Here is a 72089-nt window from a genome sequence, read left to right as displayed (position 1 = left end):
AGGTCTCACAACTCAACTGTTTCCTGAATGTGTGTATCTTCCAAGTTGTTTTTCATCTCAGTGTCTTTTTTTTACCTCAAAGTGAATATTATCATGGTTCAGACCTCATTTGAAAGAGAGATAGATTTGCTGATATGATGTAAAGGAGGTGAGATGAGCATATGTAGGTTTAGTGCTACTGTGAAAGAATGGTATCTATATTCTGGTGAGTTAGTCTGGCCTAATCTTACGGTTAGCTTACCTCCGCTTCAAGAGTATTATAAACTTTATATCAGGACCTACACTCAACATTGATCATTCTATTTGGTAGCTGGTTATGTGATGATAACACTTGCCAGCTACCTTAATCAAACCTGTTTCCATGTTCAACTGTTGTGTAAAATCTCAATTGTAGTCTTAGTTTGTGGTGCTGTAGTGATTCTGATTATCATTCAGTCCATATAAAGCTCATGGTAACAGCACTGTCCTGTGATTCTTTAGGGGCTGGCCCTGTGTGTCTGCCTGTTTACAAAGTATTTTGCTCAGTGTGAGGCTTGTCAGTCTAATACATTATTTCCTTTTAAAGAGAGCCAAAGCATCTGTTGGGGAGTTGGAATATATGGTGAGGAATCTGCTTATCCACAAAAGTTACAGATGGTTTTGGACCAGCGGCACTTGTGGTGGTGGTGTTCATCGACAACCTGCATGTATGTAGCACCTTTAAAAATAAAAATGTTCCAAAGGTGCTTTACAAGGTGTTCCCAGATAAAAATTGGTACTGTGCCTAAGATGTTAAGGATGTCTAAAAGGGGTGATTAAAATAGTAGCATGTGTATGAACATGGTTTCTGGAAAAGTCTGTATTGCAATCAAAGTACCTTTGGAATAAGTCAGAAGCTCTAGGTTCAAATCCCACTCCAGGACTTGATGGCCAGGGAAGGTGCGTTCGTAACACGGCCAAAGAGGTTGAGCATCAACTTGTAAATCTTTCCAAAATATGCCAATGGCAGGAGATTTCTGAACTGCAATATGGTGGAAAACAGTTGGAGCTCCCTGCATGCACTATCCAGGCTACAACATGCACGTATGTTGCCACATGACTGACTCCTTGGGGGGCCTGGTAGGTTCAGTTGGCTGATGTGGATCCAACTGGTGCACAGGGCTCAATCCTCACTCCAGCTGGGGTGGATTTGGGACCTACCTCCTTGTCCCACGCTGATGGAGATTGTGGTCGGACATGCCTTTGGGCAGAGAACTTCAAGAACAACATGGGAATGATAAAATAAAGAATTGCGCTGCTTTAAAATTTGTTCCATTTTTATGGAGATACAAGTTTAATTCATATACTGTGATCTTATGTTCTCAGAAACTATGCTGGTTGCCCCTTCTCCTTGAAATCACTCCCTGTATCGATCACTGTCCAGGAATGTTGGGAATTTGTCCATACCACCTGGGTCTTAAAGTTAAGACTACTCTGCCTTGTGGAATGCACAATCCTGAGTAGGAAATCCATTGTTACATTTGTGGTAATTGTGAACTGCAAAAGCCAAGACATTTCCCAAAAGCTCAGTTGTGTGGTGTGGCAGTGGGCCATGTAGTGAAGAGAGGTTGGATTCCTCCTCTGAGCTTGGCCAACTGATGTGAGCCCAGATTAGGTTTTGCAATTGACTCCAGTTAGCCCTACATTAAGGATGGGATGGTTTTTTCAAAAATGCAATCCTTGCCTGAAATCGCCCACAATTGTTGCAATAACTGTGTAGATTCATAGAAATTGAGTGAGGAGATGTGATTGTGGTGGAGGTGTCTGTGATGTACTACAGCTCTTGGGTTGGGGAGATGTGGCAAGTGATACCCAAATTACTCCATCGCCAGGATTTTGCAGTCAGCGTGCAGGGCTGGGTCTGACACGCTGGCGTGTAAAATAACGTGATGACGTTGGGCATGTGTCCTGGCATCATCTTGCTGTCACTTGATGTTTCGTTCAGCAGGCGTGCGCCAGAGTTGGCTGTGCACCTGATAATTGTTAATGGCCTTAATAGACCTATCAAAGTAATTAATGTCAAATTTATGCTGCCTGTCCAACTTTCTGGTTGGTGAGCAGGCGAAAATGCCAAGCGGCCTTATTGTGTTTTTTAGGAAACTTCATCCATAAGTGGGATGAGGTTTCCTAAAGCTTTTATGAATCAAATAAGAAGTTTTTCTGAAATATAAAAACATGTCCCATCTCATGTGACAGTCACATGAGGGGACATGTTTCATTAAATTTTTATTGATTTTATTTATTGTTTTCAAAAGAGCTTCAATCTCCCTGAGGCAGCTCCATTCCTCGGTGATTGAAGCGCTCTTTCGCACTTTAATTGGCTCGCCCGTGTAAAATGGTTGTGTGTAGTTGATTGTGGGCGGTGGTCGGCTTCATGACAGCCCCCCTTCCCCACCTCCTCCCAGCTCCCACCAAGCCTGCCTGACGCAGGAAAAAGTCAGGCCCACGTCTGTAATCCTGGAATTGTAGAAATTGATCCTGTATTCCAGGAAGCCATTCATGTACTATCTTTAGGTATTGTTGTTTGGATGTCAACCAATGAATTAAACTTCAGGACAGTTATTGTCTGACTTTGATCTGATTTTATCTTTTTTCCTGGTCTCCCTGTTAACAGTATGCCTTGTAGACTTTATCATAAATACAATCTTTTTAAACTGTTAAATGTGCTCCCTATGGTCCTGTCCTTGAGCATTGGAGGCTGTGCCAATTTTTGAATCCCAATAAAGTGAAATAGGTTGAGTCCTGAGTTCAATTCAGTAATTTTGCCCATCTTCATCCCTGCTTCAGCCCAGCTGTTACTGAAGTCTTTTCTATGCTTTTGTTATATCCAAGCTATTCCAATGCTCTCCGAGCTGGTCTGTCGTCTTCCATAATTTTCAGTGCCCATCCAATACTGTGTGGGTTCACATAGGTGAACAAGACTTTGTCCCTCTGTCACTGCTGTGTTTGCTGAACTGCATTGGTTCCTGGTCCAGCTTCCATTTTTAAATTTTTCATGCTGTCTACGCAGCCCTGTATCTCTGACCTCCTCCAGTCCCATAATCTGCCGGATAACTGTTCCTCAATTTCTGGCTTCTTGCACACCCTGCAGTCCTTCATCCCACCATAGGCAGCTGCTGCTTTCAGCTGCCTCTACTCTAAGCCTCCCTAAAGTGCTCTGCCTCTTCCACACCTCCTACTTTTAATATCTACCTCTAACCAAACTTTCCCTCACTTGTCTTAATACCTCGTTCTTTGTCAACTTTTGTCTGATGCTTCTGTGTGGTGCCTAAGGACACTTTTTAATATTTTAAAGTGCTGTTTGAGTGGTTGGGTGTGACAGCCTGGGGTGTGTTTCACATGTAAACGTCTACAAATTAAAAAGACAACGACAATAATTAACATTGATCTTTGCAGAGAACTTTGCTTGATATTATTGGTCACATTTTTATGGTGAATTCTTAATCCATAACCTTCAAGTATCCCAGAAGATGACGAGCAATAGAGGGTCACTACACGAGCCCATGGTAGTGGGGGCAACATATTAACATGGATAGAGTATTGGTTAGCAAATAGGACATAGGACTCAGTCAAGATGGTTTTTGGGTTGGTATGCAAACTAATGGAGTGCAACAGAAAACAGTGCTAGGGCCTCAAACTGTTTATTTAAAATTTATATCAAAGATTTGGGTGAAGAGACAGTGTGTGATCACTAAATTTGCTGATGACAAAGGTAGGACAGTAGTTGCAAAGAGGAGACCAGAGTCTGCAAAGGGTTATAGATGGGTTAAGTGAGGAGGCAAAAAATTTGGCTGATGGGTTATAATGTGAGAAAATGTGAACTTGTCCACTTTGGTAGGAATAATGGAAAAGCAGCATTTTATTTAAGTGGAGAGACTCTGCAGAATGTTGCAGTATAGAGGGATCTGGGTGTCCTGGTACGTGAATCACAAAGTTAGCATGCAGGTTTAGAAAGGCAAATGGAATGTTGTCCTTTATTGCAAAAGGGGTGGAAGCCTTGCTACAACTGTACAGAGCACTAGTGAGACTGCACATAGAATACCACATACAGTTTTGGTCTCCTTATTTAAGGGAGTGATAAAATTGCATTGAAGACAGTTCAGAGAAGGCTCACTAAGCTGATACCTGGGATAAAGGTTATTTTATGAGGAAAGGTTGAGCAGGTTGGCCTATTGGAGTTTAGAAGAGTGAGAGGTGAAACAATAAGTTTTAAGGGTGTTTGACAAAGTAGATGCTGAGAATATGTTTACACACATGAGGAAACTACAACTAGAGGGCACAGTTTCAAAGCAAGGGGTTTCCCCCACTTAAGACAGAAATGAGGAGGAATTGCTTCTGAGGGTTGGTATGCTTTGCAATTCTTCCTGCCAACTAGCAGTGAAGGTTGGATCATTGATGTTTCATCTACTAGGGAGTTGAGGACTATGGTGAGCAGGCAGGAAAGTAAGAGTTAAGACCAAAATCCGATCAACCATGATCTTATTGAATGGTGGAGCAGACTGGAGGAGTCGAATGACCTATTCTCTTCCTATTTCTTATGAATGAGGTGGATAAATAGCTGCAAACAGCACAGACTTGTATCTATTAGCATGGTATTGGATTTCAAATCTGTTAAACACTTCAGAGAATTAATGAATTTGAAGTACTGTTTGTGTGCGCCTGTGTACAGCAGGATGCCAGCAGAGGCAACAGACAATGGATTGATATGTCTTTGGTGGCAGTGAAGTCCAGCAGAACGTCATGTTCTTCAGCTAGTGTTGTGGGATCTTGGCACACTGAAGTCACAGTTCCATTATCCCCATATGTGAGCCTGGTATGTATTAAAAAAAATGCCCTTTATCATAAGATGGCTGGAATACAAAAGAATTGACATAATGCTTCAGTTATACAGAGCTTTGGCAGACTCCAGCTGGAGTATTGTGTTCTGGATATTGGGCACCTCAGGATATATTGGCCTGGACATGCTGTCATGTAAACACACCAGAAACTGAAGGTCATTAATGTATGGAATTCTCTTCCTCAGAGCAGTGGAAGTTGGGTCATTGAGTATATTCAAGGCTGAGTTACAGATTGAGACAAGGAGTCATGGCTGCAGGAGGATTGGCAGGCAGCCAAGTGGAGTTAAGGTCACAATCGTATCATATCTGTTTACTTATTGACTGATGGAGCAGGCTTGAGGGGCTGAACAGCTGACTTCTGCTCCATTTCTTCTGTTCTCGTTATGATATTGGGGGCAGAAAGTTAGATTATAAGGACCGATACATAGGCTAGGCTTCTATTACCTAGAATTTGGAAGATTAAGGCATTATTTCATTGAGTTGTTACAATTAAAGTAGTTGATGGGGTGGATGGAGATGAGCTATCTCCTCTGGTGGGAGAGTCCAGAACAAGACAGTCTAACCTTAGTGCTAGGAAATTTGGGAGTGATATCTGGAAGTACTTTATGTAAAAATATAATTTTGAAATTTGGAGGTCTTTGCATCTTCCCCCACCTCCCCGCCCCCCACCCCCCCACGGCCCCACTCCCCTGTCCAACACCATGGCCAGGATTTCCCAGTTGGCTAGCGGGGGAGTGGGGCCTGCTCATGGACATGGGACGATGTCGGGTGGAACTCCTGACGTCACCCCGCCTCATTTCAATTTTCAAGTCTGTGGGGGCTCAGCCGAATCAGCTGTGCGCCCACCGACCTGTCAATGGCCTATTGAGGCCATTTAAAAACTATTTGTAGCACTTAAAGGGCCTACCCGTCCAACTTTAAGGTTGGTGGGCAGGCCAGGAGCCCTGGCAGACTTTGGAAAAAGCATGAAACCTCATCCATGTGTGGGATGAGGTTTCATGTAGGTTTTTAAAAATTTAATAAGTATATTTAAAAGTGATGGACATATCCCAACTCATGTGACAGTGTCACATGAGGGGACATGTCAGGGAAATTTTTTTTTGTTTTTAAGGTTTTTCATTGTGGAGCCAATCTTCCTGTGGCAGCACTTAGCCTCAGGGAGATGAGTGTGCTCTTTCCCGTGCATGCACGAAAGAGCGCACTCTCAGCTGAGGGAATACCCCCCATCCGCACAGGAAGCGCATAGTGCTTCCTTGTGAATGTCACGCTGGGCGGGCCTTAATTGGCCCACCTGCATAAAATGGCACGCCCCCAGTCAGGGGCACCAATAGGAGGTGTGCTTCCACAGGGGGAGCATTTTGCCCCTTGAGATAGAGGATAGGTCAGCTAAACATTTTAAAACTGAGCCAGAAAACGTTATTAATTGTTCCACTGGGTGGCTGTGTCTTCATCTGCCTAGGCCCTGAGCTCTGGAATTCACTTTCAATACCTCTTTGCCTCTCTACCTCTCTATTCCTCCTCTAAGATGGTCCTGAAAACCTACCTCTTTGACCAACCGTATGTGGCTCTGTGTCCAGCCTTGTTGATAATGGAGCCTTTGTTTTATTAAATTCATATTAAGGATAATGGAACCAAAGTGGGCATATGAAATTAAAATATAGAAGCTGTAATCTAACTGAATGATCTCCTCCTGTTTCTGTGTTCCAGTATTCAGATGGTATCTTGGTTTAGCATCTTGTCTGACAGCTCGGGTCTCTACCAATCCTGCACAACTCTGTACTGCGCTGGTTAGTTGAGATGATCTGCTGAAATTCTGCAATAGCACTTTGAACCAACCGTGGGCTTCAGGCTAAAATTATGAAAAGTTGGATTTTTGCTTCCAAAAGGAACTGTACAATCAAAACATCTGTCATTTACTGGATGTGGATGTCGCTGGCTGGGCCAGCACTTATTGCCCATCCCTAATTGCCCTTGAGAAGATGATGATGAGCTGCCTTCTTGAACTGCTGAAGTTCCTTTGGTGTAGGTACACTCACAGTGCTGTTAGGGAGAGCGTTCCATGATTTTGACCCAGTGACAGTGAAGGAACGGCAATATATTTCCAACGCAGGCTGGTGAGAGACTTGGAGGGGGACTTCCAGGTGGTGGTGTTCCCATGTCTTTGCTGCCCTTGTCCTTCTAGGTGGTAGTGGTCGTTGGTTTGCTGCCTAAGGAGCCTTGGTGAATTCCTGCAGTGCATCTTGTATATGGTACACACTGCTGCTACTGTGCGTCAGCAATGGAGGGAGTGAATGTTTGCGGAAGGGGTGCTAATCAAGCGGGCTGCATTATCCTGGATGGTGTTGAGCTTTTTGTGATGTGGGAGCTGCACTCATCCAGGCAAGGAGGCAGTATTCCATCACATTCCTGATTTGTGCCTTGTAGATGGTGGACAGGCTTTGGGAAAAGTCAGGGGGAGAGTTACTCGCCACAGGATTCCCAGCCTCTGACCTGCTCTTGTAGCTACATTATCTGCATTAGCATCACTGCCTCCAATGGCACACTGTGGATCTCTGTTAGAACCAGTCCCTTGCATGAGAATCATACCTAAAGCATTGCAGGTTTTCACTGAATAGTGAGGCCTTACCATGTGATCACCCATTCTGCTGTTCTGGTCAAAAGGAACATTGAGTGTGATGTTTGGTTTGCTTTGCTTTCAGTAGCTGGCAGACTAGCCAGCTAGTGATACTAGCCTATACCTTTACTATCATCGTTTCAAAGGTGAAGTAATTTCCAAATTGGACAGAGGCAAAGCTATACTATCCCTAGAGTGTTAATGTGGGTATTTGAGATTATAGGATTAGGCCGGGTGGCTCGTTTTATGAGCAGTGGTGAGGAAGTTTGCAGGAGGAGTTAGCACTTTCCAGTAAGTTGCTGGTTTGTATAGTCAAATATAACCATAGTATCAAAGGAAAGTTCCAGAAGATTAAGAATTCTGTAGGCATCAGTAATAGGGACCTTGCCACTTTCCCACACCTGGTTAAAATTAAAACACAAATGGTGCAGCAAGCTGAATAAAGAAACTGGCCTGTTTCAACATTTGATTACAAATCATAACGGAAAAATGGCACTTAATGAGAGATTTGAATAGTAATCCTGGTCAATGTGCTATACTTCGGGTTGCCAGGAAGGACTTCGATAGATTAACCGGGACCTATTCAAAGTTCTTGAGAGGGACACAGTGGAATAAAAGTTCTCTACATGCAATAGAACAAAACTGTCACACCCTGTGTTAGCCCTTTTTATGGAAGATGAGAATAGGTTCTGTTTGAACACAGTGGGAATGGTTTGTTCAGAATCCCATCTAATAACTTGCAACTTCTGGCAGAAACATGAAGAGCTGAATAGTGTAATTTTTCTGCATCGTTTTATGGCTTCCAAATATCTCAACTCTACTTTTGCTTTTAATTTGTTTTGCGTTTCTGAATGTTGAATTCTGGAGCAGGACTAAAGCAGGAATTGATGTGAACTCTAGCCTTTTGCTATTTTAGAGTTTTAATCCTCAGTAGATCTCCTCTGGCTAATTTTAAAATGAGGCCTGTGAATTAGTGGTAAATTTCTCAAACATCGGACCAGGTGAGCTTGAATGAAATGTTAAGATTGTTAGTGGGACAATGAGTGCCATGGAAGTAAGTTAGACACAAGACTTATACCTGTGCATGTGGGGACCCCTTAACTGCACATTAGCAATATAGATCATGTGCAGTTGGAGCAGAGTTAGGTATGGATAATTAGACCACCATGTACTCATGTAACTTGTCATTTTATTTTTTTATACTTCAATTTTATATCAATAGTTGGTACAGTAAAATATGTCAGTTTGTGAAGTAAAAGTAATTTGTTAAAGCAGTACAGGCTGGGGAGCACTAAACTGAGGTCCCACAGCACCATCACCAACAAGAGGACATATTACAATTCATAAAAGGCAGTGATGGGGTTATTACCCAGGCTGGCAAAAGGTGTTCAGTGGTGCTGTTGATCACATGCACAAATGATTGACTGTCATTTTGGAAACAAGACGCCTACAAAAGGTACAATTAATATTGAACAAAGCTGTGATGAGTTAAAGATATTGAACTTGTAAAATGAGTAAGTGGTGAATGAATTTCAATATGGGTGTGAGATGGTACATTTTGACGGGGAGAATAAAGAAGCCACAAACAACTTGGAAAAGAGTCTGGAGGAGTAAAGGAATCTGAGATATAGATATAGAAATTGTTAAAAATAGCAGCGATGGTTAATAAGCCTTTTTTTAAAAATAGCAAACCAAACAGTTTGCTTTCTAGCAGGATAGAATTTAAAAGTAGGGAAGTTATGAAACTTGTATAGGACCTAGATTAGGCTACACCTGTAGTACTGTGCACTCTTGTCTTTCTTACTAAGAAAGATGTCAGGTACTGAAGGAAAAAGAGATTACAAGGATGAAACCAAAAGGGAAGTTATACAGATCAAGAAAAGCTATCATAAATCCAAGATGAAACTTTTGTATTCCGCGTAGTTTGAATGTGGAATTCACTAGCAAAAGGAATAGCTGATGTGATTGATACATTTAAAGAAGAATTGAAGCAGAAAGGAATAGCAGGCTGGGAGGGAGCTCATTTGGAGCATAAAGCAGTTTGGGCCAAATGGCCTCATTTGTGCTGTAGTCTTCGTGATACAGACAGTTTCCACAACAAAGCTGGACTTGAGAATTTACAATGCAAAGGCTAATGGAAAAAGTATGCAGATATTTTCTGTTTTCGTATATTCGTATATGTACATATTGTTATGTAATGCTGCTTATATAACGTATAATGCAGTGAAGTCATATTAAGCAGGCTTAATAGTTCAGTAAATGTATCAGTTTAATTTCTCCAATATTCATATTTCTTCATTTGTAGAAGCCAGTTATTAAACCTTTTCACTCCTAAGGCAAATTAATGCCTTTGCAAATTTAAGTGATACTTGGAAGCTTGACAGACAGGAAATGTGCTTTGAAATCATCTTGGAAGATGGTGCTAGTATTTGGATTCAAGCCATGTCTTTATGTTAATGACTCTTCAAACGCTGTCTGGCTGTGGAAGTAACGAGTAGCATTGTGACAGACATCCTACCTGTAGAATATACTCTGCTGTTATTGTGCACTGGAACCATGGCCTGAATTTTTTCCATGTCGGGCGGGCTCGGTGGGAGCGGGTGGGGGTGGTCGGGAAGCTGACCACTGCCTGCGATCGGCTCCACACCGCGATTTCACGCGTGGATCGCAAGTGGTAGCGCTGACTTAGGCTGGACGGGCAGCATAAACTTCAACTTAATTACCTTGTTAATGGCCTTATTAGGCCTTTCAATTATCAGCAGGCGCGCAGCCAACTCAGCATGTGCCTGGCGAACAAAATATTGTGACGCTGCATGGTGATGTCTGGACACACACCCAACATCATCGCATGTCATTTTACGCTCGGCGTGTCAGGTGCGCGCCCATATGCCAAAGGTAAAATTCTGGCCCATGTCTTTCTCTGTTAATGGCTTGTTTTAATCCCTACGTAAAACAGCATCCTGCCACCAGTCTGCACTGTAATCTGTACTAACATGCACAGGTGACTACAGAAATGCCTGCAGCAATTAAGGGAGATTGTTGCACCCGGTCTAGTTGGGTAAAGGGACAAGTCACTAATTTCCAAGCAGTTGTCTAGCAGCTGCAGAAATGTATACCATTAGGCCTCTGGGAGTTAAATATTTAAATGAAGGTTGGGCCAGAAATAAAGAAGTTCTGGCTTTGCAGGGGTTTCCCCCAAATTTGATCACTAATCATAAGGAATTTGAGGGGGAAACAGGCTGTAATCAGAATCATAACTTGATACAAATGTTGCATGTTTCATTTCACTTAAGGGAAAAGCCAAACTCCTCTCAAAATAAATAAACTGAGTGTGATGGCCAATTCCCTTCAAATGACTGGTTACCCAAACCCAGGAAGTCCCAGTAATGTTGTCTAAGTCACTGAAGGAGCTAAGACTGTTCAAATTGGAGTAAGATGGTTCAGACTAACACAGCTGCTGCAATGGAGAGAAGTTGGTGGGGTTGGGGGGGTGAGGAGAAATGACCTGTCAGTGTATCTAGACCTTCAAAGAAAAACAATGTTTTTGGATGCAAATATATTCAGTTTGTAGTGTTAAGTAAATTTGTTAATTTAACCCTAAGTTAAGGTGTAAGGTTGAAATGGAAACATGCACAGAATTCCAACATGGGAATGAGTCATTTGGCCCAACAAATCATGATGGTGTCTGCCGTGTATGAACAATTCCCACAGTGAGAACCATTGCATTTAAATGCTGCATTTCCTGCCAACACAAGATGGTCACTGATACCTGTCCACACATGCACAGAATCCAATGTCATTTGCAGGAGACACTGTGCCAGACCATCTTTGAGTCATCTTCCTATCCTGAAGCCCATTTGTCCAGTTTGAGCCCTGCAGCAGGCAGGGTGTGATCTCCCTGTTGTTTCCAGGGACCAGAATGGGGAGGGAGGGGAGACTACGGATCCATAGGGTTGACGGCCACAATTCTGTTTGCAGCTCCACAGCTTGTTCCCAGTGACAGACCTGAATTAAGGGGAAGAGACTCCAGAGTGGGAGATTCGGAAACTGTGGGGAGGATGTAATTGCAAACTGCTTCCCTTTAGTAAAAGTTGTTAACTTGATGCTGCCGGCACAGTAATATTTGCAGTTCCAGATTGTGATGATCGCACAAGTACCCTGCTTCACGTTGCCCCTGCTTCACGTTGCCCCTGCTTCATGTTGCCCCTTATAAAGATGGTGGCTGCACGTGCATGGCATTGGCACCAAACATAGCTGCATTTAAAACAGGTATTTGTTTATTATATGGAGTTTTACAGCAGGAAAACAGACCTATGCCATTGTGTGTTCACCATGAGCATGCTCTTGTCCTATTTCATCTTGCCATTTAACATATTCTTCTATTCCTTTCTCTCTCATGTATTTATCTAGCTTCCCCTTGGATGCATCAATGCTATATGTCTCGATTACTCCATGGTAGCAAGTTTCACATCTGAACTGCTGAGTAAATAAGTTTCTCCTGAATTCCTTATTGGGTTTATTAGTTCACTACCTTTTATTTATGGCTCCTAGTTTTTGACAACCCCACAAATGGTCACACATTCTCTGACTTTACCCTGTCAACCCTTCCAATTGTAAAAGCCTCTATCCAGTCAGCCCTGGCTCCACTCTTTCCCCAGAGAAAAAAGCTCCACCCTGATCAATCTTTCCTGATAGGTATGACAACTCAATTCTGATATCGTCCTTAAATCATTCTTGTATCCTCTCCCATGCTTATACATCTTGTCTGTAATATGAAGACCAGAAACAAACTAAGCCAAAAGATGATGACATTCCCTAAGCAAAGATAAAAATGTTATTTTCAAAGTTGCTGCTTGTGGTATCTTAAATCCTCTGTTTATTTTGTGAAAAGTGGAAGCAAACAATGCCTCATTAATGACCAGTTATCTTGAGTATTTAATCCATTCTAATCCCCTCTAAGTGATATGGAGTTAGTTTGTAAACTGAATGCAGTTTAAATTGAGGTGCAAGTTGGTGTTTTTTTTTGGTTTTTGGATGTAAACCTTGCTCAGATGCCCAATTTTCTTGGTAGTATCATGGCCTGGGTGTTGGGCAGGACTCTGCACTGTGCTGTTCCAGTACCTCAACTTGCTCAAGGCAGAACCAAACTGTTCACAACCTTGGATGTCCTATTTAATCCTAAATTGAACTTCCCATTGTGTATTGTCTTCATCAAACTTTGAATTTCACTGGTTTGTGCCCTGCATCAGCCCATCTGTTGCTGAAACCCTCATTTTGTTACCTCCTGACTTGACCTTTCCAATGATCTCCTAGCCAGCGTCCCACCTTCCATAAACCTGAGCCCATCCAACCATTCCAAACTCTCTCCATAATCCCAATACTGTGCTTGCTGACTGACATGAGCTCCTTGTTCAGCACCCCCTCCATTTTAAGTTTCGCATCCCTGTGTTCAAATTCCTCCATGTTCTTCCCCCCTCTACAACCTTGGATCGCTAAGCTCTTTCAATTCTTTCCTCTTGTACGTTCCTGATTTTGAGTGCTTCACCTTTTGGTGGCGCTTCCTTTCAGCTCTGGAGTTTACCCCTCAGCTCCTAATTCTCTACCTCTCTTTTTAAGAACCCACCACTATGAACAAGCTTTTGGTCACCTGTCCTAGCTTTTGCTTCGATGTTACATTTTCTGTTTTTATCAACTCCTTGATGTTTTATGTAACTGAAGGTGCTATATAAATTCAAGTCGCTGAATGTTGTGGATAGTGATCTACAGGTTGCAGGGAAATGATGATCCTGGTCTTGTTGGCAGGGACCATATTGCCTGTCAGCTCCAGGATCTCTCGGGTCAGGGCACTGAGCTAAGTGAGCAGATATGTGGGAGTTCTGGCCCAACATTCAATGTAGTGACCCTTATGCAATAGCTGGTGAATACACCCAGTTCCAAAGGAGCGTCATATTGAACTCAAAACATTAGCTGTTTCTCTCTCCACAGATGCTGTGTTGACCTGCTGAGTATTTCAGCACTTTGTTTTTATGCTTTGTCTTATAATTTAGCCATCATTCCATGAGATCATAGTTGTTCTGTGACCTAATTCATCCTTTGTCCCATACCCCTTAATGGATAGCAAAAATCTCAAAATTCACAGTTGGTCTAGCCTTACTTGCCATCTGTGAAAGAGAGCTCTAAAGTTCTACTACACTGTGTAGAAGTCTTTACTAACTTCATTCTTGAAAGATTTGGCTCTACTTTTAGACTAAGCTCCCTAGTCCTACATTCTCAACTAATGGCAACAGTTTCTCTCTCAATCCTATCTGTTCCCCTTATATCTTCAACTTTGATCAAATCACCCTTAACCTTCTAAATTCCAGGGAATACAACTGTAGTTTGTGTAAACGCTCCTTGTAATTTAATCCTTGAATAGTGGGTGTCATTCTGGTAAACCTAACACTGCTCTCCTTCCAATCCCTCCTTCCTAATGCAAACTGACACCCCATTTGTTTTGGCTATCACTTCGAGTGGTTTAAGAACCTTTTAAAGGTCTCTGTACTTGTTCATACCCTTTATCAATATCCCTTTGCAGGTTCCTGAATTCTCTGTTTTGGTGACATCTGTAAACTTTACCACCTCTTCCAGGCTTTTATCCAAACCTTGGTACATGGTGAGCAGAAGCAGCGCAAGAACTGATCACTGTGGCACACCACCCAATTTCAAGCACACTTTCATATATAATTTTTTTAAACTGTCCTTGAGTCATATGTTTAAAGGGGAGAAAACCAATTTTTAACCCTGTTTGTGTTCCTGTTCCCAGTTCCACACCTTTAAAGCTAGTCATCTGTGTAGCACCTTGTCAAAGATTTTCTTAGGCAGAATTTTTCATCCTGCAGGCAGACACTCACCCAACCCAAACAAGAGTAAAATATTGCACGATGGCCTCAGTTGCGTGTCCCGATGTTATCGTGCACTGGTGTGATATTTCGCTCGGTGGTGCATGCAGGTGCTGGAGCGGAGCCTGCCATTAATTAAGCGGCCACTTAACAGTCCAATGGGCTGTGATCTTTCCTTGCCCATGCGATTTTTCTGCTTGTTGCATGGGCAAAATGGGCAGCCCACATTTTGCAGAATCTCATCCATGGGCTGGATAAAAAGGGTCAGCGGCATTGCCAGTGAGAGTAGTGAGGAGTTTAGGAGATAGTTTGCTGGTTGCTTATTTGAACTTCACAGCTTTGTCTCTGTTCTGAGCTTCATTTCAGGACTCTCTGGCATCTCCAAGGGCCCTGGAGGATTCAGACCGTATGGACCCTTCCAAGTATCAGACAGCCTTCCCTTACCTTGGTAATGGGGATTGTGGTCTCCGCTGATGGCACCTCCCCAGAGGATGAATCCAGTAGTGAGTCAGAAGAGGAGCATGGTGAGAACACTGAGGGCATGGAGGCAAACCTCAGTAACCTTCAGGGAGGCAGGGACACCAGGGACGTCTTGATCCAACGCTCCTTAAGCTAGGCTGCCAAAGATCTGCTTCCACCTCATGCCAAGGCTGCCTCCTCCATCCTGGATGTCTGGAAGGACCCTTTCATTTGAACCCAAAGAACACTCAGTGCCTGTTCAATAAAGTTCAGAGCCACCTACGTCCAGCATACGTACTGGCATTCCCTGTACCAAGAAAATACAAAGGTGAAGCATACTCAGGCCATGATGACAAAAACAAAATTTATCTCATTCTGACAAATCAAAATTGTTCACAGAAACTTCTCTGGTCGTCTTTCCTAGACCAGTATAGATAAAGTAAACAAATGAACATAAAATCACCCATGACTTTCCCCTCTTGTGCTCATGGTGCCTTTAACTTACAATTGTGAATGCTATGTCTTGCTGCCCTTCCTCGCTGGCACTGGCATTAGAGACAGCCTGCTGACTCTGCTGTCTTGTTGGCCTTGATGACCTTGGTGGTCGCCCTCTGGTCAGTGGAGCCTGTGCTAGCCCCATGTGGGAGGGAGTCACCAGGGCTGGCATCTCCCCATTTGCAGCCTCAGATGCCACAGTCACTGGCAAAGGAGCTGCTGCTGTCATCCAGAATGTCCTGAGGGAAGCCCGCAGAAATGACCGGCAGCTCATGCACCATTGTGAAGTTGCTGTGGCCCTCCCTGCACATCATTGATGGATGGGCACCTAGCTGGGATACTGGGTGCCTCATCCATCTCCCATACTGGCACTGACCACCTGAGGTCAGTGCCTGTATGAGGGCTTGCATGTCCAAGCGCATCCTCAGGAACCCCTCATTCTGTCCCTGGAGCTGCCTCACTGAGAGTCGCTACTCTCTCAATGGAGGAGGCAGTGCACTCGGCCATGAGGGCCAATGCAATGCTCATGCTCCACATGGACTCCTCCACAACGGGGACCATGGCATGCAGACCCTTCTGGATATCCACGAGATCCTCCCACACATTCCGCTGGAAATCCAGCATCTGCTGCCTAATGGACAACTCCAGAGGCTCATCAGCCTTCAACTGAGCATCATCCTGGTCTCCAGCAATCCTGACTGCTGGTGCCATGGGTGCACTCTGCTTCCACCTGCACTTCCAGCAATTGTGAGGGCATTGCACCAATGTGCACAGAGATACCAGCTGCTGCTCTAATGCCCACTGAGGTGCTGGTATCTGCCCTAGGTCCCACTTCAGAGAGTGGGTGTGACGCAGGTGCAAACGATGCCCAGTGGTCCTCCAGTGCTGGGTGGCCCTTCAGGGTCTGCAGATCAGACGCCTGTTGATGAACATAAAAGGGAGAACAGGACATGTCATTAGTTTAAGTCATCACACTGTCACTGTGCATCCCAGGCACCCTGGTGAAACCATGAAGATCTACATCATGGTGCCATCTTCTTTCAATGATCAATAGGGAATCCAGGTTCAAGGCTCCCATCAATGAGGAGGCTATACTAGATGCTTGCACAATCCAAAACTCTCACCTCTGTGCACTGCGCTCTTACCTTCATCTGGCACCCCCACCTCTCCAAGCCTGGTTGCACACGGGGCATGCCGGCTCTCAGGCTCCAGGGTATCTTGTTCATATTTTGAAAGGATTAGGTGGCTAGTGGGGCCTCTGCCGATCGTGACCTTTCTACACTGCTGTGGGCGGTCTTCTCCTGGAACAAGAGAGGAGCATTGATCAGTCCATTCTGTACCTGCAGCCCCATTGCAGCCTGGCCAATCCCAGCTGAGGAACACTTCACAGAGCACATCTGAGTCGTTGCTCTCAAGCTGCAAGGCACGCAGTTCAAGCAGCCAGGGCTCGCTCCCTTGGCCAGCTCTGGTGTGATTGACAGTTGGCACTTAGACTTTAGCACCCCTGAGCTCCACAGGGGAGGGATGGCTGGATCTTAACACATCTGCACACATGCCAACAGAGTACTCCACCCTTCTGAGTGCAGCAGGTCATTGAAGCGCTTCCAGCACTGCCACCTCCTCCCATGCCCTCTTGGTGAGGTGCAGTGGCCGCTTCCTCCCATCTCTGGGGACAAGGGTGTCCCTTCTGGCAGCTTCCAGGAGCACAACAAGTCACTCTCCAGAGAAACAGGGGGCCTAGTGCCCACCCAACTTGCCCTCCCACCTGCCATGTCCAGCTTCACTCGGGTCCATTGTGCTGGCTCAGGAAACTTGCCCCATGGCAGCCTTCCAGGGGCTGCCTGCACTGCTTTTAAACTGACTGTCAGGTCACCATTGGACCCGGCAGCTGACAGGCCCCTGCCCCTGCTTGGCGCTTCCTGGCCAGTGTGGCAAGCCACGTTTCACACTGGCCAGACCTTAATTGACCCACCAGCATGAAACTGCAGTTGGGCCCGATCGCAGATGGTAGTCAGTTTCACCGCCACTCCTGGGCCAGCCCACCTGACGAGGAGAAAATCCTGCCCTTGAAGTTCATGGACACTATATATCTTCTGTATTTCCCACCTGCCATGTCTGTTATCTCTTCAAAAGATCTGAGGTTTGTCAAACATGATAATCCCTTATGAAATTGGTGTTGGCTCCTTCGAGCTCTTTTCTTTTTATCTAAATGCATGGTAATTTTGTCCTTGGACTGTAGACTTTTCCTAGCACAGATGTTAGTCAACCTGGCCTGTAATTACCCAAATTGGCTGTCTCCTTTTTCAAAATGCTTATTACATTGGCCACTCTTCAATCCTCTGGCATATGTCTAGTCCTGAAATATATTTTCCAATGCTTCTGCAATTTCTTCCCTCAACCCCTTCAGGATTCTAAAATTTTCCTGGTGCTCAGTCACCCCTTAAACTAACTTGTTTAAAATTTTCCTTTATCCAAAAGTCACAAGTATCACTCTTGGCAACTCCCTTGACAGCCCCTTTCTCTTATCCTTTTTAGTAAATGCTGATGGTTAGTAATTACAAAATACCACTGCTATTTTTGATCATTTAAATTTGGGTCCCACCACACTTAACTTTCCCTTTCCTAATGACGCTAGTAAAATGCTTTCTGGCTCCTTTTGATATTTGGAGTTTGTCCCCTCACTACCTCTCCCTCATTGCTAATTTAGCTTTTCCGTTATTTTTGGTCCTTGCACACCCTCTTCAAATTGGATTAATTTTCTAACCTCTTTCTGACATATTGAAGCTATTTGCATTTTTAATGAAATATACTTTTATAATCTGTTTAGAGCAATTGTTTTTAGTCCTGTGTGAAGTTCACTTCAGCCTGTGCAGTTCACTCATCTTTCTAAATCCTCTGCCTATGGGGGGACAGGATGAATCCAGTAGCTAAGAACGAGTTGTTCGAAATCATGAAGAATTCGGTAGAGTAATGAAGGAGAAATGATTACAGTGGTGAACGGATCAGTAACAGAGGGCATTATTCAAGATAATTGGCAAAAGAGCCAGAGTTGACAGGAGAATTTTTTTTACACAATCTGGAATAGGCTGCCTGAAAGGTTAATAGAAACAGATTTTATATTCCCTTTCAGAAGGGAAAGGAAAAAACTGTAGGGCTATTGGGAAAGAACAGGGGTGTGAGACTAATTGAATAACTTCAAAGAGCCAGTACTGGGACGGTGGACTGAATGGCCTCCTATCTTTATCACTCTGATCAAATAATTTAGTATAAGTGACTGAAACTTTACTCAGTGGCACATTATGGGTTCACCTGGGAGGGTGATTGAAAATTCAGGATACTCAAAATATCTTGAGTAAGAAAGATATAAATAAAATGCAAGTTGTTTTAGACTACATATAATGGTGAGCTCAGGCAATTCTACTGCATTTTTAGGTCTGGCAGCATTGGCGGAGAAGAAAAGAGTTAACGTTTCGAGTCCTCATGACCCTTCAACAGAACTGAGTGAATCTTAGGAAAGGGGTGAAATATAAGCTGGTTTAAGGGGAGGGGGTGGGGGGAGAGAGAGAAGTTGGGGGGGAGGTGGTGTGGTTGTAGGGACAAGCAAGCAGTGATTCTGTTTTTGTTTTGGATTTCCAGCATCTGCAGTTTTTTGTTTTTATCTCTACTGCATTTTTGTTGTCCTGGAGCAGTCTTTTTACTTTGCCCATGCAAGGAATTTTAAGTATCTGCTGCTACCTAGTGGCCATTGCACAACTGCAGCCTGAATGAATCTTTATCTCTAATTGCTGTCTAATGGAAGGTAAGGCCTCAATGGTGATTAGATGGATGCAGCAGACATTTGCTTGTCTCGCATTCCAAGGACAAAATGCAAGCTGTGGAGTTTGAGATGGCAGCTGGATGCATTTATATAGCACCTTCATGGTAAAACATCCCAAAATGCTTTACAGCAACATAATCAGACACAAATTGATGCTAAGCTAAAGAAGGGGCATTAGGACAACTTTGTCAAATCAGTTGGATTTAAGGAGGGTTTTGAAGGAGGGGAGTGGAGGCAGAAAGTTTCAGGGGGAATGTTCTACACAGGCTGAAATTTGCTCGCTGGGGTTTATAAACCAATGTGGTGCATGGGGGTTTAAAATAATAGCGGTGATTTTCAGTGAACTGAAGTCTTTTGTTTGCTTTCATTTCTTTTAGTTTAAAGGGACATTAAGATGGTGTATACACTGTGGTGAGGGAGGCAGAATATTGTGTTTTACCTAATCAGAACAAGCTTGAAGTCCTCTATCCATAACCCATTTGTCCATTGTGTTTAACTCATCTGTTCATTGCCTGTGTATTGGGCACTGCTCAGTGTGGTTTATGGTTTTGCTCTTCCTTTTAGAGGCTTTGGTAGAGAACTTGGGGGAGAGTTACCCTGTAGAATCTAAGCATATCTGTATGTAATTAATAGATCTGGCTCAACACTTTAAAATAAAATTCTATGAAATGTCCCATTTCGTGATTGGGTTCTGAGATTGGTTCATTGTATTGTTCAAGTGGCCATTCATGTGTTGGCAGACAGTTATTGGCTGGGGTGGATCACAGTAGGAACCCTAGCCTATTTGCCTCCTCCCTCTGGCTGGGGGTCTGAAGACCAAAGGTATTGTTATCACTACTACAGCTCCAGTCTATTAACTCAGCAGAGATTGGAGATCAAACCTGAATTTCATGGTCCATGTGGCTCATGTCATAACCTTGACTAGTTAACCATTGTGGAAGGGTGAGGGGTAGAATAGAGAAACGGTTGTGCATTTTGAAAGATTCTGGCTATTTGGTACCAGTGCAGACAATTGTTGAAATGGTGTTTGAGTTTCATGCTTTTGCTTTCTTTGCAGCCTTCTCCCCACTCTAACCACCACCACTGCTTGTGTCAGTACAGGTCAGGCAGGATCGAGCTGATGCAGTTGGGGCTGACTGAAGCATTCAATTCTATCAAACATGTCCAGTGAAACTTGAGACTCACCCTAAAAAGCTGTAGGGTGAAAATTAGTCACTTCTATGTCCTGCATTATAACAGTGACTATACATGGTTGTTAAGGCTTTTCGTCTTGCATCTCATCAGGATAATCACTTAAGAATATTAATGTAAGGGGAAGCAACAACTTTATAATGTATGCGAAGAGAGTGCTGACTGTTGGCAAGTGGACTCTAATTGGTAGAGGTGTTGCCATGGAGAATGCACTGGCTAATGGTGACAGTTAACTGTCAAGCATTGTTTGAGATTTAAACCAGGCAGCTTGACTGGTTAAGGCATTGCCCTGAGGAATGAACCAGGCTGTCACTCATTTTGTTTAGCTGAAATAGGTGCAATGTGTGTACACATTGCTTCTAAACTTCCATCACCCTTTGTGTAATCTTTCCTAACTTCACTCCTGAAAGGTCTGGCTCTCAGCTTAGGCGATGTTCCCAGTCCTATACCAGCCAACAGCAGAAATGGAGTTGAGAAACCATTTTTCATGCTTTGAATCTGAGTTCACTAGTCAAGTAAACTCTCATTCCATGCCTTCATGTACACTCGTTAGTTCATGCTCGCTATCAAAAATGGAGAGACAGGCATAAGAACAAACTGTTTGTTTATTGCAAAGGAGGGCAGAGCACTAAATCCTTGTGTGCTCCCACAACCAACACCAGCTTCAGACTTAACCAGTAGCCCGCTCTGTACATTGGTCAGTACTGACACATGGTTAGTCCACTACATTCTCTTAAAGGTACATGGTACTCCATTTTACCACATCCCTCCCCCTTACTTAAAAAAAAATACAGTTGACAAACTTAATGTGAAGTATTTACACTAATTTACAACTATTTACAAATCAGGTCTCTCAGGAGGCTTCCTTGGACGAGTTGAACGTTGCAGTTCAACAACCTCAGCTGTTTTTTCCGAGGTCTCCTTTTCAGCGAACAGTTGTCCACTAAGTACCTCTGGATGATTTCACCATCTTCCGGGTGCAGTCACATTCACTCCTGCAGGCCCCACCCCCCTCCTCCAAGCTGAAACAGATAAAGGGCAACAAGCACAAAGCAATACAGTGATGAGCTACACGATGTGTGAAGGGAGAAGAAAGAGGAAAAGGGGGGGAAATTGTTTTTCTTTGAGGATTGTCAATAATTTTTTTCTCCCTGCATGTCCTTTTCTTCATAGCACTGATACCTGGTATCTCGTTAATTTCGTTATTGACTGGATTAGACTCAGGCGTGAGCTGAACATGAGTGAGCTCGATAGTTGGGATTTCTGACAGCTCTTCTGAGAACTCGGGGCCTTCAGGGTTTTTACACAGCTGCTGCTTCAGCTCTTTCAATTATTTCTTATTCTCATTTAATCATTTCCTGGAGAATCTCATATTGCCTCTTCTTGACTAATTTGTTCCTTAACTCTGCCAGAGACAGGTTTAACTGTTCCTTTCCTTATCTTTTCAGTGGCACAAATTGGGAGCTAATCAAATTTTGTAGCGCCCGAAAGTCTAAGTTTTCCTCTTCTTTCTGAGGGATGCTAATTTCAGCTTGAACTCTACCCCAGTGTAACAGTTCTATAGCTTTCTCCTGTTGGATCTTCATGCACCCATTATTTTCTGCAGTAATGCTTCTGTCTTCCAATTGGGAACTTAGGGGCCCTTAAGGTTTATCTCTCCCAGTCAGTTCCTTCTGAGGAGACTCGATCCCTTGCCTGACATTACAAATAGGGGTAATGTTACAGACTGTACTTCATACTGCACTTCACCAGTGTGTGTTTTCAGTTTAGTGTTCAAAACTTCCAATCTCAAAGGACGGGTTCCTTTATTCAAGTATCTGAATGTCTGTTCTCCAATGATGGACATCAACTTCCATCTTAACAGCTTGCCCATTGACTATAATGACTACTTGGATTGGCTCCATTCTACCCACTTTCAGGTTATATAATGAATGGATGTCTGATCCTATTTCTTGTTCTTCGTAAGACATGTCACGATTTCTCCCTTTGTCTTTAAAATGCTGTTTCAGCCTATCTCTGCGGTGCTGCCTTATGTGACCATAGCGGTGACAGAAAAAGCATTCGACTTGTTTGAATTGTTGATCACCCATTGGATGACTGGATGCATTTCTTGCTCTCATTCATTTTTTGTAGGTTTTCACTGTGGTACTGTTTTTTTTACTAAATTGTACATAGTGGGTGTTTCCTGCCTTTCTGTGGGGTCTGATGTTTTTGTGCCGGTCTGTCCCACCCTACCAGATGGACAGCGCCATTTTGTGAACTCTTTATAGCTTCCGAATTTCTAACAGCACTCTCCATGGCTGTGGTTAATTCTAATGCCTTACTGAAGTCTAGATTAGCTTCGGCTAGCAAACACCTTTTGAGTAGTATCATCTCCAATCCTGCATATCAGTCGGTCTCTTAACATATCACTAATGGACGTTCCAAATTCACAATGCTCAGTTAATGCCTTTTAAACGGCCACATAGTCAGCTATCGTCTCCTCTGGATGCCCGTCCCTTGAATTGAACTTGGAAGCGCTACATGAGGGCTTTGGTCTCAGGTGGTTTTGTAAAATTTTTATTAACTCATTGAAAGGGGTGTTAGGTGGCATGAGCCTGCGGATCAGCTCATACGCTTTGCTCCTGCACATGGACAAAAGAATTGTCCTCTGCCGTGATGTCATTAGTGATAAAATAGAACACTAGGCATTCGACAGAGACCAAACATCTGAAATGGAATTGAATCGGTCGACAAACCTGAACAGCGACATCCTGAATGACTGTAAGGGGTCTGCGCTTCCTGATGGCTTCCCAGTTAATGACGAATTTGAGTGTTTGACTTATCGCAGCTTTCTTGACTGCTGTCGATTGATTCGCGTTTTGCCTTCTGCAGGGTTGCCCTCTGCCTGGGGTCTCATGATTTTCAGTCCATAGCCATTGTTCTTGCACGTACCTCTTTAAATATACTGCCGCTTAAGAGCAGTCACTTTTTTTTAAACTCCATCTCTGCAGCTGTCCACTTTTCTGTGCTGTGTTTCACACTCTTTTCGAGTTTGGGTAGGATCCCCACAATCACGAATCTACAGTTTTTTTTCTTAATTTAAAACTGCAGCATTTCTTTCTGCTGTGATGTAAGTGCAGATTGTCTTTATGTTTTGCTCGTCCATCTTGTGAATTCTCACTTGGGGTTCTTACAATTTTGCTATGCTCATCCTCATTGCCAGTTTTGTCTTGAGTCTGAGTTCACTAATCGAGTAAACTTGAGTTGCATGCCTTCATGTACACCTGTTAGTTGATGCTCTCTATCAATATTGGAAAGGATAAGAACAAACTGTTTATTGCAACAGAAGGCAGAGCACTAACTCCTTCTGTGCTCCCACAGCCACCTCCAGCTCTAGTTAACCAGCAGCCTGTGCTGTATATTAATTGGTCAGTACTGTCACATGGTTAGTCCACTTGCATTCTCTTCAAGGTGCTCCACTTTACCACACCATCCATTCCCCTAAATATCTTAAAATTAGATCAAATTCTACCCCCCAAACCTTATTAAATTCCATGGTGTACAACTCTAGTTTATGTAATCTATTGTTCAAATATCATTCTGCTAAATCTGCCCAGACTGCACTCCCGCCAACGTAAGAAATGAGGAGTCGGCCGTTCGACCCCTCAAGCCTGTTCCATCATACAATAAGATCATGGCTGAGCTGATTGTAGCCTCAATTCCACTTTCCTGCCTGTTTCCCAAAACCTTTCACTCCCTTGTAGCTCAAAAATCTGTCCACATCAGCCTTGAATATATTCAAAATAAAAATGAAATGTCTCCTGCTGTCTGACCTATTCCTGACCTTCGATCTTGTTCCACCTGATCCTCCCCCTTTCTCAACAGCATAAAACCCGTCACATTTCTACTTCTCTCCAGTTCGGATGAATTGTCAAGGCTTGAAACGTTAACTTTGTTTCTCTCTCCAAATATATTGCCAGAACTGCTGAGTTTTTCCAGCATTTTCTATTTTTATATTGAATATATTCAAGGCCAATATATCCTTCCTAAGATGTGGTGCCCAGACTGCTCTAACTCCAGGTATGACCTAACCAGAGCCTTGTATAGTTGAAGCAGGACTCCTGCCCTCATGTATTCTAGTTCTCTAGATAGCTTAGACCATTGCAGATGAATGTGATTCTCTTAACTTGACTGGCAGTGTAATCCTGTAAACTAGGAGATCTTGATTTTTGAATTTCACTTGTCATTCTCCCTGCCAAACCTTTGAAACATCTTTCATTTCTCAGGAATGAGAGGGGAGAGACAGTTGAGGATCTAAACAATGTTTCATTGTGTTTTGGGATATTTTGAAGCCTTGCAGGTCCCAAACTTGCTAACTAGTAAAAGGAAGAAAAGATTTTCACACGATTGAAAGTGGAACAAGATAAATGAGAACTTTGACTTATTCTTGTAGCTGTGTGAATTGTTTTTGTGGTTAAACTTCCTGAGTTGTTTGTGGGTTTAAAGTAACACTAAGTGTACATTTCAACAGATCTCTGGCCACAGACAATGACTCCAGAACACAAGTTGTGGCCTTCAAATGTGCTAAATTGACATCCAAACACATTCCTGATGCATGCTTGCTTTTTTTTTTAGGTGTTTTCCACATGAGATTATTTTTATAATCTGCATTTCAGGTTGCAACCATCATGGACTGAGCTGTAATGAAGCAGCAAGAATTGGGGCTACAGAAAGTCTCCGTTCTCTGGATGTGGCCTTGTGTAGTGTCCTAAATGTGAATTCTGCTCCTTATTCCACAATATTGATGCTGCCCTTCAGCATCAGATGGCAGAAGATCCGTTTGAATAGCGCACAAGATGACTTAACTTGGCCTTTAATTGTGATGTTACTGATTTTTGGAATTTCCTCAATTGTAAAACCATTACCTGGTTTTAAACTGCGCTGCAAGGTCCCACATTTGCTTCTAATCCTGATGGGAGTTGCTGGAGGTCTACAGTGCTTAATTGTTAATAAACATTTGGAAACAGTGAGCAGTCTGTACTGGACTAATCCTTTCTCTAACCATGCTAAAGATTTAGTGCTTTCAAAATAACATGTGCCTGGGATGATGCTAACTGAAGTATGCAAGGAACTTCCAACTCTTGATATACTGGTTGAGCTTCATTGGATGATTGCAAGAGGCTGATTAATCTTTTTTTTAACCTTTTTTTAATGGTAATTATAGAACAATGGGCTCTGATCTCTAGCAATGAGCAATTAGAATTGAGAATTGGGTTTCTGATATCCTTGCTGATTTCACTGTTATTGTTGTGGGCCTTAGCTTAGGTTGTCCTTGGTTAGGATCCATGGTGACTGCTGGAGGCAGGGCTGTTGGTAAACTTTACCTTTCACTAAACATTCTTGTAACCAAATACCAAGGCTTAGCACGAGGCTTCACAGAAAACCATCCCTCTGGCTCTCTTGTCATGTGATCCTTCATCACTGATGTAGACTGTCTATTTACATATTTGTCAATAACTTTTAATAGTACATCTCCCCTGCACCCCACTTCCCCCCCCCCCCCAAAAAAAAAACAAGTCCAACTCTATTGAATACATTATTTACATCTGCCCTGAAGTAATCTCCTCTTCCCTGGTTCACAGAGATAACCATTGTGGTGGTTTCATGAATCTCCCTGACCTTGCTCTCAGCTCTCTCCTGAGAATATGTAAGTTTCAAGTTCTCTGTCCCTCAAACTTGGTATAGTATGTGAATTATCCTGAGAATACCAGCTTGCTGTTCAGGTTGTCTCCCTGATCTTCTGGATAACTGGCCCATTCCATCGAAAGTCATCTTGTAGATAAGAATACACTTCTGGTTCTTCTCTCTTCCATTTTCAATCTTCATACGATAAGATTACAGGATGTGTTTTTCCAAAATCTGGCCTTCATGATTTTGGTTACAAGTCCATACTGATTCCCTGCCTGAAGTTCTAGTAAGTTATGTCCTCTGGTACTATTCCTGGTCTGATTTTTGCATGATGATACTCCTTCTCCCTTGAGGCATGGCATAAGGAGGAGAAGGAAGTTGAGACTGCAGTGGTTGTCCCATTAGAAGTTCACATGGAGCCAGATCATTCTGGAACCATGTGGAATGGTAGCTCAACAGTGCCCAGTTGATATTGCCATTTTTTTTCAAAGCCTTTACTGCCTTTCGGCCTCCCCATTAGCTTGTGGGTATCTGGATGAGCTACATGTGACCAAATCCATAAGTTTCTGTGAACTGTTTAAAATATTCATTCTCACTGACAGCCATTGTTTGAAATGATTAAGCCTGAAATGCTGTGTGTGGCAAAATTTGTTTTAGTAATTTAGTGATAGCTTCTGAGGTGGGAGCATGAGGTGTTTAACCTCAATCCACCTGGAGTAATAGTCAACAACTATGAGGAATGTCTTCCCCTTGAGCACAAAATATTCATTCTGAGACATTCCCATGGTCTGGATGGGAATGAGGATGCCATCAGTGGTTCTCTTTGCCCCACGCAATGGATCGCACAGGTGATGCAGTTTGAAATAATTTTTTCTAATGACTTTGAGATCCCTGGCCACCAAACAGAATTTTGTGCTCCAGCACAACAGCTAGTGTCCCTGGTGTATTCTCTGCAGTATCTTGAGACTGAAAACTCTGATCAATCTCATCATAAATCAGCAAGTCATCAGTGCTACTGAGATATCTTTGCGCAAAGTATTGCTTCAGGATGAGATTATTTGGAATGTATTCTGGCCATCTTCTGATGCAGTACTCCCTAATTTAGCATATTCTTCTTCTTTTTGTGCCTTGGTGGTTGGTTGTGAGAACTCTCATTTTGCCTCTGTTGCTGGTAGAAAATGGCTACCAATGAAGTATAGGGCTCACCTCTAACAAAATTAATGTCCTCTTGTTCAGGCTTTTCAACAGGAATGTGTGACAATGCGTCTGCCATAGTTTGTTTTCCTTGGACGTACTTGATTGTAGCATTGAATCTCAGATGAAATTAACGGCATCTTTGCTAATTCTTCATTTAATAACATAACCAATGGTTTGTGGTCTTGTCTCAATGGTAAACTTTAGGCCTAAGGCATAGTTGGCAAGCTCATGGATCTGCTAATGCTTTTTCAATTTAAGTGTATCTTTGTTCCATTTCAATGATTGTGATGCGTAGCACAACGTTCTGTTTACCATCTCTCGAGTTTGAAAGAGTTAACGATGCATCTGCAGCAACTAGCATGAGCAGTTCTGGATTATAGTGAACCAATGTCTGGTGAAATGAGCATTTCTTTTCTCTCTATGAACGAAATTTGTTTTGTTTTCCTCCCAATACTATGTTTGGTGGTGCCTAAGCAATTGGTAATGGTTCATTTGCATATGTCAGATAAAAGTGGACCTTCTCTATTTGGATGATCGTCACCATGAACGGTTGAAGCTTTGTGGCATTGAGGTGGTGAAAATTCTTTGATTGCCTTGGTCTCTTTTTTTTTGAGGATCAGTCCTGATGTCTGATGTATGAACGATGGTCTCAGAAATTTAGTGGTTGGTTGTGAGAACGCATTGAGGAGTTAGTTCTGCTTCTTGTAAGTATCGCTTTCATTCTGGCATTTGTTTCTTATTCATTCACAGAATGTGGGCTTTGCTAGCTGGGCCAGCATTTATTTCCCATCTGTAGTTGCCCTTGAGAAGGCTGTGCTGAGCTGCTGCCTTGAACTGCTGCAGTCCATGTGGCGTAGGTATGCCCACAGTGCTGTTAGAAAGGGAATTTCAGGATTTTGACCCAGTGACCGTGAAGGAACAGCAATAGATTTCTAAGTTAGGATGCTGAGTGGCTTGGAGGGGAACTTCCAGGTCGTGATGTTCCCATCTATCTGCTGCCCTTGTCCTTCTAGATGGCAGTGGTCATGGGTTTGGAAAGTGCTGTTGAAGGAGCCTTGGTGAACTCCTGCAGTGCCTCTTGTAGATGGTACACACCGCTGCTAGTGTGGGTGGTGGAGGGAGTTTGTGGATGTGGTGCCAATCAAGCGGGCTGCTTTATCCTGAATGGTGTCAAGCTTGAGTGTTGTGGGAGCTGCACTCATCCAGGCAAGTGGGGAGCGTTCCATCACACACTCCTGACTTGTGCCTTGTAGACTTGTGCTGGACATACTTTGGGGACTCAGGAGGTGAATAACTCATCGCACAATTCCTAGCCTCTGACCTGCTCTTGTAGCCACAGTATTCCAATGGCTATTCCAATTCGGTCTCTGGTTAATGGTAACCCCCCAGGATGTTGATAGTGGGGGATTCAGTGATGGTAATGCCATTGAACATCAAGGGGCAATGGTTGGATTATCTCTTGTTGGAGATGGTTATTGCCTGGTACCTGTGTGGCACAAATGTTACTAGCCACTTGTCAGCCCAAGCCTGGATATTGTCCAGGTCTTGCTGCATTCAGACATGGACTGCTTTAGTATCTGAGGAATCGCGAATGGTGCTGAACGTTGTGCAATCATCAGGGAACATTCCTACTTCTGACCTTATGATGGAAGGAAGGTTATTGATGAAGCAGCTGCAGATGGTTGGGCTGAGAACATTGCCCTGAGCAGTGATGTCCTGGAGCTAAGATGACTGACCTCCAATAACCACGACCATCTTCCTTTTGTGCTAGGTATATTGCAACCAGTGGAGAGTTTCCCCCCGTTTCCCATTGACTCCAGGGGGGAAACTAGGGGTCCTTGATGCCACACTCGATCAAATGCTGCCTTGATGTCAAGGGCAGTCACTCTCACCTTACCTCAGGAGTTCAGCTCTTGTCCATGTTGGAATCTAGGCTGTAATGAGGTCAGGAGCTGAGTGAGTGGCCTTGACAGAACCCAAACTGAGGATCAGTGAGCAGGTTATTGTTAAGCAAGTGCCATTTGATAGCACTGTTAATGGCCCCATCCGTTACTTTACTGATGATTGAGAGTGGATTGATGGGGCGGTAATTGGCTGGGTTGGATTTATCCTGCTTTTGCGTACAGGACATACCTGGGCAACTTTCCACATAGCCGGGTAGATGCCAGTGTTGTAGCTGTACTGGAACGGTTTGGCTAAGGGCGCGGCAGGTTCTGGAGCACAAGTCTTCAGTATTATCGCTGAAATATTGTCAGGGCCCATAGCCTTTGCAGCATCTAGTGCCTTCAGCTGTTTCTTGATATCATGGAGTGAATCGAATTGGCTGAAGACAGGCACCTGTCATACTGGGGACCTCTGGAGGCACCAGAGATGGATCATCTGCTTGGCACTTCTGGTTGAAGATTGCAGCAAATGCTTCAGCCTTATCTTTTGCATTGATGTGCTGGGCTCCTCCATCATTGATCGGGATATTTGTGGAGCCTCCTCCTCCAGTGAGCTGTTTTAATTGTTCACCACCATTCACGACTGGATGTGACAGGACCACAGAGCTTGGATCTGATCCATTGGTTGTGTGATTGCTTAGCCCTGTCTATCACTTGCTGCTTATGCTGTTTGGCATGAAAGTAGTCGTGTTATAGCTTCACCAGGCTGACACCTCATTTTTAGGTATGCCTGGTGCAGTTCCTGGCATGCCCTCCTGCACCCTTCATTGAACCAGGGTTGATCCCCTGGCTTGATAGTAATGGTAGAGTGGGGACTATGCCAGACCATGAGGGTACAGATTGTGTTCAAGTACAATTCTGCTGCTGCTGATGGCCCACAGTGTCTTATGGATGCCCAGTCTTGTTGCTAGATCTGTTTGAAATCTATCCCATTTAGCATGGTGGTAGTGTGTCTCAACATGATGGAGGGTATCCTCAATGTGATAGCGGGACTTCATCTCCACAATGACTATGCGGTGGTCGCTCCTACTGATACTGTCATGGACAGATGCACTTGCAGCAGGCAGGCTGGTAAGGACGAGGTCAAGTATGTTTTTCTTGTTGGCTCCCTCACTACCTGCCACAGATCCAGTCTAGCAGCTACATAATTTAGGACTCCGTCAGTAGTGGTGTTACTGAGCCTCTCTTGGTGATGGACAAGAAATCTACAGATGAGCAGTGGGGGGTGTTCAAAAAGGAAATGGGGAGGGGACAGGCTTAACATGTTCCCTCTAGGGTGATCGGAAGAAGTAACAAGCCTAGGGAACGAGGGATATTCGGGATACGATGAGAAGGAAAAGAGAGGCTTTTTAGCAGGTACAGAGGGAGCAAATCAGCAGAGGCATTAGTGGAGTACAGAAAGTGCAGGGTGGAGCTTAAGAAAGCTTAAGAAATTAGGAGAGCAAAGAGGGGATATGAGAGCTCTGGTTGGTAAAAGTAGGGAAAATCCCAAGATAATCTATATCAATGGGAATAGAATAACCAGGGAAAGAGTAGGGACCAAGGGGACAATTTCTGGGTGGAGCCAGAGGACATCAGTAGAGTGTTGAATGAATACTTCACACTGTCTTCACCCAAGAGAATGAGGATGAAGGTATCGAACTCGGCGAGAGAGACTGTGAGGTTCTTGAGCAAATTGATATAGGGAGTGATAAGGTATTGGAGATGTTGGCAGGCTTAAAAGTGGACAAATCTCCAGGTCCAGATGATTTGTGTCTCATTCTGCTGAGAAAGGCAAGGGAGGAGATCACAGGGGCTCTGCCCAAATTTTTAATTCCTCTCTGGCCACAGGGGAGGTGCCAGAGGACTGGAGAACAGCTAATGTGGTTCCGCTATTTAAGAAGGGTTGTAGAGATAAGCCAGGGAACTACAGACCAGTGAGTCTCACATCAGTGGTAGGGAAACTATTGGAGAAGATTCTGAAGGAGACAATCTATCTCCACTTGGAGAGGCAAGGTTTGACCAGGGATAGTAGGCATGGCTTTGTCAGAGGGAGGTTATGCCTAACAAATTTGATTGAATTTTTTGAGGAGGTGACCAGGTGTGTTGATGAGGGTAGCTGATGTAGTTTATATGGATTTCAGCAAAGCCTTTGACAAGGTCCCACATGGGAGACTTGTAAAGAAGGGAAATGCACATGAGATACAGGGTAATTTGATAAGGTGGGTTCAAAATTGGCTTAGTTGTAGGAAACAGAGGGTGATGACAGAAGGATGCTATAGTGACTGGAAGCCAGTGTCCAGTGGCATACCACAGGGTTCTGTACTGGGTTCCCTATTATTCTTCATTTATATAAATGACATAGATGACTATGGGGGGTTGGATTAGTAAGTTTGTGGATGACACAAAGATTGGCCGGGTGGTTAACTGTGAGGTTGAGTGTCTTGGGCTACAGGAAGATATAGACGGGATTGTCAAATGGGCAGATAAGTGGCAGATGGAATTTAACCCTGAAAAGTGTGAGGTGATACACTTTGGAAGGAGTAATTTGATAAGGAAGTATTCAATGAACAGCATGACACTAGGAAGTTCTGAGGAACAAAGGGACCTTGGTGTTTGTGTGTCCATAGATCTCTGAAAGTGGAGGGGTATGCTAGTGGGGTAGTGAAAAAGGCATATGGGACACTTGCTTTTATCGATCAAGGCGTAGATTACAAAAGTAGGGAGGTTATATTGAAGTTGTAAAGAACCTTGGTAAGGCCAGAGCTGGAGTGTGAAGTTCCGGTTGCCACATTATAGGAAGGATGTGATTGCACTGGAGGAGGTGCAGAGGAGATTCACCAGGATGTTGCCTGGGATGAAACATTTAAGTTATGAAGAGAGGTTGGATAGACTTGGGTTGTTTTTCGTTGGAGTAGAGAAGACTGAGGGGCGACCTGATCGAGGTGTGCAAGATTGAGGGGCATGGACAGGGTGGATAGGGAGCAGCTGTACCCCTTAGTTAAAGGGTCAGTCACAAGGGGACATAAGTTCAAGGTGAGGGGCAGGAGGTTTAGGGGGGATTTGAGGAAAAACTTTTTTACCCAGAGGGTGGTGACTGGAATGCTCTGCCTGGGAGGCAGGTTGCCTCACATCCTTTATAAAGTATCTGGATGAGCATTTGGCATGTCATAACATTCAAGGCTATGGGCCAAGTGCTGGTAAATAAGATTAGGTAGGTAGGTCAGGTGTTTCTCACGTGTCGGTGCAGACTTAATGGGCCAAGGGGCCTCTTCTGCATTCTGTGACATTGAAGTCCCCCACCCAGAGTACATTCTGTGCCCTTGCCACCCTCAGTGCTTCCCACAAGTGATGTTCAACATGAAGGAGCACTGATTTATCAGCTGAGAGAGGGCAGTACATGGTAATCAGGTGGTTTTCTTGCCCATGTTTGACCTGATGCCATGAGACTTCATGGGTCCATCGTCTATGTTGAGGAGTCCCAGGGCAACTCCCTCCTGATTGTATACCACTGTGCCCAGGGATGGTGATGGTGGTGTCTGAGACATTCTGTAAGGCATGATTCCGTGAGGGTGACTGTCAGGCTGTTGCTCAACTAGTCTGTGTAACAGTTCTACCACTTTCAGCACTAGCTCCCAGATGTTAGTAAGGAGGACTTGGCAGGGTCAAAAGGGCTGAGATTGACGTTGTCATTTCTGATGCCGGGTGGTCCATCCAGTTTCATCCCTTTTTTTGTGACTTTGTAGCTGTTTGTTACAACTGGCTTGCTCAGCCATTTCAGAGGGAATTAAGAGTCAACCACATTACTGTGGCTCTGGAGTCACATGTAGGCCAGACCAGGTAAAGATGAGAGATTTCCTTCTCTGAAGGACTAGTGAACTAGATGGGATTTTACAACAATCAACAATGGTTCCATGGTCATCATTGGACATTTGATTCCAGATTGTTATTGAATTCAAATTCCACCATTACCCTGGGTCTCTGGATTATTAAGATAAAAGCTGGTAAAGCTCAGCAGGTCTAGCAGTATCTGAGGAGACAGAAACAGAGTTAACATTTTGAGTCCAATATGACTCTTCAAGGAAGGTCATAGGGACTCAAAAAATTAACTGTTTCTCTCTCCACAGATGCTGCCATGCTTGTTGAGTTTTTCCAGCATTTTCTGTTTGTCTTTGGATTACGAGTCCAGCGACAATACCACTACGCCACTGCCTCCCCATTATGTCCTGGTGTCATGGACTCATGGATCAGGATATCATCCATGTGATAAATGACCCCTTCCAATCCTTCTAGTACTCATCAGTGTCCTCTGAAAAATCTCCAGTGTAGATGTAATACCAAAGGATAGTTAATTGAAGCAATATCTCCCAAAAGGTGTGATGAATGTTGTCAGTAATTAGGATTCCTTGACTAAAGGTAGTTGCCAAAAGCCACTGTTTACATCTAGTTTGGTAAAAATTGTGCTTTTTGCCAGCTTTGCCATCCAGGTACCATTGGGCGGATCTATCATTCCACAGCTTTGTTTAACTGAGGTCAACACAGATTTGCAGTAAGCCATTTGGTTTCAGCACTTGAACACCATGTTGTGGCCACATTAACAACGGTAAAATATGACTCCCCTATCATAACATCCAAGTCTGACTTTAACAGGTTTGTGTGTGAAGGATTTAGAAGATGAAGATATTTACTCAAGTTTTAATTGTTTATGCACTGATCTCAAAGAAATGAGTCTGGCAGGCTTTCTTGGGTTTAGAACAAAAGGGGTTAGTTTGAGTTTAAAAACATACCCAGATAAATAAATAATACTTAAAAAGCTAACTTGCACTTCTTGAACTTTCACAACTCACATTCTCACTCTCTCTCAAGCATGCAAAGTTTACAGGTCATACTGAAGGTAGTTAGTTACTTAGCCAAATTAAAGTTCAATGCTAAAAGGCAAAAAATTGAGTTCAGAATCCTTTACTGGTCACTGGCTGTGGCAGAATTTTTTCCAGGTTTGCCTTTAGATTTCAGGAGCCCATGTAACTGCAATTGCTGAAGGCTGTTGTTTTAAAAAATGTAAACCATCTCCAAGTCTGATTTGTGCACCAGGTTCCGTTCAATAGAAATTCACTATCTCTTTAGATTTTTTTAAACTCTGGAGGTAGGGCCTTAACTTGGGAGAGAAGGGAGGGAGCTATTTACTGCTTCATTGGCAGCTTTTCCAGGCTACTGACTACTTGTCTTTAGCTGTTGTGTTAAAGCAATTACAAATGGTTACTTTTTTAAAAAGTCCTTTTTTCTAAAAAAAAAACTTCGCTAGTTGTTTGGACAGTCGATTTAAAATAGATTGTGACTTGTGCATGAGTGATATCATAGTGACAGCCAACTTGGAGGTTTCGTTACAGGTAAGTTTACTTCCTGATGCAGCATTGACTCAATTTCATGCTTCACCTTCTGTAAAAGTGGGTGTGCTACACTGTAGTACAAAGGAAGATAATGCTTTCAGTGTTTGCCTGTTGACCACAATGCCTGCTCTCCAATAGTTCCCATTAATCCTATAATTTCTTCCAAGAATGGCACTTCATTGTCTTTTTGTATCTTCCTCCTTGAATGTTATGTTTTAATTGGTTTCTCTTTAAATTTCTGAATTGGGAGCTTTTTTCCTGCAGCTTGCAGCTTTAAAATGTCCTCTTCTCTCTTACAGGAATGGCACTCTGCATTTTTGGCAGGACATTCTTCGTGTTGTTGCAGCCTTTTCCTGCTGCGGTGAGAACACTTGAGTAATGGCAGCTTCCTGTTTTTGAGTAGGCGTGCTGCTACTTCTGTGTCCTACAAACTTCATTCAGTCATTTTTCTCCACAAAATCTCTTGTCACAATTTTGCTTTCTCACTTCTGCCTGCCTTGTTAACTGCACCTTTGGTAGCATATAATCCTCCCCTTGACTGTAGGAAATCTGATAGTCTCCTCCAAGATTCCTATGACAATGCAATCCCAAATTAATTCATCTTTCAGGGCTCTATATTCTCAATTCTCAGCAGCTGGATGATAGATTCCTTCATTAACAATTTATGCTTTCTCCTAGTCTTGGGGTACTATGTAACTTCATCCTTATGATTGCCTTCGTTCTATGATTGAAATATGTAACAAAAGCTTTTGCTACATCTTTGTAAGTCACGGTTTCTTCATTTATGCTAACTGACCAAAATGTCATACGTGCTACCTCCTGTGATGTAGAGAAGGCTATTGAACTATTCCTGGCTATGCTTCTTTGCTAGTCTCAAAGCTATTCTGTACTCGGTAAACCTGTGACACCTGTTTTGCCACTTCTCTGCTTGATCTGGGCCTTCCATGTGTTCAAGTGCTCTGGTAAGGGTAAGATTTTCTCTATGGCTTTCCATCACTCTGACCTTTCCTTGAGTTCTGATTTTTTTTTTTTTCCCCCATGCTGTCTTTTCCTCAATCATTTTGCTTGCTGCTTTTTCAGTAGCTGGGCTTTTCCCCCTCCTCTCTTCAGTCTTGCTGGGGTTTTTATTCAGGTTTTTACTCCGTTTTTTCCATTGTCTTTACTGCTGCTACCATCTGTCATTTATTGTTGTGGGCCTTAGCTTAGATTGTCCTTGGTTAAGATCGATGCCTTGCCTCCAGCAGTCACCAATTAGTAAAACTTTACCTTTCATTAAAAATTCTTCCAACCAAATACAAGATGAGGCTTAGTATGAGGCTTCGTACACAAACATCTCTCAGGAGGCTCTGTCATGCAATCTTACATCACTGATGTAGACATTGGAATGGGCTCCACCTGATCCAGGCTAAGACCAAAGTCCTAGTGGGAAGGATAAATAGGCCAGCAACAAAGACTTTAAACTAGTAAGTTAGGGAGAGGGTACAGATGGAAAAGATAGCATAAATAATGGTCCAAAAACAAATGGTAAAGGAGAGAAAGAATTAGAAATAGTGTTTTAGACACTGCAGATAAAGGGGAAAAGCTGAAAGTTGCAAGTTAATTGGAAAGAAATTGAGAAACGTGAGCAGAGGAGGAGGACTGGTTAGTGTGTTTGGAACAATTAAATGTTCTTTATACAAACTCACAGAGTATACCATAAGATGTAGGAGAAGTAAGCCATTCAACCCATTGAGTCTGCTCTGCCATTCAATGAGATCATGGCTGATCTGATAATCCTCAACTCTCCTGCCGTTTCCCCATAACCCTTGATTCCCTTACTGATTAAAAACCTATCTATCTCAGCCTTGAATATACTTAACAACCCAGCCTCTACAGCCCTCTGCAGTAAGGAATTCCACAGATTCACAACCTTCTGAGGGAAGAAATTCCTCCTCATCTCTGCCTTAAATGGGCACCCCCTTACTCTGAGATTTTGCCCTCCGGTCCTAGACTCTCCCACAAGAGGAAAACAACCTCTCGGGAAGATGTTAAGAATCTTATGTTTCAATAAGGTCGCCTCTCATTCTTCTAAACTCCAATGAGTACAGGTCCAACCCACTCAACCTCTCTTCCTAAGAAAATCCGTCCATATCTGGGATCAACCTACTGAACAGATTGAATGAATTAGAGTATGGTAGCTATTACTGGGAGTGACTGCAAGAGGTCAGGACTGGGAACTAATATACCAGGTTATAAGAACTGCAGGAAAGATAGGGAAAATAGTAGAGGGAAGGGATAGCCTTGGTGACTAAGGATGCAATCTCTTTGCTAAGAGATAATGAGAAGCAGGCAGTGGAGACTTCACTAGTAGAATTAAGAAATAGAAAAAAGGATATAAAATTGTCACGGGAATTGTGTATAGGCCCTCTAGGAGCAGCTTTGAAGTGGGTAGATTGTATAAATGCAGACCAGCAAAGAGTGGTTTCAATGGGGATTTATATAAATTGGAATAAGTAGATTAGCTCATCCATTAAAATATTCTTGTATATCCAGGTTAGTTTTCTGCAGAAGGAAGCCATTTTTGATTTAGCAATGAGCAGTAGCCATATTTAGTTAGCACTCTAATGCATAAACTTTTATCTCAGTAATAATCATTGAATTAACTGTAGTGTTTGAAAGGGAGAAACCATGACTAAGGTTCAAGTAAGATTGACTTCGATGAGATGGAGACTGCCCACAGTAAACTGGGCAAATCTGTTAATGAATAAAACAAGAAGGTCAAAAAAAGAAATTAATGTGACACACCAGTTAATCCCCCAAGGGACGAGCACTATTTGCCAAAAATCAATCATGCATGATTAAATATGAGAGACAACATAAAACTAAAGTACAAAAAAGCACAGATACTGGTAAATGGGAAAGATAGAATGATAGCAGTAAGATAACAGCTACAAAATGGAGTACAAAAAAAATTGCAACAGATATTAAAATCATAGCTTTTACAATTATAGGGGGAAGTGGACAGAAGCATTAAAATTCAGTGAGTGATATTCTTAATAAAATAAAATGGACATGTTGAATAATGACTTGTAGAATGGCTACAGCATTGAAGAGGCCATTCAGTGTAACATTACCATTCCAGCTGTCTGCAAGAGCAATTCCACTCGTCCCACTTTCGTTACCTTCCTGCATTACCCCAACCCCCCTACCCCCGCAGGTACTTATCCAATTCCCTCTTGAAAGCCACAATTGAATCTGCCTCTGCCACACTCGGGCAGTGCATTCTAGGTACTAACCACTTGCTGATTGAAAAAAGTTTTTCCTCATGTCCCACTGTTGTTGCTTTTGCCAATCATCTTAAATTGGTGTCCTCTGGTTCTCAATCCTTCACCAATGGGAACTGTTTCCCCCCTATCTACTCTGTCTAGACACCTCATAATTTTGAATACTTCTTTCAAATTCCCCCCCTCAACCTTCTCTGAGGAGAACAGCTCCAGTTTCTCTGATCTATCCCTGTAACTGAAGTCCCTTATCTCTAGTACTATTCTTGTAAATCCTTTCTGCACCTTCTCTAAAACCTTCAACCCCTTTCTAAAGTGTGGTGCCTGGAATTGGACACACTACTTCAACTCAGACCAAATCAATGTTTTATGATCACTGACCTGAAATATTAACTCTGTTTCTTCTCTGCTGATGCTGCCGGGCCTGTTGAGTATTTCCAGCATTTTTGTCTATATTTCAGATTTCCAAAAATGCATTATTTTTCTCTTGTATCAGAGTTTTGCCTCAAGTCCAGGATTTTGTATGCCTTTTTAACTCTCTTTCCTTACCTGGCTTGCCACATGGAATAATTGCATACACTCTCTCAAGTCTCTATTCCTGCACCTCCTTTATAAAATAAAGGGTACAATTCTAATGTGTCTCCTTATTCTTCCTGCCAAAATGTATCATTTCATACTTTGTGCATAAATGTTGTGTCCACCCATTCCACCTTTCCTCATTGGAGTTTATCACTATCCTCCTCGCCTTTCACAATACTTTTGGGTTTTGTAATATGCAAATTTTGGAATTTTGCCCTGTATATCCAAGTCTAGGTCATTAACTCATATTAAGGAAAGGAATGCTCCTAGTACTAACCCTGGGGAACCCTACAGTGTACCTTCCTCCAGTCTGTAAAACTACTTTGTTCCCTGTCATTCATTGTTGTACCCATGCTTCGTGTGTCCTATTCCATAGGCTTAACTTTGCTAGCAGGAATTCACCAAGGCTCCTTCAACAGCACCTTCCAAACCCACGACCACTACCATCAAGATGGATAAGGGCAGCAGGTAGATGGGACCACCACCTGGAAGTTACCCTCCAAGTCACTCATCATCCTGACTTGGAAATATATCACTGTTCCTTCACTGTCGCTGGGTCAAAATCCTGCAACGCCCTCCCCAACAGCACTGTGGCCGAACCTACACACATGAACTGCAGCAGTTCAAGGAAGCAGCTCACCCACCAACTTCTCAAGGGCAATTCGGGATGGGCAATAAACGCTGGCCCAGCCAGCGAAGCCCACAATCCCATGAATGGAAAAAAAAAGCAAGCCTATCATGCATTCTTTTATCCAGGTCTTTTTGTAAGTCCTCATACACCACATCAGCCCTCCATGAACTTAGCTGAAACCTCCTTAGCTGAAAAGTTAACCAGCACAAATTTGTTAAAGGCATTCCTTAATTAATTCACACTTGTCCAAGTGACTTTTAATTTTGTCCCAGATAATTGTCTCAAAGCTTTCCCACCACCAAGCTTAAACTGACTGGCCTGCATCTGTAGGGTTTATACTTGCACCTTTTTTGAACAAGGATGTAAAAGTTGCACTTCTCATGTTCTGCAACTACCCCAGTATCCAAGGAGAATTGGAAGTTTATGGCCAGTGTCTCAGCAATTTCCACCCTTGTTCCCTCAGCATCTTTAAATGTATCCCACCTGGTCCTGGTTATGCCTCAACTTAGCCAGCCTTTCTAATAAACTTGTATAACTTTTTAGCCCATCTAGTATCTCAGCTACTTTCTTTCCCTGCAGCATCCTTGCATTGGTAAAGACCAATGCAAAGTGCTCATTTTGTACCTCAGCCATGTGTAAATCTCCTTCTTGATCCCTAATCAGACCTCCTCCTCTAACTACCTGTACTAGTTTGCATATTGGTAGACCAAATATAGACTATAGACTTAGTGTCTATAAATGACTTTTGGATTCCCTTTTATGTTCACTCCCAGTCTTTTCTCTTACATTCTTTGCCTTATTTCCTCTATCATTCCCCTCTGAGCTTTCTATATTCAACCTGGTCCTGACTTCATAAGCCCATTTTTTTTCTCCTTTTCATCTTACTCTATTTGTTTTGTCATTAGGGAGCTCTGGCTTTGGTTGCCCTACTTCAACTGTACCCGAAACAACTCTTCTCTAAAGAAAATCTATTGTTCCATTACAGCTTTCCCTGCCAATTTTGGCTCCAATTTTCATGGAACAAATCTGTTCTGATGCCACTGAAATTGGCTTTCCCCTAATTTAAGTATTTTCACTTTAGATTGTTCCTTGTTTTTATTCCATAGCCAAACTAAACCTTATGATACTCTGATCACTGTCCCTTAAGTATCCTCTTATGACACCTGATCCACTTGACCCACCTCATTCTGCAGAACCAGACACAGCAATGTTTATTTCTTCATTTGGGCCAGAGATGTTCTGATCAAGAAAATTCTCCTGAACACTTAAAACTCTTCCAAAACAAAATAGATTTCCAGTACATTCACTGAATGAACAACAGAGTTTGAAATACTCAGTAGGTCAGGCAGCATTTGTAGAGCAATTCCCAGGAATCTAAAGCACTTCCTCTTAGTGCAATCTCTAGAACAGATGAATGTGGCTATATTGTCCAAGTCTATATTCACTGCTGAGAGACACTGGGAGTAATCTGATTACTACCTTTTTAGATACTGTTTGCTCATCTCCTTCCTAGCTCCCTAAATTCTAACTGCAGGATCTCATCCCTCTTTCTATGTCATTGGTACCAATATAGACTACAATCTCTGGCTATTTATTATTACTCCTCAAGAGTACTCCTTGACCCTGGCAATGTCTGCACCCACAGAAATACCTCTTTTTTTTTCCCCCAGTTAAAGAAACCCTATCACTATTGCTTTCCCAATCTTCCTTCTGCCCCTTTGTACAGCTGATGCAGTGAATCTGGCTCTGGCTGCACTCTCCAGTGGAACTAGAACCTTCACTAGCATTTTGAACTGAATACCAGTTGGAGGGTGAAATGCAATTGAGACTCCTGTGCTAGTTACCTGGTCAACCATTCCCTCCCTGCCTCACTCCCTTAAGCTTCGGGGTGACCACCTCTCAAAATGTGCTATCCACATAGCACTCAGCCTCGCATTGCACCACTGACTAATTGCTGCCACTCAAACTCTGAAAAGCAAAGCTCAAGCTGCTCTAGTTAACAAGGCGCTTGGCACATGTGGTTGCCCAGGACTTGAGAAGTGGCCTGGAGTTCCAATATGGAACAGGGTGTGCACTCCATGGGACCGAGATGCCCTATCTCACCTCTATTAATTAGACTAAAAGTTAATTAAATTGAGAAGTAAACATAAGACTCACCATCTGCTCACCAATCACCACCACTTTGTACTAAGTCACTAGGCTTAACTTAAATGTTTTGCTTAACACCAGATAATTTTCTGAAAAGTTCAGAGTCCTTTAGTGTTACTATCCCTTTCATTTCATTTTTGGTCTTAACTTTATCCCACCAGATGAGTACTTTAACACTGAACATTATAAAATGCATATTGAGTAACTATAATTCAAATATTTGTTTGGTAGCATAGAACTTGAGTATTGCTGAAAAAAAAATGTCTAAGCTTTTTGCATATTTCCAATTTCCTTACATGTCTTAATGGGCTCCATCCTGCAAATTCACCTTTGAAATGGAGCAGTCAAGTGGACTCCCCTTCCTTGACGGAATAGTTGAAAAATCTGCCAGAGGGTTCGCTACCACAGTCTACAGCAAGCCCACCTTCACCGATCAATGTACACAGTGGGATTTTTACAGTTCCACATGCTATAAGATTGGTCTTATCAGCAATGTTGTAAATAGAGTCCGAACTATTTGCATACCGTGCAAGTTTGATGCTGAAATAGGGTGCATCAAAGGCATCCTGCAGGAAAATGGCCACCCTGTTCAGATCATTTTGCGCTATATGTATCTCAAAACTCATGAACAGGCCCAAGGCTGTCACTTTTGGCCTGAAAAGTGCCCAGTCTACCTTAGATTACTCTAGAAGGGTAAGGTATCTCAAAAATTTGAGCAACAGGTGAAGCTAGCTGTTTCATGCTGCTATTATGCTGTAGCAACATGAGTGGTATTCGCCACTAACAGGATGCTGCCGTCAAGCCAAAAAGACATTCTGCCTATTACACAAATGAGTAATGTGGTGTATGAATTTCAGTGCCAGTGTGATGCTAGGTATGTCGGCTGTATGGCCCCAAGACTGGCTGATCATATCAAACAGCATATCCCAGCTGCTGTTTGTTATGGGCAGGGTACAGACCATACCCAACCAGTCCATGCTTGCAAAACTCAAAACACTGCTAAGAATTATGCTGACAACCAATTTGAGATTGTCCGGGCTTGCCGTGTGGTGAATTTTCATGTACTGGAACCTACGTATTTAATACACAAAGCCTTTGTGCCTGTTTCAGCTAAACAAAAGTGACAGCCGTTTGCTGACTTATTCCTCAGGGCAATGCCTTGACCAATCAGGGTTTAAATTTCAAACTATGCTTGGCAGTTAACTGTTAATCACCATCAGTGGTGCATACTCCATGGCAATGCCACTTGCCAACCAATGAGTGCTCTCTTCACAGTACAAATTGTTTTCCCCTTATTGGTATTCTTGTGTCCTGATGAGTGCCAGACAAAAAAAACTTTGCATATTGCTGAAAAAAAGACATGACAATGTATAGAATGAGTTAATTTATTTACTTTTATCAAGTTGGCTTACTTTTAGTTTTTATACCACCTAACTTGCTATATATCTTGATTAAATTAAATATTTACCTGTAGACATGGCTCCTTGTCCTGTGAGATCCACACATCCTTGGCATCACTCTTGACTGCACATTGGCTCCAGTGTTCTGGAGAGCTGCTAGATCAAAGTCAAAATGTGAGTGAATCCTGTATGGAAATTGTCATGTACCATCTGGGGCAGCAGAGCCAACACTACACACTGCTTCCTCACCCTGGTCTACCCAACAGAGTATTGTTGCTTAACCTAACTTGGGAGCCAGCACACAAATGTGATAGCTATCTGCCTCCACAAAGTTGAGGATTATTTCTGGGACATTGAGACCAACATAGCTTGTGTTAGCACCCAACCTCCTGAAAGAACACCATCAGCTGACAGCTAATGCAACACTACCATTACTGCAGGACCCCAAAACAAACCTATCAGCAAATCTGAAATCCTGTCGTCCCTACCTAAGTTGCTCCACACCCTAAAAGTGGACAGCCTCACCTCCGAATAGCACACCTCCAGGCTGACTGCAAGCGAACTCCCAAGTTTCAACCTTCTATGGAAAATCCGTACAACCCTTGATGATGGGCCAGGGAAGATGTGGCTTCTTTCTGCATAGCGCAAATTGTGACTGAGTCCACCCCAAGTAACACCATCGTTCACTTACTGAAATTCTACCTTGGGAGATCCATTCCTGGTGCCATTACAACCATTCACCAAGTCAGCTGAAACTGTTCAATGGATTGTTAACTTCTTCCATCGAACTATAACTGCTTCCCCACTTGTATGAATAAAAGTGATTTCATCACCACCCCCCACGCCTGCCTTCAGTTCACAGACTCGCAGTCAGAGACGCTCTCTGCACTACTCCTAGGCCTCACTCCTTATACTGCTGTCTTGTATTCTCTGGCCCACCCCACCTCTTACTAAGCATTTAATATTTACATACCAATAGAAATTTTTTGGATGGTTCCCTTTTGTTATCTGCCATTCTATTATTATCGTCTTTGCCAGTTGTATTAATAATTTTGATCCCTCCCATTTATCCACAATAATTTGAGATTTTTTAAACCTTGACCTTAAAGGTCACTCCTTATATTGATCACATTATGAAAGCAAGGTTGAGCACTGGCTTTTGTTCCAGCTGAACAGTTTTTATTTTATAAGGAACTTAACATTTATACTCAGGCAGCAGCACAGATATTACAAAGTTGAAGTATTCTTCCCTCTAGTACTGACACCTATGTGTAAAGAAGAAACAAGGATGAAAAAATTGTCTAAGGTGATCCTTCAACTACCTTACTTAATTGTGCTCATCAAGAAATGAGCTGGGGAACAGAACTCTTCCCCTTTTCAAGCACCGTGTAATAATATCAAGCAATCCTGCATATTTCCTAGTGTGGCCAGATTAAAACTATTCTACCTCAATCCCTAAATGACACCAGTGAGGTACTACTACTTCCATTTACCAACTGGAAACAATTTTCAGTTTGGGTTAGCATCTATTTGGAAATGGACGGAAACTAACTGGTTTCACAATAGGACCCTAAAGCCAGAAAAGAGTTTGACGATGCTGGAATGGGTTAGATTTGTACCCAGGTCCCAGGGGCAAAAGTGCAGTAGCTAAGTCATTATGTTGCCCTGTTCACTGAATACTCACTGCCTATTTAAAAACTCAAATTTTAAATGAATAATAATCCAGGTCATTCCTCTTTTCTCTTGTAGTTCTAAATATGAATCAAAGCATCTCTCACTACACAGAAGTTAAGCCCCAACTTGCAAAAAACGAGCCATATGCCCCTTGCCCTTCACCAGCACCAGGTCCTTAATAAAATACCTCTCCTGGTTATATCACGCAGGGAAGTGCTTTTCTGGTAGATTGGTTTCATGTGTAACCTACCCCCTGGGTAACCAAAGACAAAACTTCATACATAAGAATAGCAGTTAGGATTTCATTTTTTGTGAATATGGAACAAACTCACCACCAATAATCACAAAACAGATTAATGAAAAGCTAGAATTAATTAGAAATGCATTTGGTTTATTCACTCATTCACCTCACTACCATTGTTAAAATCTCTAAGCACCAGAAAGTGAAAATCAAGAATTAAAAACTTTCCAGCTACTAAAATTTGAGATAGAACTGCATTCTCATTCAAGCTAATCTTTATTTAAATCAACAGATATTTCAGGAGTCTTGTAATATTAAACTATAGGAAACAACAATGATTTTGTTTTGGACAATGGGAAAAAGAGCTCTATTAAACACCCAATATTCTAAACACACATAGCAAAATACAAATCAAGATCTTAGAATTACAAAAGAAAACATAGAAATTAATTTTATTTTAAAATATGTAACTATTGAATTTAAATATACAGGTACAAGTATGGGTCACTACTTTCCTGTAGGAACATCTGATAGTTGCAGCACTCCTTAGGAGGCTGTCATTAACCTTCTACAGAATTATCAGTCAAGTTTCCTGTTTGTCTTCTCATTACCTGCTTGAAAGTTGATGTTTAACATATTATTTATTTTGTATACAGTTCACTCTGACCTACAGTGTAAAAGACTCCAAAGTAGGAGATGATGAGGCTGTATTTGAAAGTGAGATTTTCTTCCTCATCTGATCCAATGCTGCCTGCTTCTCCTTCAACATTTCTTTCAGACGATTTATTTTCTCATCCCTGACTGTTTCATCTACCTCAAGTGGGTTCGATAATGAGAGGTCTGCAAGGTTTTCCCCTTCGGGAAGATCTGATTTATGAAGGGTCAGAGATGTGCTCGTCTCCTCCTCCTTTGCAACCAGACTGTTCAGCTCAGGTGCAGTTGAAGCTTCGAGACAGCTTGGCAATGTTGGAAGGGAATTCTCAGTGTCGACACTCTCCAGACTTCCCACATCAAGGTTCCCACACGTTTCCATTTGAGTACCAGCATAGGTTTCAGAACAAAGGTCCACTCCAAGGTGCTTTCTCTTCTTGGCACTTACATCTTGATAAGTCCAGTCTGGGTTTAGACAGCCAGGAATTTGAGTCTCAACTTCAACCTGCATGGAAAATTTCAAAGAATTATGTTTTGAATCTTGTCACTGAGTATGTTCAGTCTGCTTCACTCACCGCCTCTCCCAACCCACCTCACCCCTTGCCACTTGCCCTTTCCCTCTCCCAGCCCCCTCACTCCCTGCCACTTGCCCTTTCCCTCTCCCAGCCCCCTCACTCCCTGTCACTGGCCCTTTCCCTCTCCCAGCCCCCTCACTCCCTGCCACTTGCCCTTTCCCTCTCCCAGCCCCCTTGTCGCTTTCCTCCCCCGGCCCTCTTGCTGCTTCCCACTCACCACCCCTGCCCAAGGCGCTCCCACTCCAATTATTACTTCCCACCCTTTCCCTATATGCCTCCTATCCCATTTTCCCTCATGTGTGCATCAAGTATTGCCTTAAACCCGCCAATGCTATCTGCTCTATCTGCTCAAGCACTGTGTAGCACCAAATACATCATTCAAATTACTTTGAGTAAAGACAAGCCTTTACTTTATGTATTATCATTGTAAATTCTTATGCCTCCATTCATGGGGTAGTACTAGGATAGGAAGAAGCTGTACCACTGGGTTAAGCTCCACCTGAACCAGAGCAGGACCAGTGTCCCAGCAGATTCCCCCACCCAGAATACATCTGTATCATAACCTTTAGTGTTTCTTCCAATGGTATTCAACATAGAGTACTGATTCATCAGCTTGCGGGGCTTGGGTGGGGAGGGAGCTGGCAATGAGCAGGAGGTTTCCTTGTCCATGATTCACCTGATACCATGAGACTTCATGGGGTCCAAGTCAATTTTAAAGACTCCTAGGGCTATGCCCTTTTGACTGTATACCATTGTGCCACCAACTCTCCGGGTCTGTCCTGATAGTGGGACAGGACATACCAAGAGATTGTGACGGAGAGATCTGAGGCATTGGATGCTTCAAAGACCTTTCCTCCCTAACTTTGGAAGTGGGGATGTTTTCTGACGATTGTTGAGTTCCGTTGTAAATTTCTCAGATACTGAAGCAGTTCATGTCCGGATGCAGCAAGACCTGGACAACATTCAGGCTTGGGCTGATCAGTGACAATTAACATCCATACCACACAAGTACCAGACAACGATCATCTCCACCAGGAGACAATCTAACCATTTCCCCATGATGTTCAACAGCATTGCCATCGCTCACACCTCCACCCCAACAGCCTGGGTTTACCATTGACCAGGAATCTAATTGGGCCAGTCATATAAATACTGTGGCTACAAGAGCAAGTCAGAGGCTCAAATCCTATCCACCTTGTTGTACTCTATGCTGCTATTTGTGAAACCCTTATGCTATTAACTTTTATGGTATCATCTCTGCAAACTTTTAGTTTCAAGGAATAACCTATTTTGCATCTTTAAGTCTCTTGCACCACAACAGAGTGCTTTTCCATTGAGTTTATACTCTTATTCCTCATTTTTCCTTGCAAAAGGTTCTCACATTTCACCATACTAGATTGCCTTTCTGCTAATCCGCCAATCTTCTATGGTCATCCTTGCCAAACCTTCTCATTTTGTGGGAGATTACCAGGTGTATTAAATAATTAAATTTGACTTAATAGCCCCTGGGATTAGATTTGGGACTATACTTAACACAGTTTAATTTGGAGAGACAATCTATGGAAAAATAGTCAATGAAGGTACTTTAAACCTGGGTCTAACCATTAAAACTTGAAAATAAAGTCAGAAGAACACTTAGACAATCATTTTCATACTTTCAGATGTTACCATAGACATTTCTTGAGGTCTTCCTAAGCTGACAATCATATCTAGCCAACGTACAAAATGTAAATTGCAGTAGATACTTTACGTGAGTTTTCCTACTGACATTGAATCTGTAAACAGCATTATTAAACACTACAGCAACAATGCACAAGTCAATAGTATGATGGAATACTGTCCTCTTCTCTGGATGAGTGCAGCTCCAACAGCTTAAGCTCAAAAGCATCAAGAACAAAGCAGCCTGCTTGATGAGCACCCCATCCACTGTCTTAACATTCACAATCTCCAATATCTGAATCTGCAATATGGCAGCAGTGTGTACCATCTTCAAGTTGCACTGCAGCAATTCACCAAAGCTCTTTTGACAATACCTTCCAAGCCCACAACCTCTGCAACTTAGAAGGACAAGAGCAGCAAACACATGGCAACACCATCATCTGCAAGGTCCCCTCCAAGTCACACACATTCTGACTTGGAACTATATCGCCATCAGAATCCTGGAACTTCCTCTCTAACAGCATTGTGGGCGTACCTATACCAAATGGACTGCAGTTCAGGAAGGCAGCTCACCACCATCTTAAGGGCAATTAGGAATGGGCAATAAATGCTGACCTTGCCATTGATGGCTACATCCTGTGGGTAAAAAAAAAATGTGGGGCTAAATTTGAATAAGCCATGTTAGCAGGCAGGATTATTCCACATTCAATGGAGCTAATGTATACAAACCATACTGCCTGCTCTTCTCCATAATTGTGGCATGCAGCCCAATGCTAAACCTGCTGCTGAGTGGCTCCACTCAGTTCATGCAAGGCTTGCACCAATTGAAGCTAGCCTGTGTTTCTTAAAGGGAAGGTGCATTCTGGCTGCAACAGTGAATGGGAGAGGCTCTCTCAGCAGGGACAAACCAGAGCAATGGAACAATTGGTCAGAAAGGAGGCTCCCAGGTTCTCAAATGCAGCACTGGAGACATTAGCGCTGAAGTGGAAAGGAGAGAAGTCATCTTTCAGCAAGAAGTCCTTCGGGCAGACATACACTGCAAAGGCAATGGGAGTAAGGGAGTTAATGCTAGGTGTCTGCTCCAAAGTAGTCAAAGCCAGTGAATACATCCTTAAATGCCATCTCCTATCAAATGCACCACCAGCTTCACACTGCTCAATGCACCATATCCCCCACACTTGCCCATCAATAACCTCTGCATTCAGAACTCATTCATATGCTCCTGCTCATCATCAAATACCTACCACTGCTTAAAGCCTCTCAGATTCCACGTATTTCCAGCTATTCCGTTAGAACAGGCACATTACCCAAACACTTTACAACATGCTCACTAACACTCTTCCTCTTTCACTTGCAGCATAAGGTGGAACACAACAAGCAGCACCAGAGCTATCTGCAAAGCCCCTCACTGAAAGTGAACAGTATTCCACCAGGCATACTGTGGCCACTAGGGTAGCAGTGCGCAAGAATAAAAGAAGTAGGCCATTCAGTCCGTCCAGCTTGTTCCGTCATTCAATACAACCATGGCTGATCTTGGGCTTCAACTTCATTTCCTGCCCACTCCCCTTATCCCATAATTCCGAATGGCCAAAAATCTATCTATCCGTGATACGGAGCATCCACAATCCTCTGGGGTAGGGAATTCCAAAGATTCACAACTCTTTGAGTGAAGTAACTTTTCCTTATCTCAGTCCTAAATGATTGCCCCCTTATCCTGAGACTGTGCTCCTATGTTTTAGATTCCCCAACCAGAAGAAACAATCTCTCAGTTTCCACCCTATCAAACCCCCTCAGAATTTTATAGATTTCAATGAGATCTTCTCTCATTCTTCTAAACTCCAAAGAATACAAGCCCAATTTACTTAGCCACTCATCACAGGACAAACTCCTCATCCCAACGACCAATCTAGTGAACCTTCACAGTACTGCCTCCAGACCAAAATTGCACATAGTATTCCAGATGTGGTCTCATCAAAACCATGTACAATTGTAGCAAGACTTCTTTATTCCTGTATGCCAATCCTCTTGCAATAAAGGTCAACATGCCATTTGCCTTCCTAATTGTTTGCTGCACCCGCATGCTAACTTTCTGCGTTCCTTGTACAAGCACACCCAAGTCTCTTTGAACACCAAATATTCTGCTTTTCTATTCTAATGACCAAAGTGAATAACTTCACACTTTCTTACGTCGTACTCTAGCTGCCACCTTGTTGCCCACTCGCTTCATTTGTCTATATCTCTTTGCAGCCTCTGTGTCCTACCCACAGCTTACCTTCCCACCTAGTTTGGTATCATCAGCAAAACTTAGGTACATTACTCTGTCTCTTCATCTGTCATTAATATAGATTGCAAATAGCTGAGGCCCCAGCAATGATCCTTGCAGTACTCCAATATTCACAGCCTGCCAATTTGAAAAAGTCCTGTTTATGTTCACTCTCTGCTTTCTATCCATTAAGCAATCCTCTTTCCATGCTAAAATACTACCTCAACTCCATGAGCCCTTATCTTGCCTATTAACGTTTTGTGCGGCACCGTATCAAATTCTTAATAGAAATTCGGGTATATAACGTCTATTGGTTCCTCTTTATTTATTCTACTAGATAAACCCTGAAAAAACTCTAATAAATTTGTCAAACAGGATTTACTTAATGATAAAAACAAAAAACTGCGGATGCTGGAAATCCAAAACAAAAACAGAATTACCTGGAAAAACTCAGCAGGTCTGGCAGCATCGGCGGAGAAGAAAAGAGTTGACGTTTCGAGTCCTCATGACCCTTCAACAGAACTAGGTGAATCCAAGGAGAGGGGTGAAAAATAAGCTGGTTTAAAGTGTGGGTGGGGGGAGAGAAGTGGAGGGGGGGTGTGGTTGTAGTGACAAGCAAGCAGTGATAGGAGCAGATAAGCACATTAGTTTAGATAATATCACCAACTTCAACACCTCTGTGTTCTTTTGTCTGTGACATATTTTGATTATCTGCTCCTATCACTGCTTGCTTGTCCCTACAACCACACCCCCCCCCACTTCTCTCCCCCCACCCAACCCCCACCCCCCCAAAAACACACACACCTTAAACCAGCTTATATTTCACCCCTCTCCTTGGATTCACCTAGTTCTGATGAAGGGTCATGAGGACTCGAAACGTCAACTCTTTTCTTCTCCGCCGATGCTGCCAGACCTGCTGAGTTTTTCCAGGTAATTCTGTTTTTGTTTAGGATTTACTTAATGATAGATTCCAGCATTTTCCCAACACTGATGTTAGGCTAACTAGCCTGTAGTTCAGTTTTCTCTCTCCCTCCCTTCTTGAAAACTGGTGCAACATTTGCCAAATTCTTAATAGGACTTTTCCTAAATCTACATAGGTACACTAGATTAGGCAAAAGCAAGTGCAAGACAGGCACTAAGGGGAAGCAAAAGAATGCATAGTTGAGTATTGTTTGTATTATTGGATAATTTTGGTGTAGATGGTTGGTTCATGGTGTCTTTATTACAGAATTTTGGTCAAGAGTACACTGTAATACTCTGTAATATACATATTGGAAAAGTATGAAAGTCTGGAGCAAATACGATCTGGGAAACTTTTTTTAGGAGTACTGGAGGCCTGATGAGAGAGTCATAGTCTCTCTGTCCAGGGCAATGGTGTTCTGGATGAACTCTTCCTTCCTCATCCTCTTAAGGTGGTCAGCAAAGGCCTGGTAACAAGGGCAGTGGCCTCATGATTGTCAGGTGGTTGACGGTGCAACAGACTACCCTAAATGACAGGACACACACCGGTAAGTGCTGGAGGGCTCCCCCATCCCCAGTTCCGAGCAGTCCAGGCAGTGGAACTGTCATTTCAAGATGCCAATGTCCTGCTCCACCACGTAGAAACATTGTCCACAGGTGGTTGGTGGCAGAGGGTAGTCATGCACAACATGTAGAGCAGGTAGGCTTTGTTTCAATATGGTGGCTTGAGCGTGGTGGGAATGAATGACTGGTGCAGGATGAAAGCATTGTGACTCTTGCCAGAATAGAACCCTAAGGTTGCGGTGCATTTCCTCATTGAGATGTGGCATCCACAGAGCCACATTTGTGATGTTATAGGCTCCCTGCATCATTAGTAAGTACAATACCCTGGCAAAGCCATGTGCCCTGTTGTCATCTGCCTTATTACAGAGAAATTGGAGGTGTCCTTAAGCCTTGTTTACAGGACTTCAAGTGGCCTTCCAGATGGAACAAAGCACAGCCAACTGAGAAATGTTGGCAATGTCGTCAGCTCCAGCCTGGAAGGAGGGCCACAGTGACCCTAGTGGCTGCATGGTCCTTACCCTGCTGTGGTTGCAGGTGCAGTCCAAAAAGATGGCACAATTGTGTGCCACTTCCTTGATGGAGGAAGACACGGCTCCTGGCTGAGGTGGACTTAAGTGTTCTCTGAAGAAGCTAGCTTGATGAGGCCTCCTGTTGGGAGACTTCCTCCTCTGCCCTCTGCAAACAGCTTCCTCTCTCTGCTGCCTCTGCTCCATCTCCAGCCCAAGAGGAACTGCAACTATGGCCCCCATGACCTGGGAACAAGCTTTCTGCTCAGAGGCCTTTCAAATCTACATTATTTCCAAAGGTGCTGCACCACTTTCTTCTGACTGAAATGAGCTTCTGTCAATTTCTCTAACATAGGACTTCTACTAACTCTGCAGCAACAAAAGAAAGACAAAAGCACCTCACATGAAAGGCCCTTTGTCTTGTGCTAGTCAGGGGTCCCCTGTCAGCTATGAGATTTTTAGGGGGGAGTGTTAACAGGCGAGATTGACGCCGTATGTGCTAAGTTGTTGGGAGCAGACTTTCCACCATCTTTTAATTCTCCACACTCCAGTAGTGCAAATGCCAGTGACACTAGAGAGCTGAATTTGCAATTGTGGAGTCAGGGAACAGGTAGTAGAATGATAGTAAAGTGACTATAAAACAATGGACAACAAGGATTAAAGATAGCTACTGAAACTGGCAAAAGGAAGTGCTGTTCCACAGGGATTGGTGCTTGGACCACTGTTGCTAAGTTTACATTAATGATTTTAGACTTAGGAACTGGAACTATAATTTCAAAGTTTGCAAATATCAGTTTAGTTAATCCAAAGGAAGAATGCAACTGAGTACAGGAAGGCATTAATAAGCTTGCAGAATTGCCATAAAATTTGCAAAATAATTTCAGTGTAAATAAGTGCGAGGTAGTGCATTTTGACAGGAAGCATAAAGAGGCCATGAAGAGCTTGGAACGAGTCAAAATTAAGTAGACAAGCAAAGGAGCAGATACAAATGATTAAAAGTAGCACTGCAGGTTAATAAGGCATTGAAAAAGCACTGGGGTTCATTTTTCTTAAAAGAGGGATTAAAAATCAAAGTTGTGTTAAACTTGTACAGCCTACACTTTAGTGAACAACTCTAGTCTCCATCTTATAAAAATATAGAGGCATTAGATAAGGTGCAAAATAGACTCACAAGGATGATCCCAGAACTGAAGAGATTATTAAGAAAGGTGGAACAGATTGGTGCTCCTTTTCCAAGAGAAGGGGTAGGCTGTGGGTGACCTGCTAGAGACCTATTTCTGAAATCTGTTCCTGACCTACAACCTTTTGAGTTATCCGCTCTCCTCCAATTTAGTCCTTTTGAGCATCCCCAATTTTAATCGCTCCACCACTAGCTGCCCTCCCTTATGCTGCCAAGTTCTTAACCTCCGGAATTTCCTCCCCAAGCTTCTCTGCCTCTCTTCTTTGCTTTCCTTCTTTAAGGCATTCTTTAAAACCAACCTCTTTGACCTGCCAAATGGCCAGTGTCTGTGTTGCAAGCTCTGTGTAACTCTTGATAATGGAACTGCCTATGTCGTTTTGTCAAATGTGGACATGGGATACTTTTGCATTTGCCCTGGCAGGAACATAGCAGTTCCAGACAGGCAGCATAAAACAGGTACTTGCTAGCTGAAATCCATGAATCTCTCACCTACAGCTACAATATACATGTACCCAAAAAACAAAGCAAAAAGCCTTAAAGTACCAACATAGCTCATTTCAGATAAGTCACATCCATCACCTGCAGTTTAGATCCATGTAGTCTTTGAAGCTTGGTCAAAAAAACTATTTTCACTTTCCCTTATTTTCATCCTATTCACCAACCAGGGCTCATTGAATCAGAGGGAAGTGTAAAGGTGGGACTTTTAAGTGAGAAATCTCCAACTGATCGCTCCAACCGAATTAATTGCTCCAATACCAAGAAGTAGACAAGTAAACAGCTCACTTATGTTCAGAATAGTTAAATTTCAGTGCTCAAGTCTTGACTTCATACTTGGGAGTCTCAATTGATCCTAGCATTGATTCTAGAGGATTAGTTGCTTCTTGCACTCCAAGCAACGACCTCAAGAAAATATTAAATATGCAAAATGATATTTGATAATTTATGCTGAAACAAAAGATCAAAATGAACATATAAAAGAAATCAATAAACCAATAAAAAATATTTGGCTCTCCTCGGAACAAGTGATGGTTATTTCACAAAATCAGCATGGCAAACCCAAATATGAAAGTGTCACTGAGGCCCCTAACTTATGTCCTTCTCTAAATTACAACCTTCCGATTACAGGAGGAGTCCACCAGAAAGTACAAAAGCAAGATCGAGAGTTAAACTAAACTTGACTAAAGAAAACAAGCCAATTGCTGAGGAAGAAGCACATATTCGAGAAGGGAGGGGAAGAACAAGGAAGAGTGAAAGACAGTAGCCTATTGATGGACCAGGATACATTGGTAGATAACAAAAACAGAAAATGCTGGAAAAACTCAGCAGATTGGGCATTATCTGTGGAGAGAGAAACAGAGTTAACATTTTGAGTCCAATGATTCTTGTTCCTAAGAGGAGTCATATTGGACTCAAAATGTTAACTCTGCTTCTCTCTCCACAGATACTGCCAGACCTGCTGAGTTTTTCTAGCATTTTCTGTATTTGTTTCAGATTGCTGTAGTATTATACTTTTACATTGACATATACACTTCATTAGCTGAACGGTGGCCTCTATATATATATATATTGATGAATGCCATAATAGCCCATGACCTTACTTCATTAGCTATACTTCAAATGCCATGGGCAGTGTTCCTTTAGGAGACATTAGAGTGGAGCACAGGTTTGCTCTTTTGACAATGCAGTGGCCACCATAAAACAGAATTCTTGCTGAGGTAATTATCTACAAAAAAAAAAACAATAGCAGAAACCAAACTAAGGTGGCCAAGATCAACATTCAAGGCACACGGAAAATTTTACATCACTAGAATTTTCCCCTCATGATTTTCATCAGGATCACCTTATAATTACCAGCATTAGTGAATATTTTTCCAAAAGATGAAGGGGGAATAAAAACCCAACCTATGCAGAGCATACTTGATATCACTATACCACTGGTATGCTTGTGGATTTCTCAGCTTCACCTGAAAGCAGTGGGACATCAGGTGGGAATAGGTTCTTTAACCACCCCTACCTACAACTGGAAATTCGAGAAGGGAACGTTCTGCTTGTTTATTCAGGTTCCAAAATTAGCGTCAAAACAAGTTCTCAAGATTGAACTGGATAATGCTCTCATGCTACAAAAGCACGAATACAAAAAAAAGTGTGTTTGCCACAGGCATGTCCAGTATTGGTCCAATAATGGGCTCTAACATAGTAGTCATAGAGGGAGTGTACTTACCTTCATCTCTACCTCCCAGAAGACTGAATTTGTGCTATATCCATCATAGAGGATTCTGAATTAAAACTGTTACTGTATACAAAACTAAGCCTCTCAGGGGGTCAGTCAATTGTACCCAGAAAGCATATGGTCCAGCACCCTTTTCCAGTTAGAGTTGCCTGTAGAATACTCCTATAATCTTGTTACAGACACACAGCATCGATCTTCTGAATATCATTTCCCCTCCCCCTTTCACAGCTAGACTGGAATCAAAGTGTCACAACAGCTACTCCAATTCTGATGACAAAACTATGTACCAATCCATCCACTTAAAATACTATCAATTCCTCTCCTTCCCTTCTGAGTGATTCTCCCACTCATCTGGGTTGAAGTCATACAACCACTACTACAAAACCAAAAGTAAGCACTAAGCTCCCAAATTTTTGCAATTCTCTCACATAAAACATGATTTTATTTGTTTTCCTCTGACTTCAGTTTCATCTATCTCAGCTTTTCCTGAACCATTCGAGTGTTAAACAGATCATCATGCTCTAGGTTAAATACCTCTTTCCTCTTCCTTCTGAATTTACTTTGGCCTCCCTCTTCTGATTCAGAAAGACAGTCCATCAAATCTGAACTTGGATTCACAGGAGCTTCTGAATGCTCTCCAAATTCTGGTGTGCTACGTACTCTGAAGGCATCAACACCTTCTTCCAATGTTATTGTGACACGGTTTTTGGAATAATCGTGACATTCTTCCAATCTTAGTGGGCTGGGCTCCTTCGAGATAGCTGCGCACTCCTCCAATTCTGCTGAGCTTAACACTCTAGAGATAGCTGCACATTCTTCCAGTGGAGCAAGTTCTTTAGACAGCTCTGGACATTCTTGGGATGCTACTGGATCAGGCACCTTCAAGGCATCTGGACCTTCTTCTAAATCTGATGGTCCAACCTCTTTGAAAAGCTCTGGACACTCTCTGAATTCTGTTTGGTCATGCTCCCTGATGAGCTCTGGGCATTCCTCCAGTTCTGGCAGCCCAGGCACCCATGAGTGTTCCTCACATTTTTCCAAATCCGGTGGATCAGGCTCCTTGGAGAGTTTTGGAATATATTTTACGGGACTTTCCAACTGACATCCTGAAATATTAGCAAGGTCAACCAAGGAGATTCTATCAAGGCAAACTCTGACATCAGCATAGATTCCTGCTTTTAACAATAAGTCTTTATCCTTAGAAAGCAGATGGCTTCTTGCAGAGCTCCCTGTAACGGGATTTGGTAGCTGTTTCACAACCTGTGAAAATGAGAGGCAAGAATTTCAGTAAAGGAATTGCACTAGAAAACACCATACAATTTGTATCAGCCCCAAAATGTCACATAAAACAACAAAATAAAAACACAAGGGGTCATAGCAGCAAACCAAGTGATATGTTTCCCATCATACGGTGTAGAGAGAAATAATTTGATGCTCCTGCTTTAATTAAATTGGGCAGGGGGAGGAGGGAGGGAAATCACTATAAATTACTGCACTCCTGATATGAACAAAGGTTTCATGGGCAGACAGCAATTCTGAAATGTAGCCAAAACTATGGTCAGGCCACAAATTCAGCAACTCTTTAACCACACTACTCATATCCTGATCAGAAAACAAGTAGTGAGCACCTTACCTCCAAGCCAGTCCAGTTTTACAGCTGCTCAAAATGTTAGCGGCTGAAATGCATTTTTCCTAATGTCTTCAAGAGGGCATTTGTAACCCTCTATGGCTTTATGAATTCCTCACAGCACTACTGTCTACCTTCATCTCATGGTAATGTACATATTGTATGCTGGGGAAGTCTACACAAGCTCAGAAGCTATCTAACTTTGAGGTAAAAATATCCAGGTAAAGGTCAGTTTTTCTGACAGGTGAAATGAAAAAACTTTCAAGGTATTAAAAGACAAAAAGAACATTTTTAAAACTTTTTTGATCAAGTAACAGAGAAGGTTGATGAAGGGAATGTAGCGGATATTACCTATATGGATTTTAAGAAAGTGTTTAACAAACTACCACATAAAAGGCTGCTTAATGAAATTGAGGCTCGTGGAATCAGAGGGTCAGTGTCAGCTTGGATAAAAACTTGGCTTAAAGGCCAGAAAAAAGTGAATCATGATAAATGGCTATTATTCAGACTGGGACAAAGTAGATAGTGAGTGTTCCCCAAGGATCAGTGCTAGGGACACTGCTTTCTTTTGATATATATAGATGACTTGGATCTTGGAATACAGAGTAAAATTTCAATATTTGCCGTTAGTACGAACCTGAAGGAGTGCAAACATTCAGGGTGATACAAATCACCTGCAACATGACATGGATAGGCTAACAATGGGCAGGAAAGTGGAGATGGAATTTAATACAGAGAAGTGTGAGGTGATGCATTTTAACAGAAGGAATATGGATAGGCACTACAGACTTAATGGCAAAGTTCTAAAGAGTGTACAGCAACAAAAGGACCTTGGGGTGCATGTGCATAGATTTTTGAAGGTGGCAGGACATATGAGAAGGTTGTTCTTCTTGGAGAAAAGGCGATTGAGGGGAGATTTGATAGAAGTGTAGAAGATTATGACAGGTTTGGATAAGGCAGACACAGAAAAACTGTCCCCATTAGCTGATAGTACAAGGCTAGGGGACACAGATTTAAGATTTTGGACAAGAGATGCAGGGGAATGCGAAAAATAACTTTTTTTTTTTACACAGCAAGTGGTAAAGACCTGGAACTTTCTGCCCACAAGGATGGTGGAAGCAGAAACAATCAATGATTTAAAAAGGAAATTGGATGTGCACTTGAAGGAAATAAACCTGCACGGCTACAGGGATCGAGTGGGGGGGAGTGGAGCTGATTGGATTGCTCTGAGGAGAGACGGCATGGGCTCGATGAGTCGAACAGCGTAACTGTTATCTCAAAAGGAACAACATGCAGGGTTACAGGGAAAAGACTGGGTAATGGTACTAGGTGAGTTGGTCATTCAGACAGCTGGCCAGATGACCTCCTGCGCCGTAATAATTCTGTGATTGTGCCATAAATGACCCCATGACTAATTTAAATATCATCATTATGAAAAATGGATTTTTAAACATCTTGTTTAGAAGCTGATTATGAATATAAAAATTCCAAATAATGCAGAAAAAAATGGCAAATAAACGTTTCTTCAAAAATATTCTGACTGACTCAACTGGATGTGTGATGGTGAAAATATTTGAAGTATTTAGACAAGGATTTTCCAGTGATAGACTTTTGTTTATAAAGAGAATGCTGCAAGTAGTAAAATTTGTGCACAGGAGTAAGACTTGCAACAATTCTCTCAACAAAAGGTTGAAGTTCATCAACATTCTATCATCCTCCAAAACTCTATGAATTGGACATCCTGGGGAGACAAAAAAAACCTTAAAAACCTGTAAACAACTTCAGGAGAAATTGACAATCAAGCAAAAATGGAATCAAAGCCTGCCTGGGGTCAGTCACAGGATGATCTCATCTAGGCCAATTTCTCAATTTTCCAAAATATTCTCACTCAGGAATCCCTACCCCATCAGCAACACACTCACCTGCCATTTTGTTTAGGGTTTGAAAGAACAAGTATAGACAATTCAATGAATCATCAGGTTTGTACCAGAAACAGTAATGTGTTGAAATGAAGTTGTAACTTCCCTATTGTGCTAGACTGCGCGCATTGTCAGTAAGTGGAAAAATCTAACTTAATTGAGAGATATTTTTAAATGCAGAGATGGAAAAGAGGGGGAAGAATCTTAACTATCACATACATTCAACATGAAAGGAATTTTATCCCACTGGTAAGATAACATACTAATATTAATGTTTGGATTTCCAAAAGGCGTTCGATAAGGCCACTTAATAAGATAAGAGCCCATGGTGTTGGGGGTAGTATATTAGCATGGATAGGGGACTGGCTAACTAACAAATGACAGACAGTTGGGATATTGGGGGGGCATTTTCAGGATGGCAACCTGTAACAAGTGGAGTGCCACAGGGATCAGTGCTGGGGCCACAATTATTTATATTATATATTAATGACTTGGATGAGGGAAATTAATGTACTATTGCCAAGTTTGCAGATGACCACAAAAATAGGCAGAAAGGCAAATGGTGAGGAGGACACAAGGAGTCTACAAAGGGATATAGACTGGTTAAGCGAGTGGGCAAAAATGTGGCAGATGGAATATAATGTGGGAGAGTGTGAGGTTATGCATTTTGGCAGGAAGAATAAAGGAGCTGAATATTATTTAAATGGAGAAAAACTGAAGAAAGCTCCAGCAAAGGGATTTGGGGGTCCTTGTGCTTGAATCCCAAAAAGCTAGCATACAAGTTCAGCAGGTAATAGGGAAGGCAAATGAAATGTTGGCCTTTATTTCAAAGGGAATGGAATATAAAAATAGGGAAGTCTTGCTAAAACTATACAAGGCACTAGTTAGACCACATCTAGAATACTGTAAACAGTTCTGGTCCACTTATTTAAGGAAAGATATACTGGCATTGGAGGCAGTCCAGGGAAGGTTCACTAGGTTGATCCGGGGATGGAGGGATTTTCTTATAGGGAGAGGCTGAGTCAGTTGGGCCTGTACTCATTGGAGTTTAGAAGAATGAGAGATTCTTAGAGGGCTTGACAGGGTAGATGCTGAGAGCTTGTTTCCCCTTGTGGGAGAGTCTAGGACCAGAGGGCATAATCTCAGAGTAAGGGGTCATCCATTTAAAACAGAGATGAGGAGGAATTTCTTCTCTCAAAGGGTAGTCAAACTGTGGAATTCTTTACCTTAGAGGGCTGTAGAGGCTGGGTCGCTAAGTATATTCAAGGCTGAGATAGACAGATTTTTAATCATTAAGAGAATCAAGGGTTATGGGGAAAAGGCAGGAAAGTGGAGTTGAAGATTATCAGATCAGCCATGATCTCATTGAATGGCAGAGCAGACTTGACGGGCCAAATGGCCTACGTCTTATGGCCTTAAGACAAAACTAACATTTTCCACATTTTCTCTTTGTGCAACTAGATTATTTTCCAATTGGAAAGCACCACTCTAAGATGCAGAATGCTGTTCAGACCCAATCTTGATGACCAAGCCTACAAAGAACATTTCTGCATAAGAAATGCACTTTTACAAGCTTTGGTATCAGAGATGACAAGAAATTGGCCTCTACTGATGTTTGTGTAGCACTCATTCTATTAAAAGACATGTCAATGAACTTTACAGGGTGCTGACTATTGCAGAATACTTTAAGTGGGGAGACAGGGAGTGGAAAAGAGTTTGGTGGAAGAAGAGGAAGGAACAGTATCCGGATCAGAAAAAGCCAAAAGCATGGTCAAAGCGAAATGTCTGAAGAAAGCAGAGAGAGAGATGGCAAGGGAGCCTGTTTCTAAGGGCACATGCAAAGTGATGGACAGTGGCCACCAATAGGAGAAATAGTAGAAAAAATTCTCTGGAACACAGGAATCCAATGAGGCCTCACAATGATTGTGTGGTGGGGGGGTGGTTTGAAATTCAGGCCTTAGGGTAAGTGAAGACACATGCATTGACATTATGACTAAAGGGGAGATAAAGAGTCCCACAGCTTTGAGATTCTCAGAAACAATGAATTAGAGTGGGGGTGGGGTGGGGGGGTGGCAGTGTCACAAAACTTCATTTCAGCACGGTGAGGATGAAGAGTGGAGAAGCAGGGGCTGGGGTTTTCTGCTTCTGCGTAATTATCTACCTAGTAAATGAGTGGATAGAAGATCAAAGGATGAGGACTCAGAAATAGAAACCTCCAGGGGCAAATTATAAAGGAGCAATGGCCATAGTATCAATGAGGACGGGAAGAGAGTACGCAAGAGTTCTGAGGTACAGGGGGTGCAGGTACAGTGTTTAATTAATCTTATAAAAAACAATTTAAAATTGATATTAAAAAAATCAATTACTAAAAATGGGCAAACTTGGACAGTTATCCAAGAAAGGTATATTCACAACCAAGAAGTAGGCCTTGCTAGATTTAGTAAGGAACAATGAGCTAGACTTGGTTATCATCAATTATTAGGTGATCACAATATAATCAAATTCAATGCTTGGTTGGAAAAGGAGAAAGTTATCATGGTTATTAAGATTCTATACTTTGTTATGGCTAACATCCAACAGGTGTTGGCAGAGGTGGATGAGAGCAAACTGGTCAAAACTAGTTATTGAGGAAAACTAGAATGGGAGTTGTTCAAAAACAAATTCTGATCGGTGGCAAGTTGATTCTGATTGGCTGAGTCATTGCCATGGAGAAGGGGAGAAGACAACGGGGAATCTTAGGATCCCCAAGCTCCCAAGTAATTCAAAATAGGTGCAAAGGTCGAACATATTCTTTTTGTTTGCAGAGAACGGGTTCCCACGTATGAATGTATGTCGCTTTTAGCAAGCGTAAATGAGCCACTTTAGGAGCTCGACTGATCACCCTAAATTGGTTGTTGGTGTAGTTATTAATGCACTCAACAAGTGCTGCTCAATCGCATAGATGTTTTGTTCTGGGTTTTGTAAGTACGAGCTGGTTGAGTACAGTCTGCATTCCAATTGGAAAATAATCTAATAAAGTGGTAGGGAATGTCTCTGAATGTAATTTATAAACTTCCAGAAAGCATTCAATAAGCTTCAACATAAGAGACTGCTATCCGAAACTTATGAAATTAAAGGCAAATTACTGACTCGCTTAGAAGATTGCTTAGGCAGAAGACAGAAAATAGACATGATGGGTTTGTGCTCAAACTGGAAAGAAGTGACATCACTAGTGGCATCCCACAAGGATCAGTACTGTGGCTTCAATTATTCATTATATTTATTAATAGCAAATCTAATAGAATCATATATCCAAGTTTGCCAATGACACAAATTGGTGGCAAGACATTAATAAAGAGTGGGTAAATAAATTTAATCACAGGTATGTATGAAATCATCTATTTGGGGCCAGAAGAAAGATAAATTGAGTTTTTTGTTAAAAAAAGGTAGAAAACCAGGCACAGTTGAAGTCTAAAGAGAAGCAGGAATCAATGTACACAGATCACTAAAATGTAGTAGTTTGGTACAAAAATAATCAAAAAGATGAATGGAATGTTAAGCTTTAGAGGGCTAGAGAATAAAAGGAAGGAAGTTTTGCTAAAGATATGCGAGCCCTCATTCAGTCACATCTAGAGTACTGGGTATAGCTCTGGGCACTACACCATAGAAAGGAGGTGCAGTGGCCTTGAAATGAATACAGCACAGCACAAAATTACTAGAATGTTGGCAGGGTTCCACAGGATAATTTAAAAGATTCAAAAGTTAGGCTTGTGTTCCCTTCAATATAGGTTACAGTGATTTCTTTGAGCTTTCTGGGATTTTAAAAGGAATTGACCAGTAGATAAGCTTGTTCTGCTGGTGGGGGAGTCCAGGACAAGAAAGCATAACCTTAAAATTAGAGCCAGGTCAATCAGAAGAGAAGTTAGGAAATACAGGTGAAAATGCAGAAGTCTCTTCCACGAAAAGCAATAAATGATGCAGATCAGCCATAATCTTATTGAAAGGCACAACAGGCTTCAGAGACTGAATGGATTCCTCCTGTTCCTATGTGGAACTGTCAAAGACGTTAGGGATATTCAGCACACAACCAGATACAAGTATGGACAGTTAAGAGTATTACAGCAATGGGCATTTATGAGCTAACAGCCACTTCTCATTCTGGATTTCTTCCAATATTTTTTATGCATTGACATATCAGGTTAAATTGCAAATGTGGCCAAAATCTAGAGTCAAGGTTGCATTCTAGCACCACACAAAAACCCCATCAAGAAAAGGAGCCTCACTTCACACACTGTACCACCTGATTCACAGCCTACAAATGTCAATGGAATGGCAAAAGCACTTTGAACCAATATGTGGTGTGGAAAAGTACTAAAAACAAAAAAACTGCGGATGCTGGAAATTCAAAACAAATTTGTTGTGGAAAAGTACTGTTTGGTACTGAAGGGAAAAGTCAAGCTTCTTTGAGGCTCTTCTGCAATAGTGGAAATGTAAAGTCAGTAACCAATTGATGCTAATGCATCGTGAGCCCCATCACCTCAGTTCCTATGTCACATCAGCTGATCTACTGCTGTGTCATGATCAATCTCTGAACCTTTCAGCAGGTAGGGCAGGCTCTTTAGAAAGCAGCTCAAATCTAGATTATTTCAAACCCAGTCTGAAACTGCCAGCAGATGGCACTCCAAGTCCATTCATGTGCAACGCTATCTTCTGCAAGGAACATTTTAAAAATGGTACCACTATTGTGATGATTCTCCTCACAGCTGATGTGGGAGTATAGCAGTGAAGCACTGGTTCAACCTGCCTTTATGTCAATCACTTGCTGAGCACCAAGGGTGCTAAAACACACAAGGTATTGCTGAAATCTTACTACAAGTCATAAAATACCCAATTTTCATTTAATGCTGCTCGAGATACCTTGTGTACCAACAATGCAAACATACAAATTAGGAGTAGGCCACTCAGCACCTCGAGCCTGCTCTGCCACTCAACAAGGTCATGGCTGATCTGAATGTAACCTCAACACTACATTCCTGCCTACCCTCGATAACCTTTCACCTCCTTGTTAATCAAGAATCTATCTTGCTCTGCCTTAAAAATACTCAAAGATACTGCTTCCACCACCTTTTGAGGAAGAGAGTTCCAAAAACTCACTACCCTCAGAGAAAAAGATTTCTCCTCATCTCAGTCTTAAACGAGCGATCCCTTATTTTTAAACAGTAACCCCTAGTTCTAGATTCTCCCACAAGAGGGAATGTCCTCTCCACATCCACTCTGTCAAGACCCCTCAGGATCTTAAAGGTTTCAATTAAGTCATCTCTTACTCTTCTAAATTCCAGTGGATACAAGCCTAACCTCTCCAGCCTTTCCTCATAAGACAACCCATCCATTCCTGGTATTAGTCTAGTAAACCTTCTCTGAACTTGCTTCTAACACATTTACAGCATTCTTTAAATAAGGAGACCAGTACTATACACAATTGTACCCAAGTCAACACCCTCTCCCACATTTTGATTTAAGTTGGAGTGCATCAATCCAAAGTGAAAAATGGTTGTTTGTCCAAGGTTCTTACTACATACACTAGGGATTGCTAATCAAGTGCACTATCCAATATGATAATGAACTCCCATGATAACAAAAAGCTCAATGATCAATAGCTGATGGTTCCATGGGTGCCCATTTATGTAGGCGCATGCATGTTAGTTATTTGTTTTCAAAGCTTTTCACCTCTTGTACTAGATTCAATCCATTCTCAGCCGGATGCAGGCTTGTCTCATGGGCACCCATATCCATCGCCTGAGGGTTATTTAAACAGTCATTTCTCTTTACAGCATGTTCCTGCCCATTTGTGTCAGGTTCATTGCTCATTTCAGGTGTATCAGCATCCTGTTTTGCATTTGCAGTGCTAAGTGAACTTTGACTAGTCTCAATCCTCTGGTCCACCCGTTCTTCTTCAGCAAAAACCACCTTTGGTTCACATGGTCCCGATTCCCTTCGAGACAGCCTCCCTTTGTCTGCACCAGTGGGAATCTCAATGCCTTTCTGGGCTAAGAAGTATAGCTGTCCATTGAAGAGAAGCAGCGCATTTTCTTTGAATGAACTCCCCACAACCTTGGTATCTACTGGACTGCTGGAGTAAGCCTGCATTAAACTATCCATGCTGACTCCCTTTGCCTGCTGCTTCACAAACGTCTTCAGCACCTGAGAAGCCAGGTTGTTGCAAAATTTTACAGAAACTGGTGTTGGGATAGTAGCACCTTCCTTTCCTGCCCTGTTCATTTTTGTGTCTTGTCTGCCTGAAGAAGGCTCCTTGCTCGGCACTTTGGCCACTGGTGAAGCAGCGGGTGTCTCCTGAACCGGATCAGTCACACCCCTAACCCCACGGATCAATGACGATGGTTTGGGCACCAAAGGCAAGAGGCGCTTGGCCTCAGTCACCTTAACAGGGTTCACTGGGCAAATGTAGATGGCCGTGGTGGGTTTGCTGCAATCACCTCCCTTGGGCAGGTTGCGAGTTCCTCCAAAGATCTTCTGTTGAACTGCCATGGGCAAAGAAAACGTGGAGACACAGCGAACCTCGGCATTGATGGGGATCTGGATGTAGGTCCCAGGACTGGCCACGCTTTGTGCCATCCCCGAGCCAGTGGTGGGGAAAGGGCTAGCGGCCGAACCGCTTGCAGGAGAGGCAACAGAGGAGTATACTTGTTCACCAACACTGACAAGGCTGCTGGCAGAGGGCCTGGGAGTATGTGCCGTCTGGGGTTGAGGACCCAGCTGATTTTGGTTCATAGCTCCTGCAGATCCAGCCACCTGGGAAGAGGCTTGCAAGTGGCTGAAGATTGTTGGCAGTGGGCTTTCCACAGAGCAGAAACTGGACAGGCAGGCCCTCTACTCAACACAACATGGCCCCAAATACTGGCTGTAGACCACTTGATGTTGAGGGGTAGAAACAGCAGCAGTCCTCTGAACATGGGGTACTTGACAGTGGCTCCAGGTCCTGAAAGCACAAAAAGGGGAATATTAATTGGTTTGTATCCCAAATTAATCAACACCTTTATTAGCGAGTGGGGAGGGGAAGAGTGTGATGTGTTGAATTTAAAATTAAATAAATCCAAGCAATTCAGATTAGAACAGGAGCAAGTATAAAAACTTCTTGTAAATTGTCCCATCTGAAAACCTGCCATCACTCACCATCCAGATATATGCTCTTGTTTTAACCTAACCATAAGGCAGGCAACAAGAAGCAGATTTCACATGGGTCCTCAGCCTCAGTTGGTATAGGCATATTATATTCACTCATGCCTCAAAGCACACCAGGTTAATCCAGGGGGGAGGGGGCAGAGCAGAGGGGGGCGGGAAGGGGGTGTGACATGTCGGGCTCCCCTGGGGCGGGAGGGGGAGGGAAAGGCTGAGGGGCCAGGGTCCCCTGTGGGTGTTGTTGATGGGGAGAGCTCCACTGAGGGGTGGTGGGGGGTGGAGGGGCAGCCTCCCCGGGGGGCAATGAGGGCAGATTAGGGGACCACTGAGATGCAGCGATTGGTCAGGATCCCCCAGGGATCGTGAGGGGTTCAGGTTACCCTGCAGTTTAGAGGGTGGGTGTGGGGTTGGGCACCCCTCATGGTGGAGGCACCTCTGGGGGAAGGGGTGAGTGAGGAGTTAGCCACCCCTGGTGGGGGCAGGAAATGAAGGGGGGGGAGTGACAGCACACCTGGGGGTAGTTGGTGGGTAAGGGGTTGGGCACCTCTGGGAGAGGGGAGAGAATAAGGGATCGGGGGTAGAGTGGCAAGGGGGTACGGCAACCCGGGCAGGGGGGAGGGTGGGTAAGTGGTTAAGCACCCCCAGGTGAGCAGGAAATTAGGGGACCCCGGAGGCTGATGGTTCAGGCTCCTCTGGGGTGGTGGGACTAGTCGGGCTCCTCTGGGTGGGAGGGGGCTGTGCGTTGGGAGCGTTCAGGCTCCCCGGGGGCAGGGCTTGAGGGGTCGAGTTCCCGGTGGGATGGGGTGGAGGTGAGGGGTTGGACTAGCTGGTTGCAGTGGAGGTGGGGGGGTGGCAGCCACCCGGGGGGCAGGGTCAGGCTCCTCGGTGGCAATGGGGGAGTGGGTCAGGCTCCCCGGTGGTGAGGTTGGGGAGGGGGGGGGGGGTGTCAGGCTCCCTGATGGCGAGGGGGGGGGGGTGTCAGGCACCCCGGTGGCGAGGGGGGGTGTCAGGCTCCCCGGTGGCGACGGGGGGCGGGGGGTGGGGGGGGTCAGGCTCCCCGGTGGTGAGTGGGGTGGGGGGGGGGCGTGGGGGTCAGACTCCCTGGTGGCGGGGGGGGGGGGGGCGGGGCGTGGGGGTCAGACTCCCCGGTGGCGGGGGTGTGTGTGGGGGGTGTCAGGCTCCCCGGTGGCGGGGGTGTGTGGGGAGATCAGGCTCCCCGGTGGCGGGGGTGGCGGGGTGAGGGGGGGGACTTGCCTCGGGCCCGCTTTGGCAGTGTCTGCTTACCCTGTCCGCGGCGGTGCTCATCCCTCCCACAGCGGACAGGGCCTGGAGCACCGAGCCTGCTCTCCCACTCCCCCTACCGCCCCTGCCCCCAGCTGGCTCCGGCCGGCCATCCCCACAAGTAGAGCCAAGGCCCAGCCGCCCCTCATCCTCCAGCGGGGTCCGGCCGTTAGGCCGCAGTGACATCACCGAGCTGAAAGGAGCACTGAGCCCGATCACTAAGCGAACCCCCAGCTGAACGACAAGTCAACAAAAGCCCATTACCTATGACGGCCTCTCCGGCCCCGCCGTGTTCCCTAACCCGCTTAGCGACTGTACAGCCGGGTCCGTCACTACGCAGGCGCCCAGAGCCGGCAGCCCCGCCGTCAATCACCTGACGTGTTCTCCCAGCCCACTCCCGACACGCCCACCTGTCAGTCACCGCGTCCAACGTCAGTCTGGCCCCGCCCCGAAAAGCCTTCTGTCAATCACAGCGTAAGCGCCAGTTCAGCCCCGACTCTCGGCTAGCCCACCTGTCAATCAGTGTCGGATCCGGGCTCAGATTCTGACAAAAACAGAATTACCTGGAAAAACTCAGCAGGTCTGGCAGCATCGACGGACAAGAAAAAAGTTGACGTTTCAAGTCCTCATGACCCTTCGACAGAACTTGAGTTCGAGTCCAAGAAAGAGTTGAAATTTAAGCAGCTTATATTTCAACTTTCTTGGACTCGAACTCAAGTTCTGTCGAAGGGTCATGAGGACTCGAAACGTCAACTCTTTGATTCTCCGCCGATGCTGCCAGACCTGCTGACTTTTTCCAGGTAATTCTGCTTTTGTTTTGGTTTTCCAGCATCCGCAGTTTTTTTGTTTTTATCTCAGATTCTGACAGCTGTCAATCACAGTCCGCTGCCGCAAGCAAGACGCAAGAGACTGGCAATGCCGGAACTTGCGTAAAATGCAGCGATTCATTCTGAACTCCATCGACTTCGGCGAGACCCTAAAATCCCGCTGGTGTAAAATTCCGCCCCTAGGACAGGCAGCACTACTCAATATGCTAGGCAGGGGCAATACATGAGACAAATGTAGGGGGAAAAGGCAATTTTAGGGAATATATGTAGGGTGCAGTACCTTTCAAAGTAAAAATACTGTGCGGTGAAAATATTAAGGAAGTCCCGGAAAATTCGGGGTAATTTTACGCTGGAGGAAATTCAGGTGCTTCAACGCAAGGCCGTGCAATTCGGTCGGTAAATATAGAGTTAAGTCAAGGGCGGAAGACAGAGGCATCCCCTGAGGAATGAATGAGAGGCAGGGTACAATCCCCAAGGTGGAGTCAGGGACATGAGGGATCCAGCGCATGGGAATAGCCTAGGAATGATGTGTCCTTTGTCTGGTGTTGGTGGCATTTCTGGAGTAAACTGAATGCAGACTAAGCAGAGTAGCATGAGGGGCGACTCAGGGTTAATGAAAAGTGGATTTTAATTGGAAATCAATAATACGGTGGCAGAGACAAGCAGTACTTGGTTGTTATCATGGAGAGCATTAGGCATATAGGGAGGGGACAAAGTGCGGGAAATGAGTTCACTGATGGATAAACAAAGTTGAATCGGGATACAGGCTTGGTCCACAGAACAACAACTATATAAAAGCAAAAAACTGCGGATGCTGAAAATCCAAAACAAAAACAAAAATACCTGGAAAAACTATATGGCGCCTTTAACGTAACTAAACGTTCAAAACGGCGCTTCACGTAAGCTTTTAAAACAAATTATGACACGCAGCCACATATTACAGATGACCGAAAGTGTGGTCGAAGAAGTAGGTTTAGAGGGTTGTCTTAAAGGAAGAAAGCGAGGCGGAGAGGTTCAGGAAGGGAATTCCAGAGCTTGTGGTCTAGGTAACTGAAGGTATGGCCACCAATGGTGGAGCAATTATAAGGCAGAATACAAAGCAGCCGAGCAAGTGCCTGGTCTTGTAAACATCAAGCAAGGGTTAGAGGAGGCGGGTGAATGTAGAGATGGGACAGGAGAGAGCAGGGGCCTGGGTTCCAGCAGTAACAAGCCCTGGACAGTGGGTGGAGTTCTTCCTCCAGCCTGCTGCCCTTCCCAGCAAGCCCACGCCACCACCACCAACCACCTCCGCCTCCCCACCCACCCCCACAAGCCTTGATACACAACACCTCAAGGTAGAATACAGCGAGCATGCCCAAGAGAAAGGCACAATAAACTGGAAGATAAGGTCGCAAATGTGTTAACATCTGCACGGATAGAAATGAGAGAGAAAAAGAGATCGGTTTTGTAAGGCAGTAATCTTCCATCAGCCTAGTAATTCCAACAGTGCGTTAACAGAGTGCGCTGTTGCCTAATCCACGGAAGTGCCAGTTCGTACTGTCCCCTTTGGGAGACACTTTATTCCTCAGTTAAAGCAGCTCCGGATTCTTGGCGAAGGGAGCATCAAATTCGCAGGTTCGAAACACAAAACCAGCGAATCCAGCAGCCTTTGTAATCTGACGGCTACATTACACCTTTTGTTTGTTGTTAAAAATATCAACATACTGATTGTGTAAAGGAGCTAGTTTAAAAGGCGGGAGCAAGAGGAGGCTAACTCTGAATGAAAAGAGGATCTATTGCAATCTTTTTACTTACCCATGCGATGCTGCAGCGAGTGTTGGAAATGCAGCTGTAAAGCTGCACTCGCTATTGTTCCTCCTGCATGTTCTGCGCATTCTGGGTAGAAGCCCAGCCTTAGGTCACAGACACACGTGATCTGATGCTCCCCCATGTACACTCAGCACATTTACATTGTCTCAATTTGCTTCCAGCCCAATCATGCATTTTATTATTTTTACACGCGCCCAGACCCCGGGTCCGCTGTTAATGGCTGACATTCCCAGGTAAGATTGTATCTCCTTGGGAACGCACCGCTCCTTTTCAGTCTCCAAATGTCCTCCTCCTTCGTTCCCGACCTTTGGCCACTCCTGCTCCGCAATGATGAGCGTGCCAGTTGGAAACTCCAGTCCAAAGGAGCGCGTTGCTTAAAGGCATTTGTTTTTCGGAGTGTCGTTTCTCCCTAACCAAATTTGTGGAGCGGTGGAATTGAACAGCAGAGAAGTTATAGTTCAGTTGTATAGATAATGTTTGCACTGGGAGGATTGCAACAGTTCTGGTCTCCGCAGTACAGAAAGGATATAGAGGAAGGTGCAAACAAGATTTGCAAGGGTAAACCAGATCTGAAGGGTTATAACTATCGGGAAAGACTCTTCACCTTGGTGTGCTTTCGTCTTGTAAAAGGAAGGCTGAGGACTGACCGAACAGAATTTTTAAGATTATGAAGGGGCTTGATATGGATGTATCCCGTGTATGGAGTCCAAAACTGAGTCATGCGTGTATAAAATTATCGCCAGCTAATCCAACAAGGAATTCAGGAGAAACTTATTTCCCCAGGGAGTAGTTAGAATGTGGATATGCTGCCGCATGGAGTAGTTGAGGTGAATAGTGTTGAGGTCTTTTACGGGAGCCTTGGTAAGTACATGAGGGAGAGCGGAACGGAAGAATATGCTCAGAGGATTGGATAAAGTAGGATGGAAATAAGGTTTGAGGGCATGGTGTAAAAGCATTCCACAGACCAACTGTTTCAGTGCTTCAAGTTCTATGCACTGAATCACAAAATGGTTACAGCACAGAAGGCAGCCATTTGGCCCGTCCTGACTATGATGGCCCTCTGAAGGAGCAATTCATCTAGTATCATTCCCCACCTTCTCCCCACAGCCCTGCACATTCTTCCTTTTCAGATAATAATAGTTCCTTCTTATAAAAGCCTCGATTGACCCTGCCTCCCCCATACCGTCAGGCAGTGCATTCCTGATCCGAACAATTGACAGCGTCAAAAAGTTCTACCTCATGTCGCCATCGCGTCTTTTTAAATATGTGCCCTCTGTTTCTCAATCCTTCCACTAATTTCAACAGTTTCTCCAGATCTACTCTGTTCAGACCCCTCATGATTTCGAATATCTCTCTCAAACCTCTTTTCAACCTGAAATAAAAACAGAAAATGTTGGAAAAACTCAGCAGGTCTGGAAGCATTGTGGAGAGAGGAACAGTGTTAATGTTTCGAACCCAATATGATTTCTCAATACCAATTTTCTCTCCTCCAAGGAGAACAGTCCTAACGTCTCCAATCTAGCTACGTAACTAAAGTATATAATTATATATTGGCCTATGGCTTGAATTTTGGCCACAATCCTATACAAATGAACAAAATGCATTAAAAATAAACTTTGCCTAGAGATTCAAGAGTTAGATTACAAGGAGCAAGAAAGAACACAGAAAGGGAAGTGATAGACCAAAGCTGGCCCTAACCTCTCCTGAAAATCCTGTTTTCAATTACGAACTTGTGATATGTGGTCTAATATTGATCATTTTAGTTGAGTAAGGATGTTAAAGATTGCAGAACCACGGTTAGATAAATTGGGACTAGATGGAAATTAGCTATGATCAATTGGAAGGGCAGGATAGATGAATGCCCTAGTCCCTTTATCACGCTCTCCGAAAACGGCGTTCATTTTCAGTATTTCCATTGTGCTGCCCTGCAAACTTCCAGATTTTTTCAATACCCCATTGTGGGAATTCTCAACATCTTAACCATCGAGTTACCATATCCCCCCACTGGCCCAGCAGCCGTCAGTTTAATAATGGCAAGATCCAAGCCATTGCTGCCTATCCCTGAATGTAATCCCCTTTCTGAATTTCTGCCCACTTCATGAGGTTTTATATCTTCGATGTCATGCTTGGCCCAAGTTCAGCTCCAAACTCCATTCATTCGGGTTCTTGAGCAACAAGTGCTCCTATTTCCACCAACCCCCCACCCCGGACATCCAGAATTGTTTCTCAAGCAAGTGCTGCGTGCACCGCCCCCTTTCTCTCTCCCAAACCCGGTTAGTCCTTTGAGCTACATAACCTTACTCACTTCCTCCCCTCCTCATTCCCACCACCGCTGGAGCTTTCATCTGTGATCCATACCGTTACTGTCGCCCGGCGATCTCCTGAACTCCAGTCCACACAAACCTCAGTATTTTCAAGCACTGCCTCTCATACGCTCTCCTTA

At 43.4% G+C, this 72089-nt stretch overlaps 1 protein-coding gene across 2 annotated transcripts; it reads right to left on the bottom strand.

Moving 5' to 3' along the window:
- Positions 1–21284: 21284 nt before the first annotated feature.
- LOC121282585 lies at positions 21285–67404 on the bottom strand. Of its 2 annotated transcripts, none has more exons than XM_041196335.1 (6): positions 67275–67404; positions 64260–65529; positions 55542–56267; positions 45091–45575; positions 42573–42657; positions 21285–21332 (listed from the first exon to the last, which is right to left on the bottom strand). In XM_041196335.1, exons 2-6 carry the CDS (start codon positions 65319–65321, stop codon positions 21300–21302), a joined length of 2391 nt encoding a protein of 796 aa, XP_041052269.1. In that variant the 5' UTR covers positions 65322–65529; positions 67275–67404; the 3' UTR covers positions 21285–21299. The 2 variants fall into 2 exon arrangements, with proteins under 2 accessions (XP_041052269.1, XP_041052271.1); XM_041196337.1 differs by lacking the exon at positions 67275–67404 and adding an exon at positions 65724–65809.
- Positions 67405–72089: the final 4685 nt, after the last annotated feature.

Source organism: Carcharodon carcharias, chromosome 9 (genome assembly GCF_017639515.1).
Source record: "Carcharodon carcharias isolate sCarCar2 chromosome 9, sCarCar2.pri, whole genome shotgun sequence".
NCBI classification, from domain to species: domain Eukaryota; kingdom Metazoa; phylum Chordata; class Chondrichthyes; order Lamniformes; family Lamnidae; genus Carcharodon; species Carcharodon carcharias.
The sequence above is the reverse complement of the archived record's forward strand: the minus strand, read 5'-3'. Positions and strand labels throughout refer to the sequence as shown.

Excerpts from the sequence above, each read along its gene's own strand:
- LOC121282585 (XM_041196335.1), bottom strand. The coding sequence starts at position 65,321 with ATGAACCAAAATCAGCTGGGTCCTCAACCCCAGACGGCACATACTCCC. Across the intron at positions 56,268-64,259 it reads GATTGAATCTAGTACAAGAG|GTTGTGAAACAGCTACCAAA; the intron begins GTGAAAAGCTTT and ends TCATTTTCACAG. Across the intron at positions 45,576-55,541 it reads TCAGAAGGAAGAGGAAAGAG|GTTGAAGTTGAGACTCAAAT; the intron begins GTATTTAACCTA and ends TTTTCCATGCAG.